The sequence below is a fragment of the Ziziphus jujuba genome, chromosome 6 (genome assembly GCF_031755915.1).
Source record: "Ziziphus jujuba cultivar Dongzao chromosome 6, ASM3175591v1".
NCBI classification, from domain to species: Eukaryota; Viridiplantae; Streptophyta; class Magnoliopsida; order Rosales; family Rhamnaceae; genus Ziziphus; species Ziziphus jujuba.
The window spans coordinates 31,758,048-31,828,120 of NC_083384.1; the positions used below are offsets into that span (position 1 = coordinate 31,758,048).

The following is a 70,073-nucleotide window of genomic DNA, read 5'->3' on the forward strand; positions in this document are numbered from 1 at the left end:
GATGACGTGGTGACACCAAGTCTTGCAAGATTTTATCCCCATACAGAGTGCCGGCGGGGACAGAATCGAAGAATTAACAAATATTACCCAGAAAATAGAAGGAAAAAAAAACATAGAATTAGCAGTATGGAAAGGTGTGTTCGAAAGCTACGGGACAGCCCATAACTTTGTTATTTTCATATTAGAAATTTCTAAAAATAAATTAATAATAATGAAACAAAAAAAAAAAAAAGAAAAAAAGAAAAGACAAAGCTGTGTAAGGATGATTAGTGACAAGACACGGCGAGAGTAGCCGCCCACATGAATTTCATGTTTGTTGTTTTCGGATGTTAGAGAGAGAGAAGAGTGGTAAATTATAGGGGAAGCATTTTCTTTTGAAAAAGCTTTTGCTTTTTACTTAATGGGCTATTTAGGTAACAGCCATCTAGTACAACTAGACCATGTACCATTAATGAACACCTGCCAGTTAAGTGTGCCATATGTCGTTCTTTTTTGGATGTTTTTCCTTGGCCATTTAATTATATAACTCCTTCTGCCAACCTAACCAAACATTTTCTTTGCTTTCGTGGCTGGGAAAAGTTTACGCCACCATTTTTGGACTGTCACTTGTTTGCACAACAGTGTTATAAATTTTTTCAACCGTGAAATATTCTTGCAATGAGACTAATTTGTTGCTTGAGATTTTTTCTTTTATTTATTTATTTATTTTTTCCCAGAAATTCTCAATCATAGATCGTACATAGCCTTTATGAGTATAGAACTAGGGACTACAATTGTTGTACTCACAGATAGAGATATTAAAAACACACATATTTTACTGGTACCTTACAGCAATTCGGTTGAGTTAATTGATAATTACTCATTTAATACGTGTAATTAAGTACAACTAAAATATTTTCTAGATATGGAAAATATAAAATAAAATAAGAGGACGAAATTTTCGATTAGATTGGAATCAAAGGATAAGTACATCATCAATTACTCGTTTCGTAGTGATCACGTTGTCTCTGGACGACATAGCACTCACTCCGTACTACTAGATAATGCAGGTTTATTTTATTTTATTTTGAGTAGCTAGATAATACAAGTTGTTAAGATGAATTACCAAAAAAAAAAAAAAAAAAAGCTGTTAACATCCAACTTTGTCTTTATCTTTTGCCAAATAATTTTTTTTTTTTAGTAATGATTTTCTTTATCCTAGTTGATGAATAACAGTTAGACTTTAGTATTATTTCAAGTAACTATAAACTTAAACTCTAAATTCATAAATATTAATTAACATTTGAAATAAACAAATTACACTTAACACTTAAGTTAAAAAATAAAAATAAAAATAAAAAACAGACTCTTAAACATACCGATATCTAATATATATACTAATCAGAATATGGGGTCAGCCCAGCTACCCAAATCTGATCCTCTTTTGGGAAACAAGTTAACTCCCAAAATTGGTATAGTTAATTATAAAAATATTTCCTTTTATCTGAATATTTGGATATAATTATAAAATCATCATATGTTTTATTAACTTATGATTAGTAGATTTAGAAAAATTGAATTTCAATGTTACAACAAGTTATTTTCAAGGAAAAATAATCAAGGAGTTGGAAGTGTACTCACTTTCTATTCTGGGTGGTGGACTAGAGACAATATTTGATTTAGAAATCTTAGTGTCGTTTTTTTAATTCAAACCACGTTGATCACGTTTAGGCTTATATAGTGGTGTGAAATCTAAAATTTTGTCTTAAGAAGATATCTCATCGTACTCAAAAGGAAAAGAAAAACTCTAAAAGTTAACAGGTATCAATCACTTAAAAGAGAAAGCCAACTTTGATCGAATGGGCAAAACAGAGATAATAGTTTTCTTTGATAGTAATTAAAGAGAGGGATAATGAAACCGTTATAATAGAAATAAAACGCATACTTATCAACCGTCTTGATGACATTTATGTAGTCTGACGTTATAGATTTGATTTTAATAGAAAAAAAGAGAAGGAATTTGAAAAATAAAATAATAATAATCATAATAATAAAAGCAGTGGTAATAATTTGAATATGAAAAAAAGAAAGAAATAGAATGTAATTATTGTGATATTGTGATCAAGACGTTGAACTCCAAGTCTGCTACGGTCTGGCATAGTGATTTTGGCACCCTCTTCTGGAAGATAGAAGCAATGAGTCATGTGGGGCCGTCTATTTTAACTCATATACCACTCAAAAATAAAATTATATTACACACACGCGCGCACACACACACACAGTAGAATCAATACAGATCAACTAGCAACTATAATCCGAAAAGAACTAAATTTTTTTAACTTAGTAGAGAAAGGATGAAAGAAATATCTATGTTATCAAGGTAATCGTATCTGCTTTGGTAGATATGCTCCTCTTGAACCTGCTTGGATCGCATTTTAACAAATAGAAGTAGATCCACAAATAATGATAGAAAATATTTGTCACGATAGGAAAATATGGATATGTATATTTCCAAACAAATCAGTTATTATAAAATTTACAGAAACAAACATGAATTTGAAAAAAAAATTTTTCAAATAATAGATAACTGCCATTAAACTTTGTAAAATACTTTATAAAATGAGCGGAGTAGCCAAAAAATATAGCTAGAAGAGCTCTTTCAATGGCAGCATAAAAATGCGTATACCAACTCAATTCATTATTTCTGTATAGAATAAAAAAAAAATGTTTTTTGGATGGAGAAAAAAAAAAAAAGACTAAAGTTGAAAACTTTTTTTTTTTAACTTTTAGATCATATAAAAGGTAAATATTTAAATTATTAAATTTTGATCGAATTTATTTTTTTAAATAGAATTTTAATATAATACTAAATTTATATTCTATTATTTTTAAAATTTAAAATTTTAATTTTTGATATAATTTAAAATTAATAAAACAATATCTGATATTAAAAATATTGAAATTCATTCTAATATAAGCCTGACTTATACTTAATTACAAAATACTAAACGCATATCATTTTCCATAACAAAATGCTGACTAAAAATTTTCAGTTATAATATTAGACATGTCTAATTTTTTAAATAAAAAAATAAGCGTGTAATTAACAGAAATTATGGTGGTACTGATACAAAAATAGAAGCCCTATAAGCAACATCATTCGCTATGTAGAACAATAATGGTGGAATCATGGTGGGTCTACCATAGAAGAGATGCAGGAGTTGGAAAATTTAATTTTACAAAATCTCTGAATTAGCTTGTCTAATATAATCATATTAATTTGACCATTTTTTGTCAGTGTCTATTGCCATGCTTCTCTCGATATCGCACGCACATAATTCACATTTGCTGATTTCCGTGATTCGTTTGCTTTCTGCAAGCTTCTTGACCCTGACTTTACCGAAAGTCCATGTTTTAGATGTTCTTGCAAAGGGTTCACTTTTCACACTCTGCTCTCTTTCTCTCTCTCCCTCTCTGTGCACACTGATTTGTCCACAATTACTTGTTGGATTTGATTTTCTTAAAAGAGTTACAATGTATCCTATGTAGATAGTATCATATTTTCTTTCTAATTAATTAGAGCAAATTAAGTTGTTATTTCGACAGAAGAAAGAAGAAAGAGCTCTCAGCTCTACTGTAGAGGTCGTCCAATGTATGGTTTACTCTGTAAATTCGTCTAGTTTGGCACAAAAACATAAAAATTGAATTTAATTGAGCAATACCAACTAGCAACTTACTAAATTAATGATTAAGATAAATATTGTTTACCCCTTTACAGCTACATCGAGAAAGTATACAAATTAACTAGCATTCGATATAATATATATGGATCAATAAATAAGATTGTTTAATTGGCTATGCATGTATTAAAAAAAAAAAAAATTATTGAATGAATTTATTTTTTTATTTTTTGGTTTAATGCATAACCAAAACACTCAATTTTTTTTTTTTTTCCTGAATAACACTCGATTCGTAACTAAAAGACGATGCACCTTACTTGGTTTCATGAATGTCCTATTGACCTCAAAGGAAATGCATAATCAAAACAAATGAAAGTTAAATGAATCTAATACATAGATCAGATTTGACGGTGGAAGAAGTTTAGTTAGGTTCACCTTATAATTAGTACGGAGAACAGTTATAAATAGTTAAAGCTGACATTTGGTGTCATGCACGACAAAACAAGCAAAGGGTAATAAGATCATGATTTTCTTTTGACAAGGCCTTTTATTTTTTTATTTTTTTAAACGTTCTTTTGTTATATATGCGTTAATATAAATAATTAAACACCAAAAGTAGACACATCTTGTATTACCAAAAAGTAAACAAATCTTAAACATATAATATAAAATAATAATTTGTAAAGATATTTAAATACTGTAATTGAAAAATAACCCCGTACACGTGAAGGGAAACGCATCTTAACCCCGCGGTAGCAATGGAAATGACTTTGTGGAATTTTTGAAGTCAACTTTAACAAAATAGGACCTAAAGAAAAAGGAGGAAAAAAAAAAAAGAAAAAAAAAAAAGAAAAAAAAAAAAGAGTGATATATGATAGCTTTCTCTGTATTGGGACCCTGAAAGTAGACCTCAAGAGCCCACCAGATGGTACTGCATGCATAAATGAAAAACAACTAAGGATGGGTACTAAACCCGCCCATATGCCCATTATAAATACAAGACCATACATGAACAGATTAATGTTTCAGAACTCCTATGCACAACCTTGATTTTCCTTCTCTCTTAGCTTAATTTCTACTGTCCGGCCACTTTGCTTTTTATTGGCGTCAATTCGATTAATATTTCGCTCGCTAAATATTTTTCTTGATTTGCAAAAGGAAGAATTCCCATGGAAGAGATTATGTCGTCGTGTTCATCATCCACTCTGATGTCAGCAGCTTGCCAAGAGAGTATACCACCCACAATTCAAAACCGGCTCCAATTCATTGTGAGAAGCCGGCCTGAATGGTGGGTATACTCCATATTTTGGCAAGCTTATAAAGACAACAGTGGGCGAGTGACTTTATCATGGTGCGATGGGCATTTCAGGGGCAACAACAAAGACAAATCAGCAGCAGGGCATGCAACGATGAACAGAGCAGTGAACGAGCAGCAGAGCAAATTTGGGGGTGTGGATTTGGAGAGGAAGCAGAGAGTGATGTTCAGCGGAGAATTAGTTGAATCTCTTTTCGAAGAGAACGTGGATGTTGAGAGATTGGAAGACAGTGGCGGCGGCGACCACGTCACCGACTCCGAATGGTTCTACACCGTCTCCGTAACGCAGTCATTCGGCGTGGGCTCTGGGATTCTTGGGCGGGCTTTTAGCTCTCGAGCGTTTGTCTGGTTGGCGGGAGCCCATCAGCTTCAACTCTACGATTGCGACAGAGTTAAAGAAGCTCGCATGCATGGGATTCAAACTCTGGTTTGCATAGCCACTCCATGTGGGGTAATCGAATTGGGGTCTTGTTTCACCATCAAAGAAGACTGGAGTTTGATTCAACTCACCAAATCTCTGTTTGGTAATTCCGACATTAATGCTGCAAACCCACCAAAACGTGTTGGTCTGGACCTTCATACCAATAGTCTTAATCTTGCTCCATTCCTTGAAATTGGGACCGGGAGGGATCATTCCGGAGTCATTGACCAGAAGGAGCCCACCATCATGCTCCATCATCATCGTCATGCCCATAACCTGCTTGAAAACGGAATTACAAAGAAAGAAGCAGCCTCCGCGGGAGTTATTAATATTAATCCTGCTGCTGCCGTTGGAGGTGGTGGTGGTGGTTCCTCATCGGACTCAGGACCTTCTGATTCCGATGGGAATTTCGCATCTCCGACCCGCGCCGCGGCGGACAATGACAACAACCGGCTTAAGAAGAGGGGGAGAAAACCGGTAGCGTGCGGCAGGGAATCGCCAATCAACCATGTGGAAGCGGAGAGGCAGCGTCGTGAGAAGCTCAACAACCGATTCTACGCTCTGCGCTCAGTGGTTCCGAATGTGTCCAAAATGGACAAAGCTTCATTGCTAAACGATGCGGTGATTTACATAAAAGAGCTCAAGGACAAGATCAAGCAGTTGGAAACAAAACTTGAACAACAAGCTGCTCCTGCTGCAGCAGTAGCATCATCCCAAATCCAAATCCAAATGGGTAGTGGTACCAGTGGAGTTGTTGATAACAGATCATCCTTGTGGCTGCCACCGCCCTTCTCGAGCAGCAGCTGCAGGTCGTCTTCGGAAACCAATTCGTTAATGGAGGTGGACGTGAGGATCGTAGGGTCGGAAGCCATGATCAGAGTTCAGTGCCCTGACGTCAATTATCCATCTGCTAGATTGATGAACGCTCTCAGAGACCTCGAATTCCAAATCTACCACGTTAGCATTTCAAGCGTCAAGGACTTGATGCTCCATGATGTCGTCGTAAGAGTTCCTATGGGATTCACTTGTGAGGAAGCCATGAGAAATGCCATTCTCCGACTTCTTCACAATTAAATATAATCATCATCACCTTCGTGTTATATATATATATATACATATATATATATATATATATCAATCACATTGCTAGATGATGATATCAATATTGGCCATCGTATTATCATTTCTCATTCTCCTCCTAATTTTCTGTAATTAAGAGTACTTGTTTCTTTTATGATATGATATGGAGATTTGATTAGGTGCTTTAATCCAGAATAAGGACGGATTGAGCAAATTAATATTTGCAGCTTTTTGTGCAATTCATGTAAAAGTTTGTTAATTTCCTTGTGCCAAAAAAAAAGAAAAAAGAAAAAAAAAATCCTGCTCGAAAACGAACACATGAAAGATAATGTCGTTTTTTTTTTTGCTTGAATAAAAGATAATGTCGTTGTACTTTTGTCCATCCTTCTATTATATATAATATGATCTTTCAGAAAGTGCTTAGTTTGTCGCAGCATATCTATCAAGGAACATATACAATCAAACGTTTGTGATGCGAGAATATGTACATTTTTTTGGGAAATCAAAACCTTATTGGATCAAACTTATGTTCATGTTTCTTAATTAATTTTATATACTTTTTCAAACACTTAGAGATCAACGTCATCTGCTAATTCATGTATTGCTTTTCCTTAATTGGCCCGCAAAGTCTGTCAAAAACAAATTAAAAAAGAAAAATGTGAGTGAAAAAGAAAAAGTACACTCTAATTAATTAATTAATTATTAACCACTTGCACCGATGACTTGATGATAATCACCATACATATATATATATATATATATATATTTATATGATTTGATAATCTATGCCATAATTAATTATGGAAGAAAGCTAAACATGCTTAAATACTTCATGCGGGCGCACGATATGAAATAGCTCATAAATTGGCTATTTGTAAATTATTAAGTTCTTTCTTTTTTCTTTTTCTTTTTTTTCCTTTTAATTTTGTATAAAATTTTAAAATTTGTTTGACATAAGATTCATTTCTGGGAATTGTTTTGACAATGACCAAAACAAAGAATAGATTTATACTTAAGTTTCACTGGCTTGTTTTATGGGTTTGAAATAAAGAAGTACTCCTTTAATTAATTAATTTATGAAATAATAATTTATAATATTACTTAGGTGAAAACTAGTGGTGCTAATTGTCAAACTAATCTCCAACTCTTATTTTCTAAGAAAGAGATTTTATATATTTTATATACACTCATTGTCACGAATGTCTAGTATTTTCATCTTTCATATTGAACAGATATGTTCATATCATGTGGATCTCATGTCAATCTCATTTTGGATTCATGTAAACTTGATCGTCTACAAAGAACACTCACAGCCGAAGCAAGAACATATGGAATAAAATTTGAATGTCAATAATAATACAAAGACGGAGGAAAGCAAAAAAAAAAGTTATTTTTATTTTTATTTGTTTGTTTTGTTTTGTCGTTATCATGCAATCTAGCTAAACTTGTTAATTAAAATACAAGGTATATGCACAAACATATTGAATCCTTGTTCCCAATCAGCTTTCTATAGAAGTCATTAAATGTTAAAATAAATTTTATTTCGATAAAAATATAGATATATGATTGATATAGAGCTTGAAAAGAGTTTTTTAAAAAAGAAAAGTTGATGAAGAAAAAGATAACGTGTAAGAAATTAACCAATCTTTTTTTTTTTCCTTAATAAACCAATCATTACTAGTATAATATGAAATTATTCAAGTTCATTTTATGGTGATGATGAACTCTAAATCTTTTCTTTTCTGAAAGCAAAATTCTATACATTGATATACCATTATTTGAATATGAAGATATTTTCTTTTAAAAATCTAATTAAGTAGATTCCATATTTGTATACAATTCAGGCATAAAAATGGAACACCATGTAGGAGGCAAAAATTATGTATAATATAATAATATATAACAAGTAATGATGGATAAAAAAATAACTTTGTCTTTGAGTTTTATTATTTGTTACCATTATTAACGACCACCATTTTATATAACAAATTATAATTAGAATATTTAATTTTATTATTTTTTATATTAAAATTTTAAAAATAATTTTTTAATAATAAATATTTAAATTAACATTTCGCATATAATATATATATATATATATTTTATCGAATTTTCTTTTTCCCCTCTTTAGCATTATTAAATAATTTATTTATCAATTAATCCGAAATTTTAGCTTGGCATGGGCTGCACGCAGTGATGTAGCTGCTATATGATGGAATGAAAAAGGATTTTAAGGATTGGGCTTTTCTCAAGTGTATGGGACCTCCTATGTGGTGGGCCTTATTTCAACAGAGACTGGAAGTGGAATGTGCCAGATTTTTTCTTTGTTTTTTAGTTTAATTGTAAGCGAAAAACACGTGTGACATAAGTATAAAAGTTTTCTATCTCAAGATTGTCATAGTGATGGTACGAAAAATGGTAATGACAATTAATTCGGTACATTGAACATTGTCTAAAAGATATTTATACGTTTATTCCAATGATAGAACACTCGAAATTACACCTCCAAGTTTAAAGAACCCTGAAGTTTGGTTTTTGTGAAATCCCCTTTTTAATTGTAATGACTAGTGTTGACCCAAAAAAAAAAAAAAAAAAAAATTGCTTAAAAGTATCCATTTTTTATTTTTTGGTGAAAAAGAAAAACAGCTAGGATCAACTTTATATATGTGATTCAGTTTTCGGTTATATATCATATAACTATATGAAATGAAATCCTTTTTTAATTGGCAACGTACTACTGTAACTTTACATCAAAATCTTCTAATAGTAAGAAGAATTAAAAAATTTTTAAAAAAAATAAAAATTGAAGGACCACAATAATTACAATTCCAGACCAAGGCCCATTTTATCGCCAAAATAAAAGGAAAAAGAGACCAAGACCCATGACTCGGGACCATGAAAAAACCATGGCTTTATGTACAACTGTATACATTGCACAACGTGATTTATGCTTTTTATTTTCAAATTTTTTTCACAAGGCTTTTGTTAAACAATATGCCCTTCATCAGCATGAAATTGAAGATGAAAGACCCAGTACAGAGGATGTCGCATGGTGATTTATTTTCATTGAAGTTTTTCTACGACCACTCTTTGGACCCAAAATTATTGCTGCATTAGAATTTGTGTGTATATCAGTCAGTAACATATATGTGTTAGTATTGGAAGTAACAAATGGATCGCTCTTTTTTTTTTTTTTTGGGTAAAATATAAATGGATCGCTTTTTTAAGTAAAGGTAGCAATAGTTAGGTTATTTTCTTTCACCAAGCCTTCCCGAACACCAGTCCTCTGGACAAAAACCACTGTACATATTATTTTGTAGATAAATATATATCACATCATTTGGTTAGTCAACAGCCAAAACTTGTCTGTATATGTATTAAGAATATTTATATATATTGTATTTCACCCATTTAAAAAAAAAAAAAAGAAAAAAAGAAAAAAAAGAAAGAACATGTCTTAGATACTAATGTAAAATAAAATAAAAAAATAACGATAATAATAAATCAATGTCTTAAATGCTTATTTTGGTCAATGCCTTAAGGAATTGAATTCAAATAGACCTAGTAAAGCTTTAGAGAATGAGGAAAACAGGTATTAAATCTGTATTGCTACATGTATTTTAAAAGTTTTTATATACAAATGTCCTTCCAAGAAGAATCCAAAACTAATTTGGTGTTATGTAAAACGCTGTATATATATATATACACTTTAAATTATAATGAAAGTTACATTGTCCATAATTTGGTGCATGCCATTTAGAACTAGGTAGGGGCCATTATAAAGATTCAATAATATTTTTCTTGTATTCCCTTGCATTTAAATGTTTAATGACTATAATATAAATACAAAAAAATGCAGTTGAAAATGCATCTAAAGGTTCTTTTATATATACATATATATAATTCAATTATAATAAGCATCTCCAACAATTTATAAAGACAAACATTCAATACCTAACCAATAGAGCGACAAGAAAAGACATGTTTATTATATTTAGACTCTGATAGGCATTAGGCAATCGAACGATGACGATTAGTATTAACTGATACGTTATGTATAGTGCAACCTAACCAAAACTTAGTAGCAATTTAAAACATCTCATAAGCTAGCGCAAAAGATCAACCAAAAAAAAAAAAAAAGGGACATGTGAAAACAATATTTTACATTAAGTGCTGTTTCCTACCACCAAACCCCCAAAAGAAAGAAATATGCTTAACCAGCCCATACCATAATTCAAAGGGAAACTCCCTTTAAATTTTTTAAGTTTGAAATATGCAATGGAAATTGCTAATGCCAGATTGCACAGAGCTTGAGGTTGGACAAGTATGAACTCTCTGACTCAATTTTAGTTGTAGTCTTCAAACTAGAGTTTCAAATCCCATATGGTGTTCTAGGATATACACATTAATGACTGAAATGGTAAAAAAGTAGCAAGCTATCCACCGGCAAGATGCAGGATTCTAGTGGCATCTGATGCTGATCTGATCAGACCCAAATTAATCACAGTGGGACCCATTGATGTAGAAGGTTTTGAAATAGAATGGACTTGGTGTTAGATGGGTTTGATGGGAGGTGCATTGAAACTTCAGATGCCATGTGTCAGAACATGTGCTTGGCGGTACTTCCATTAACACTATTATGTATATAGAAAATTTATAAATTTTAGTCCAAAATTTTTCTTAGCAATATTAAAAATAATCACACTAAGTTTGCCAAAAGAAGGAAACAAAGTTAAATTTATGTGTTGGGAGGAAGGCCCCGGGGGGGGGGGGGGGGGTGTTAGTGGATTGGGGTGTGATTGAGGATTAATATTGGCCATGAAAAATTTTTGGATAGGACTAACTAGGAGAAGGGATGGATTCAAAGCATGCAACATGCAAACGAACAAATTCGTTGATGATGTCAAGAAACTTTTCGAACGCTTCCAAGTCTTAATTTGGTTGGAATTATATGCAAAGTTTCTAATGGAAGCCACATGTGCAAAGTTTCTTATGGAAGCCACAATCAAATATTGAAGTGCATGTGTAAATCTTTTATTTTTTCTCCTTTCTTTTTTCGTGGGTGAAAAGGACACATATATCGTTACCCTAAAAAATATGTAGTTTTCTTGCATATATTTAGCTAATATAGTGTCGTAAATAATTGAAAATATGAAGCTCGTGCTCCAATATTGGTCTTTGGACTCTCAAATTTTGAACCCAATTTTGTCCAATTGGGTTCAAGTACTCTAACTTGCATATACACGAGAGAAATGAATGACAATTCATTCACTAGACATTTCGTCAAAGAGAAGACCAGTGAGGAATTCACCAAAAAGAAAAAGGAAAAAAAAAAAAAAGAAAAAAAAAAAAGTAAAGACCTGTGAGCAACAATGATAGGTCTGATTCATGGGGCAGGAATAATTAATTAAATTGACGTAATTTGTTATACGTAGAAGAAGTTATCAATAAATAATTGCCTCTAAAATAAATAATTGCCTCTAAAAAGTAGGAAAAATTAATAGAAACTGCTCAGAGAAAGAAGTAGAAGAAAAACAAGCAGCTAAGTCCTCTTGTATCTCATTTATGCCGCACCGCCTCTTATGAATCTACGTCCTCGAGTGTGGACCATGTGTGTATGTGTGTATATATGTATATGAACCTGCATGTTTAATTAATTGTTTGTTCTTTCTTTACACGTTATATGGTGAAAATCCTTTGTTTCATTTATGCAAATCAAGCGAAAAGTGGAACTTCAAAGATTATTTGACAAAACAAAATTTGGTTTTTTTTTTTTTTTTTTTTTGAAATAACAACATTTGCATCTTTATGAAAGCTTTAAATTAATAATATTCCGTGCGAGTTTTAAAAACTTAATATAGTAATATATTCACTTTTTATAGCTTCAAATTGATATTGAACATACATTTCAAAGCCTAACAAGTAATATACCTTGAGTATTGATAATTTGCACATTGAAATAGCTAGCTAGCTAGCTAGCTGATTGCCTAGGTAATAATAATTCCTTCGCATTAAAAAAGAAGAAGAAAAAAAGTAAGCAAAAAAATAGAAAGTTGCCAACTTTAGGCTATATATATATATATATATATATATATTTTACCCACTTCATGGGATTGGAAAGACATTATATGACTTGACTCTAGACGGACCTCCGGTGCTTCAAAAACAATTTTCCACACTATATATATATTTTTTATATTTTTGGTAAGAAGAAGAAGAAGAATAGATGATTTTTCTTTTCTTTTTTTTTTGGGGGGGTGAATAAGAAGAATAGGTCTTAAACATAAAAGATCATGATGATGAGGATGAATTGGTCCAAATCTCCTCGAGCTCCCTAGCAAAGGCTTTTTGCCTGCCAACGACGATAGTGATGTGGTCCTTGTTGTCGATGACTTTGACACGAGCCCTTGGAACTCTCGACTGGAGATTGTAGCTACATTCTAATGGAATAAGTTCATCGTCCTTGCCATGAAACACATTCACGCTGCAATTAAGCTGTTCTCTTACTGCTTCCAAATATGCATCCATTTTCCCTGCTGTCCCAAATATTACGTTGTGCAGTGTGTGCCACGCTGCGTTGTGGGTGTGGCAGAAAAACCCTTCTAGCAAGAACGTCCTCATCCTGCACGTATTATTATTATTATTATTATTTTCACACATTGTTATTATATAAATTCAAGTCAATAATCAGATGGTAGATAGGAGTCACTATCCAAGAGCATAATTAGAGCCTTTTTTTAAAATTTTTTTTTTAAGAAAAAGAAAATGGAACATATATTAATTTTTGGAGTAGAAAAAATTGACGAGCAGCATCATATTCATAGGCTAGCAGAGTAACAATAAATGAAAAATAAAGAAAATAGAATTTAAGAGAAGCACTTATAGTACGTGTCTCGGTAGATTGCAACTATACTCTGAACGATATTTGACCCAAGTCCCTCAAGGAACGGAGAAGAATTGGCATATTAATTAATGCCAAGTACCCAACCCAACCTCTTTTTCTCCAATTTAATTCAATTCCTCAACCTACCCCTATCTTCTATATTTCTTTTCCATTTGGGTTTTAGCAATCACTCGTTTCTCTTTCTCCTTTTTATTTTTATTTTTATTTTTTCCTCTCTCTCTCTCTCTCTCTCTCTTTCTCTTTTTATTGCCTTATTAATCTTCATTTAAGATATATTTTTAAATCTAAATATAAAAAAAATAAACTCTTAAGTAAATTAATTAATTAAATAATATAATTTATTATGTTATTTGATAAAAAAAAAATTAATGATTCTAATATTATATATATATATACATTGTACGTATATTTCATCGTAGAAAATCATTTTTTGGTTTAAAAAACAGATGTATATTCTAGCAATATGAAGGTCCCCCGTTTACCAATATGCATTCTAGTGGGTCACCTACATACATATATATATGCATATAATTTAGGAGGGAACATATATAAAAGGACAGATGGACTTCGAAGTAAAGTGAAGGTAATTGTCACGTGACTCCAACAACATAGTCAATAAAAATATTTAAAAACATTGAACTTCATGTAAAAAATCTGTATCCTACTTGCGGGAGTACAATCTCGCAAACAAGTGGGACTCATGTGGAATTATATGTGTGGATCCTATTTGTTTGCTAGAGAATGAAGCCTTACTTGTGGAAGTTGGAAAATTTTGCTCAACTTCACGAGGGTCCCTCATGATGTGAAATATTTTATAGTGACGTGTGTAGTGTAGTGAAGACAACGTACATACATAGACACCAATCCCGTTTAACTTTATTTATTTATTTATTTATTTTTATTTTTTTGCAGGGAGATTGAAGTTAATTATATTAGGCTTCCATTCCATCCTAATTAATTTAATTATATGCCACAAAATGTACCTTACCATACCACCGCCTTCTAGTTTGTTTGTTTGGTATATATTTTTAAGAATCACTTCCATTTTGATAAGTAATTTTTTTTTTAAATCATCCATTCTATGATTCTTTAAATGATTTTTTCAAAAGCAACACCATGCAAAACTAATTGCACAGTATTTGGCCAAACGTTAAATAGTGATTTTAATCATTTTGAGATTTGACTATTTCATTTTACTGGAAAGGATTATTAGAAAAAAAAAGAAGAAAAAAAAAAAGACAAACTAAATATTAATAATTGTGGGTTTGCCGGTGGATCACCAACTGTTTCACATTGATTGGCTGATGCATCCACGTGGTTGAAGATGTGTTTGATCCGTTTTTATTTATGGACCAATCAATATTCAATGCAAAGAAATTCATGATATTTCTTTGTACTTTTATAATATATATGTGTATATATATATAATTTGAATAAAAAAAAAAAGAAAGGGGTGGTTTGGTTAAAGGTTGAGCGAATAGAGCAGCGAAGTTGATAAAGTTGGTGATGTGGAGTGGTGGTGGGTTTGAAAAATGTTACCTGTTTCGAGTGAGTAGCTTTACGAGAAACTCCACAAAGCGGTGGTTCTTGCAAATTAATAAGCAAATCGTACGGCTGATGTGCTCGTACCAACACGCAAGCGATGCCCCAAATGCAATCGCCGGCCAAACAAGCCTTGGGGCCACCCTCCTCATCACATATTGTGTCGCTTGTTCTCCCTTGGCTACTGGATAATATGGCTGCATAATATGAATATCATATTCCCATCATTTTCATTTTACTCCTTTTTCATATTTTTTTAAATTTAAATTTAATATTCCAACCAATAAATTACCCCCAAAAAAAAATAAATAAATAAATAAATAAATAAATAAGACTTGACTTACAGGTGCCAGCAAGGTTAGGGACTTGACTGACCCAGGGTGCTTGACGGCAATAGCCAGGGCCAATATGCAGCCCAAAGAATGGGCCACTATGTGAAACGACTTCACATTGTGGGCTTCTAAGACGGACCGCTCTATCATGTCCAAATGTTCTCTCAGTGTGTATAGAGAGTCCGTCGGCTTTGGACTCCTCCCGAACCCCAATAAATCAATTGCAAAGAACCGGTACGTTGATTTCGCGGCGCTTGAAAAGTTGGGAAATAATGTCTCCGTCCAAAACGCTGAGGACGATATGAAGCCGTGAATGAAGAGCACGTCTTCTCGTGCTGTGTCTGACATCATATTTAAAGCAACCCCGTGTTATCAACTTCAACTTCATAAATTAATTTTCTTCCCCCCCCCCCAAAAAAAAAAAAGAAGAAAAAAAACTATATGTAAAAAATAAATAAATAAATAACATAAAATGGTTTTATTGATTAATTTTACCTTTACGTCCTTGTGTTCTAACAAAGAGGGTATCTTTGCTAGAAGATGTCCAACGGTTGCAAAATTTACAATCACAGTCGGACCATCTTGGAATGGGTTGGGATTTGGGCCGACCCATTTTTCCTTGAAGCATTTCAACAATGGTGGATTTAACCGAGAATGTGGACCGAACCGACCCTTTCTTCATCTTGTCGGCGCAGGATTGGACGTTAATGGTTGCGTCCGCTGTTAGGCGCTTCAGCTCATTGACGGTCAGCTTGGAGACCTCGGACACCAAACAAGGGCGGGTGTACAAAGTGTCGGAGATCTCCTCCAACTGAAGCTTGGTCGAAGTGAGGCACACAACCTTAGACTCGCCTTGTTCAGACACCAAGATTTTGCCGCTGCTTGTGATGGCTTCCTTCGAGGAGGAACAGTAACAGGGCTTCCATTCCGATTCAATGAAGAAATCGGCCACTTTATATACGAAACAGAGCAGGAGATCCAGAAGGTCTAGAACAGAGAAGACAATGAAGCTCACGGCTTTGTTGATAGCCCTGCCAGTTAATGTTAAAGCCGATCTGGTTTTGGCCATAATGGAAGTCATAATTTGATTTGCAAAGACACAGAGAGAGAGAGAGAAGAGAGATCAGAATGAGAATGAGAATAAGAATATTATTGACAAGGTGAAGATATTAAAAAAAGTCATTGGGTTAATAGATATGAGAAGACATCATTGGGTTAATAGATATGAGAAGACATTGGAAGAATCGATGCGAGAGGAATGTTGTGTTTATTATTGGGTTAATATGCAAAAACAAACAATGCTCTACCAGATTAAGAGTTGGAAAAAGGGGAAGACAAGAAGAAATAGAGAGGGCAAGGGAGTCACGATATTCTGCAAATAGGGAGGTGGTGGAAGCAGTAGCCCACCATGAGCATGCCCAGACTTGTTAGATTAGCCCTCTCCTCTCTGTATATATGATCATGTGATGAAAGCGTGTGGGTTAATGCTTCTCTCCAATTACTTAAATGGAAGAGGAGGAGACACAGACAAGATCAAGAGAGAGATAGAGACTGAGAGACTTTGACAAATGACAAACCCAAAAAGTCACTCACACCCAAAAGAAAAAAAAAAAAAAAGAAAGCAGATTAATGAATTCATTGTTACATTTAACATCGTTTGTTGGCCAAGGAAAAAGGTAGGTGGTGGTTCAACTCCCAGGTATAGAAACTATTTCTGCTCAGCAAATGCGTAGCCAACATATATATATATATATATATATATATAAAACCTTCCTTTTTTACGCCTCTCTTTTTTTTATTTTTTTAATAATATTCAATTTGAAAGTTTGATTGTTAATTTCTTCTGTCCTGATTTGCAAACCAAAAGAAAATAAATGAAAAATTAAAAATTAAAAACTGTTGTGGCTACTTTTCTTGCCCAACCGAAATTCTAGGTACACACATATTTTCTCATCCACTTTTTCTTTACAAAATGTGTCTATAATTAATTGATTTCATATTGTATTTGTGCATCGTTAATAATATATGGGAAGTTGCATGCCTAACTTATGTATCTTATAATTTTTATTTGTTTCGATAAAATGCATGCCTAACTCATTAATATACATGTAAGATGTTTGTCTTTGTGATATAGATAAACGTCCCAAAACCTCTAATTAATATTTATTGCAGCATGTCTCGTGGTCACATGCTCCCATCCCATCCCCTTAATGTACCGAAAATTTTTTATCACCGTCCTAAGAATCATTTCAATTTTAACCTAAGTTTTTTGGTCGTTTGGATATGACTTTCTGTGTTTAAACGTAGACTATGTGTATGCGTGTATACTTTGATTAATCAAGATCATGGATACAAGCAAGCAATGAGCTACTTACCAAATTAATTCGAGCCATCAAAGGGTTGGATCCCTTTAAAATATATATCAAATGTAGCTTTCCTTATACTGAAGTACAATGTTCCTGTATCTCAGCAAAAAAAACAAAAAAAAGGGTACAATGTTCCTGTAACTATATAAAAAGGTAATCTTGATATATCCTAGAGCATTTTTGCACAATACGTACCCAAAAACATCTAATCCGATAGAAAAATTCTTACTATCAACCAGGAAAGATAAACATATACTTGAAACCTACAAATTATTTCGGTAACATAGACAAATAATAAAATGATAAAATAATAATAATAAAAAAGAGAAAAAACATGCCGTAAATGATTTATTTGTTTAACAAAGAAGCATATATAAATAGACATTAGAAGCATATATAAATAGACATTCTTGTCAAATAAGGCACTCCAGCTAATTAACCATGTCGCTTTATTGTTTCTGATTTCTATTATATATATAATATTTGTTAGGTCAAAAATTTTTCTTGTCCTCTGCGATAGGTGAAACAATATTATATAGTGTGTCGACATGCATAATAGATATAGTAATATACCATCTTCAAACGTCATGACGTCCAATAGCCCCATGATTATGTATGTGTCCAAATTTCTAATCTTTGGTTTTACATTAAAATGTATGAGTGAGAATATGGGTACGATTTATGCAGTTTTCTCTCTCTCTCTCTCTCTCTATATATATATATATATATATATAAAGAGTTTTTCAAATGTCTACACATTTTGAATTTACAAGTATATATTTAAACAATAATTTTTTAAAAAATTATTATTAATATTTCGCTTATAGATGACAATCTATGAATTAAAACTTATGAATATCCATATAACAACCAAATTAAATATCATAATTATTTAGGAATAGTTTGTATACATAATATACTTTATATATATATATATATATATATGTATGTATATATATCCTATGATCTGTCTAGTATAGATTAGTAATTATCTTGATTAAGACATCAAACTTTAAATAGAAAGGCAATATTATATATTTACTTACTTAATTAAGACATCAAAATTTAAATAGAAAGGCAATATTATATATTTACTTATTTAAGTTTTTAAAAATTGACATTGATGATATTAGCCATAATTAATGGAAAAACATGCAATCAATTAAGATCATGCTACGTCAATTTATATAACCATCAAGAACCAGCATTGCCTTGAAGCAAAAATAAATAATAATAACAAGACTCAGCATTGTTTACATGTAGTGATTGACCGTTCATACACCCAATTTGGTTATAAAAGATAATTTTGTTGATATATATACCAATTCACTATCCATTAATTTTTCTTTTGAATTTTCTTTTAAAATTCTCAACTATAAGTATACCCTTCAATACGACTTGACCCTACTCTGACCTAACACTGCCACCATGTTATATATATATATTATAAATGCATAAATTTTTTTTAAAAAAACTAATTTTTTTAGAAAAAATAAACATTTATTATATTAATTTCATATCATTTGGAAAATAATTTTATTAAATGTTTTGACTTTATCATTATTAAATTGGAAAATTCAATTTTATACCGTGTTTCAAGCTTGATTAGTTTTTCTTTTTCCTCTAGACAGCGTATTTCAAGCTTAAATAGAATGTCGTATTTTCGGGTAACGAGGGACTTATTAGTAAAAGCATTTCACCATTATTTATTACTCACGTTGCTATATTTCAGAACTAATTAGATCTAGATCTAGTGGACCAGGCATGTACTTAAAAACTGTTTTTGATTTTTTAAATAATTAATCATAAGTGGTTAATTTTAACAAGGTGAGATATTCAAATGTAAGGGCCTAGCTAATAATCTGGTCAATTATTTTGCTTCAGCTACGATATATATGAGGGGAAAATAATTGTACAGTTACATAGGGTATAGGGTTGGGGGAAAATAATTGTACAGTTAAATAGGGTTGGGCTACAGTGCCACATTATGATATTAATTAAGGTTAATTGCTAAATAGTATTCTAAAATTTCAAGCTTATGTGAATTAAATCCTAAATTTGGAATTGCTTGAATTGAATTTTGAAGTCTCAAATTTGTTGTAAATCAGCCCAATTAACTAATAATGGTAATTTTATCTTTAGATGATGTCAATATGCTAATATTATGCCAATGTCATAATTCATTTTTAACAAAAAATAAACAACATTTTTTTAAATAATTTCCTTATTTTTTCATTTTATTATTTATGATTTTTATTTGAAAAATTGTATCTAATTTTATTTTATTTAAACTAAAATTTTTAAAAAAATTTAACATTTTTTACAAAAAATTAGGTCAAAGATAAATATTTAAAATAAAATTGAAATTTTGGCCTAGTAAAAATATTTTTATTAGAGCAAAACCTATATAAAATAATTTTAATAGGCCAAAAATTAATTATAATTTTTTATGCCCAAACCATAAAAAAATTAGTCCAAAATAAAAAAAATAAAAGTTAGACAAAAAATTAGACAAAAAAATAAAAATAAATTTTAAATTTTATGATTTTTTTTATTTTTCTTATCTATCTATGTACACTTACTTGCAAATTATTGGATTCTACAACCAATGAACAACTATAAAAAAATTAGAAATATAATAAACCACTTTTGCTTAAAAAAAATATAAGGATATAAAAATAATAAAAATAAATTATTAGATCAAATAAAAAGAAAAAAAATTAAAATTAATACTAATAAATTTATATTAGACGGAAAAAAAAAAGCATACAAATTAAAATTGATTCTTATTCTTATTTTGTTTTTGTCTTCTTTTTTTTTTTTTAATAATTTGGTTATAGAAAATTATGATAAATTTTTTGTCTAAAATTATTTTATTTAATTTTTGAATTAATAAAAAATATTTTTATTAGAGCAAAAATTTCAATTTTAATTGTCTTTTTGTCTAATTTTAAGTCTAATTCTTATTCTTGTAATTTTGGTTTAATTTTATTTATGGTTTCGGTGTAAAAGATATTATTAATTTTTGGTCTAATAAAATTATTTTATTTAATTTTTGTCTAATAAAATTTTTTATTACACCGATTATTTTGATTTTATTTTTATTTTTTATCTAATTTTAGATTCAAAAAATATTAATTTTTTGAAATTTTAATTTAAAAAAAATAGTATTGAATATAATTTTTTAAATAAAATACCATAAATATAAAATATAAAAAATAAGAATTTCAAATTTTTTGTTTTTTTGCCAAAAACTGAATTATGACATCTAACAATAAAAAATTAATATCGTTATTCAATTCGATTAATTTGTAACAAATTTGAAACTTTAGAATTTAATTAAAAATAATTCCAAACTTCAAGATTCAATTTAACAATTAGCCCTATTACTTAATAGACTTGTTCCTTGTACCAATATTTTTGATAAGAATTTTTGTCAAATGGTCCCAATCTTTAAACTAATATAATTTAACGGTAGGCATATATGCTCATTTAAAACATTCTGTATAATTTATTTCCATTTGAAAAACAAAATTTATTATGATAAAACTAATACAAATCTCCGTTGTTCTCTCTCATAGAAAAATATTTTCTCTCTCCTCATCTCTCACCTACTTTTTTTTTTAATTTTTTTATTTGGTTGGGAAAATGAAAAATCTCTCATATAAAATTTTTGTTATAGCCAAAAAAGTATATCGGAGATCATTATAAAAGAATGTTAAAAATTTATATTTTTTTACAGAAAATCATTGTTCTTTATTAAAATTATTTTTTCTTTAATGAAATTTTTTTGAAACTTTCGATTAAGAATTTGGATTACATATTTACAAATAACGGAAGAGAGGCAAAGTCCTATTTGTGTTTATCATGTTGATATTTTGATTATTTTTAGTGGAGAAAACTAGTTTTTATTTATTTACTTTTTTTTTTACTGTGAAAAATAATGTTTTTGAGGAGAGTTTTATTTTTAGAGGTTTTTAGGAGAGACTATATATATATATATATATATACATATATATTTTCTGAATGAGTAAAGATTAACATTGCTTTTTTTTTTTTCTTTTAAGATAAAAACATATTACATTTATTTTCACATAAAAATCAATATTGTTGAAGAGAAAGAATATTGCACATTATATTGTTTTAGCAATAATAATTATTGTTTTAATATTTAAAAATAAAGTTTAATAAGTAAATATTTTCTAAAAGTAAGAATAGATTTATTCCATTGGATTATATTAATTTAAAAATTGAAATCATTTTGTCAAAATTTTTGTCAAAACTATTGATATAAATAATGGGCTCTTAATTAATTATAGTATGTTTTTTTTGGAATTAGTTGTTGTATTTACTTCCATGAAAGATATCAACATATAGTTCTTCTTATAATAATAAATATACAAGGCTTCGTTGCTAATTTCAAATTTTTTTTGGAATTAATTATTGTACTTAATTCCATAAAAGATATCAATATATATATATATATATTTATATAATTCTTCTTATATATGATAAATGCACAAGGCTTCTTTGGTAATTTCAGATGCAAAAACGAAATGGATTCTCTGGTATCGACCACTAAGCGAAATCAAAAGATCATCCAACAAACCCAAACTTATAAATATATATATCTTAAATATTAATGCACAGATTTACACGCAATATATGTTTGTCTAGCTAGTAAAAGTTCAGATATCATACAATATATATATATTGCTAGGCCTTGCCCGCTGGCGGAGGTAACGTAATTATATGTTCAACAAAATTTTCCTGCCAATTTTCAGTGGTTTGTATTCCAGCGAACTTGCAAAAACCATGGAACATTTCTACGACATTAGGTAATTGCAATCAGGATCTTTAGCTGTAGCTAATAGCTAAGAAGAAGACCCAGTCATAAGAGAATCGTTCAAGATTCTCTTACCTGCTATAGCAGGCCATGCGAATTGTGCTTTTTTTTTTTTTTGTTTTTTTGTTTTTTTTTTGTTTTGCCCTTAAAGCATTTAATACCAATATATAAAGGCCAACTTTATATATAATAACCAAAGTGAATCATATTGCAAGGGAGGGCTTCCCATGAAAATGGATGGATGTAGCAAAACTTGTGTGTATTTACTATTTTTAATGTTGATTATTGATCTATTTTTCAATGCAATGCCATGTGTGTCTTTCACTTCATATGTGTTCGGGGACTCTCTAGTGGATGCTGGAAACAATGACTATATATTCACACTTTCGAAGGCCAATTCGCCTCCATATGGGATCGATTTCAAGCCCTCCGGTGGAAGACCTACAGGTAGATTCACAAATGGGCGGACCATATCGGATATTGTAGGTAAATATATGGTACCAGTAAATACTAACATGTATACTATTGATGTGGGTGATCAGATTCAGATGGCATGTGATGCATCCGTGGCCATTAGGGTCCTTGTCATGAGTATGGAGTGATGATGATGATGATGATGATGATGAATAATCGTAGAAGTAGTAGCTATAGTATTCAGCTCTAGACTACGATATGCGGCATTTAATGAAGCTTGCCTGTTGCTACTTTCAGAAAAGTTTGACTAGTCTTTTAAGAACCATTAATTCCACATCTAACTGATCCTGCCAGCTGTTCCAATTATTAGCATTTTTCTTTTCAATATGGTCCTTTTCCTTCCTTCCTTCCTTCCGTCGATTGATATAGCAGCTATGTTTCCAAGTTCTTGCAGCAAGTAGCAACAACATTGCTTTAGATATGTTTTTTAAATTTGAATTTCAATGGAGATATAATTGATAGAATGATTTCATATATATTTCATTAATTGGTTATAAGGTCCAAAAAAAATAAAAAATAAAAAACGTTATAATTAAGAAATTATCGACAAAATGACTTTACATCATCAAACATATAGAAAAGAGGAAAAAATTAATGTTTTGTCAATTCTGCTCACGTTTTGTGATAGCTATTTGTTTTATTTAGTGGAATATAATTTAAACACCATTGATTTGAAGGGTGGGAAAAAAAAATGTCATGTTCAAAAATTTTTTGTAAAAGGAAAATATGTATTTATATATATTATTCATGTGCAAATCGATCGTCACGTTAATTCGACAGCCACAAACATTAGAATAGAGACTCGTCATATGGAAAGCGCTAGACGTGGTTGCCTTTTTTTTTTTTTTTTTTTTTGTCTTTTTCAAAGGGTGCTTTCAAAAATTCCCTAGTGACGTGGTAAGTTTTGCTTTAACTACATCTTTTCTTCTTCATTAAAATTTTACTGTTAATGTTGCAAACAGGTCAAGCTCTCGGAGCCAAGTCATTTCCTCCACCATACCTGGCCCCAAATACTCAATCCGATGCACTTCACGGAGGAATAAATTATGCATCTGGAGCCTCAGGAATATTGGACGAAACAGGGTATTTATTTGTAAGTATTTTGTTAGCCAGGACCGGCAATCTGATTTGAAAATCACTATATATAATTTCACAAAATAAATTATATATATATATATATATATTTATATTGCAAAATTGGAATATTTACATATATACTAAAAAGTAGTATAACAGATTGGAAGAATTCCACTGAGCGAGCAAGTGAAGTATTTTGAGGAAAATAGAAGTTATATGGTAAACGCAATGGGAGAGAATGTTACAAAAGAAATCTTAAACAAGGCAATCTTCTCGCTAACAATTGGGTCTAACGACGTTCTGTCCTATATTCAACCATCAATACCTTTTCTTGGGCACAACAAGGTCTCCCCCACTCTATTCCAACAATTTATGGTCTCTAACTTTACTATACACCTAAAGGTAATTTTACCAAACTGCATTTCTTAATTAGTCTCTGGCATAAATTTATCGTAATTAATTGGTGTTTAATTAATTAATTAATCAAAATTTTTGGTGATGTGAAAACAAAAAAAAGCGACTGCATGAGTTGGGAGCCAGAAAGTTCATAGTAGTTGGGGTTGGACCTCTAGGTTGCATACCATATGTCCGTGCCCTAAATCTATTGCCAAGTGGGAAATGCTCGGTCGAGGTTAACGAATTCATTCAAGGCTACAATAACAAACTCAAGGACACGCTCAAACAATTAAACAAGGATTTGGGTCCCCAGTCTGTCTTTGTTTATGCCAATTCCTACGATATCTTTATGAGGATTATTATGTCTTATCGCCAATACGGTAATTAATTAGTTGATAATTACACTTTTATTTTTTTTTCTATTTTTGTTTCTGATTATTCGGTTAGTTTATTTTTGTGTGTGTGTGTGTGTGTGTGTGTGTGTGTGTGTGTGTGTGTGTGTGTGTGTGTGGCTAATTTATTTATGCCAATACGGTAATTAATTAGTTGATAATTACACTTTTTTTTTTCTATTTTTGTTTCTGATTATTCGGTTAGTTTATTTTTGTGTGTGTGTGTGTGTGTGTGTGTGTGTGGCTAATTTATTTATGTTTCTAGGGTTTGAGGATTCAGATGGACCATGTTGCGGTGGGTATTTTCCTCCATTCATTTGCTTAAAAGGAAAAAATGGAGACAATAGCTCGGTAATGTGCTCGGATCGATCTAAGTATGTGTTTTGGGATGCATACCATCCAACAGAAGCAGCTAATCTCATCATTGCAAAGGAGTTAGTAGATGGCGTTGGCGATGAGAGCATTACATCTCCGATCAATATCCGCCAGCTTTATAACTATAATTACTCCAAATGAACCACTTTTGTGTTAAGAAACCGATCAGAGATTAAAACCATATATATTTAATAATAAATAAATTAACCAAGTATTTTATTTATTTAATTTTTTTAAAAACAGGAAGAAGATCAAGAAATATATATGTTCGTCGTCCTCCATATAAGAATATGTAATAACATTCTAGAATGGGGCATTTAACAGAGGTCAACTCTGTAGCTAGCAACGGTTTTCTGACAGACAGCTATTTAAGTATTCCATATTAAGACAGATAGTCAGCCCCCCATCCCAAGCCCAATTAAAAATAAAAATAAACCTTTTATCAAAAATAAAAATAAAAATAAACTTTTATTAGTTTGGATATTTATATATATATATATATATATATATACATATACATATAATTTCAGGTGCATGCATGGTTTAATGAATAGATGGGTGCTTAAATTAAGGATTGCAATGTTATTCTGATTGTCAACTACCACCAAACTTATGGAAATTGTAATAGTAATAGTAATGAAAGAGATAGAGATATATATCATATTCATATGGGGCTGCGGTGTGGTGTGGCATGGTATGGTATGTTTGTGGGGGTGCTTATAATTTTGGCAGGACCTGCAGCAATGCAGTTAGATGTTACCGACGAGAGACGACGACACTCTGTCCCTGTCTCTCTCTCTCTCTCTCTCTCTCTCTCTCTCTCTCTTAAAAAAAACCAAATTACAGTTGAAGGAGACGACCCTATTCATCTGCCGGTGCGGACTGCAGACCTGATCAACCAGCTGCTTATCAATGAAAGAGATTGCTAAAACCCACAAATTACTAGAACTCTCCCCTCCCTCTATTTAAAGTTTTGTTGAAATTTAATCCAAAACGCGGAAAACGTAGCATCTTTGTTGACCCATTTCATTTGCCTTCCCAATGCTAATTTCATACAACTCATTTAAACTATACACGTTGACTTTCTTTATTCAGCCTCAATAATAGGCACGTATTGTGATTTTACTCTCTGTCTGTCTCTTCAGTCTCTGCATATGTATTGTATGGTCTTAAGCCCTGCAACCTTTATACATTTTGCAGACCAAAAACATGTATGTATGCCATTTGCCATTACCATTGCCATTTCCAACTAAATTAAAATGAAAACTACTTCTGTCAATTGCTGCAACACAGGTTTGTGTTCTTCTTCTCCTCCTCAAAAGTCAATCATACATCTTCATCAAATTAATATAAACAAATTAAAGTTATTGAATTCATTAATTTTATTTGCTACGATGAAAACAATTTTCAGATTTATGTATATATTGTATCAGGAGAGAAATAATCCAATGATTCTACTGTATTTTAGATAATGATTCAAATTTCAATTCAATATAAAAATATACATAACATGAAATTTTACAATGAAATAATGATTAATGCTTCTTAACACAACTACAATTGCACATTTGCTGAAAAAATTCACATGTAATTAATTAAAATATCCTTTTAAGAACCAATGATTTTGATTTTTTTTTTTTTTGAAAAAATTACAAAATATTTCAAATCCATGTTATTTTCATAATCTGAACTATACTTTTGTAACATAGATAAAAATACTTAATCACTATAACTATCCCGTCGATTTTGAAAATTACCTTAGGAAAAAAAAAAAATTTCCATACAACCAATTTATTATACGGATCTTTTGCATATTTCTTTGTGAATAAGCCATGACACAAGTCTGAGTGGCACATGGTCCACCTGGTTTCGTCCCACATATAATGCAGACAGAGCCAGCCCAAAAGTGGTGGCAAAAAAATAGGACGAACAAACGTGTTTTTTTTTTTTTTTTTTTTAATAAATTTTTTTGGGGCTAATAAAGGAGGAATGAATGTTATTTCTATAATTATGTGTACCATGTCACCAAAACCCCAAACAATGATCCAGAAATTCTAAGTGCAAATATTTGCGGGCCATATTTTGTTTTCCTGGCCATGTCGTTTTGGTTTCGATTGAAAATCGGAGGTGCAAAAAGTAATAAATATATATATATATATATATAAATATTTTGTTGTTGGTAAAAATAAGATTGAAGGTGTAGAAATTGGTGTGCCCTGCAGCCTGAAATGGTGCACAAAGTACTTGTTTGGTTACCAAATACAATTGCTTTTAAGATAAAATAAGCACATTGTATACAAGTCAAATCATTGTCTCTGTGAGTTGTGAAGTGCAGTAATGATACAGAAATGTGCTTTTGGAAACAAACTAGGTATAGTATAGGTGCTTCTCCCAGAAATGCATCTCTAAATTCTAGTTGAAAATAATGAATAAATAATAATAATAACAATAAAAGTGCTTTTCCCTGGATTTACTTTCACCCGTTTCTTGACAAAATGTTTGGAAGCAGAAACTCATTGGAATTTGGAACCCATGCGAAAGAGATTATAATAAACTGGGTTCGTTAATGGACACAACCCAAATGCGGCCCAATATATTCTCAGGCCCTGTTCCAGTGGATATTTTTTTTTTTTTTGGGAAAAAGCATATTCCAGTGGATTTTAAATGGCTTGAATAAAGTATTAAAGATTAAATATTTTATCTCTAATAAAAAGTATGATTTTACACTATCCAAAAAAAAAAAAAAAAATGTATCATTTTACCATTAGATTACGGGAGAAAATCGAAGATTTTTTTTAAAAAAATAAAAAATAAAAAAGTAAGTTCTTTTGGGTTTTTAGTTTTACAAATATATTTGTTTTGAAAAGTTATTTTTATAAATATTTAATTTTGACACTCCATTTACGGTTTTTACTTTTATATTCATAATGTATTCACTTATAGGTAAAGGTGGTAGCTCAGCTTCCAAGCATTGGTTATCTGCGTTTAAAGGAGGAATATACATACATAAGCAGCGCAAGGTGCCCTTTCTGCACTTTAATCACGTGCAGAGGATTGAAGCAAAATCTGCAGGTTTCTTCACTTCATATTATTGAATTCGCTCACCCATTCAAGGGAAGACACGAAATGGTACATAAGATTTCAAACGTGTCATTCAAGTGAACCTCAAATTCATGCAAAAATTGGGGCCCGGCTTATGAGTTCTAAAAGATTGCCCCTTTTGTGTCAGTTTATGATAAGATTGATGTATTCAGCATTTAAATGGATGAAAATGAATTGGGATACATTTGTCATTCTACAACGTAAAGGATGGAGAAGGAGGAATTAATAATATATGTATGGCCATAATCTTCACCTAAACAGTAGCATGTTTCTCTCTCTCCAAAAATAAAAAAATTAAAAAAGGTAGTATGTATGGCCAAAATTTAATTATATCCAATGAACAAAGTACAAACCAAATTTTGCCAACCATACGTTGTTTGTTTAGCCTTTCTTTCTGGACTCCAAACGTAAAAGCTCCTGTATACATAGATCCTTCCTTGCATACAAAATTATTCACAAAATATTTGCATTGTCATAATAATATCTTCTTACTGAGAGCCCCAGTTGAACTGACAATAATTTATTTTGAGTTCCATTTTTTATTATCTGGAAATCAACAAATTCGACAGTGAATTTTTTTGTTTTTGATGGTGCTTCTAAGCTTTCAAGCAACCCAGTTAATCGTCCCACAGGCACAGCGTGTGTCGTTGCGTAGTAAACAGAGCATCCGGTGTGGGATTGCAGAGCCATCGGGAAAGCCGGCTCCTTTGGGACAAAAGACGAAATACAACGATGGGTTTTTTGAGAAGGCATTCATGACTCTGTTTGCCAGGAAGATGGAGAAGTTTGCAGCTAATTCACCGAAAGCAGAGAAGAAGGGTTGGTGGGAGCATGACTATGAGAGTTTTGTGGATGTCTCAAAGAGAGTAATGCAGGGAAGGTCTCGTATCCAGCAGCAGCAAGTGGTTCGGGAGGTTCTCTTGTCTATGCTCCCTCCAGGTGCGCCTGCTCAGGTGGATTTTTTCACTTCTTAATTTAATTTCTAGATAGCTCTTTGTCTTTTGTGTTTGGTTATTTAGCTGGTTCTGTTTGTTAGTCTTTCACTTGTTTTGGTTGATTACTGGATCAAAACCATATGAATGCTATCCTCATTATAGCTTCTACCCCAAGTGGCCAAGTTTAAATCTGTGAGAATTAGATAAAGTTATAGCATAAAAGTGCTTGGGGTGTTGGGGACTTTGAAGGTTTTGTTCTGTGCCTATATTTTCTATGTAGATGGTTAGTAACTTGATTTCAATGCTGCAGTTTAGGAAACTGTTTCCACCAACGAAGTGGGCTGCAGAATTCAATGCTGCATTGACTGTGCCTTTCTTCCACTGGCTTGTTGGGCCTTCTGAGGTAATTATCCCTTTCCAACTTCTCTTAATAATCATAGATTCACTATTAGGGGTGTTTTTCTCAAAGAATGTTGGGAAATACACATTTTCACCACCCTAGAGCCTAAACTACAAAGATTAAGTTGGCCTAAACTACAAAAATCAAGTTGGAATAACTGTGAAGACCATCAACAGTACAAGTTGGAATAACTGTGAAGACCATCAACAGTACCAGATTACTTCCACTGCCACATACTGAAACTCTAATACAATTTTTCTAATCAACTATTTTGTCTGCATGTCCCACTCCACATATAATGACCTTCCACTTTGAAATCTGTATAATTTTCTTGTCCTAGTTGGGCTGCATAAATTAATATGATATTTCATTATGCTCCTGTTTCACTTTGAGGTTATTTCTCACTCTGCAACTAGGTTATAGAAGTAGAGGTGAATGGAGAGAAGCAACAAAGTGGAGTCCACATAAAGAAGTGCAGGTAGATTTTTATATATACATAGAAGGGTACCAAATTGATTTTGTTTCATACTATTGCAGTAATCAAATGGATCAGGACTTGTAGATGAAGAAGTTTGTTTAGTAAATGATGCTAGAATATAAATATATATATAAATTGTATGGTGCGGATATACACATCATAAAAACTTGCAGAAATTGTTGAAATTAGAAACTATTATCAATAATAAATTTTTGTGTTTGAATCTGCACGTTTTTATGGTGTGGATATCTAAACCATAAAAATACTATATATATATATATATATATAAGTAGAGTCGAGTACTGATTTTGTCACTTTGACATTCTTCCTCATGAAAGGTACCTGGAGAATAGTGGCTGTGTAGGCATGTGCGTGAACATGTGCAAGATTCCAACTCAAGACTTCTTTACCAATGAATTTGGGCTTCCATTAACCATGATCCCCAGTATGTTTGCCAGAATTGCGTTTTGGATGCTTATATATGAATGATGAATATACGTTCAAACAAGCTAGAGTTGTTCCATAAGTTGCATTTACTTGAATTGTAATTATATCAATATATTCTGACCTCATATATTATCCTCTGCATCCTCAGATTTTGAAGATATGAGTTGTGAAATGGTGTATGGCCAAGTCCCACCCCCATTTGAAGAGGATCCGGTGTCTACACAGCCATGTTATGCTGAAATATGTAAGTATTTATTATTTGAAGTTCTATTATGTAAAAAAAAGAAATGAATAAATTCCTGATATCTGTTTCTACTATCATCTTCAGGCTCTATGTCAAATCCCAGCTCCAGTGTCTGTCCAAAATTACAAGCTTGAGAAGATATTCCTTTAATTCGATTAAATCATACCAAAAGTATTTCTATTACAATACATCTCATGTCTATCTGCCACGGCTTTTTGGCCTTTTACTGTATAATGTCAATATTTGACTTTTAGAAATGGCAAATATAGCTTTGCTATTGATTTTGTTTTGTAAATCTCAGAAAGCATCTAGTCACAGACTCATAGTATTATACTAAACTATAGTCTTCACGTGTCTCATTTCCAACTTGAAAGTAATTAACAAGGAGAACATGAATTCTGTTCTTGACGAGATTTTGTTTACTTTTTGCCTTTGAGAAAACTTGTTGCATATCTTACATTACAACAGCATGCAACAACAGAGAGGTGTGGCCGTGTAGTTAGTAACAGGTACGATAAATATTCCTTTGCTGAGGTCAAGGGCTTAAAACTTCAGGGCGCTCCAATATAATACATCCTATCATCTTAAATATCATAAAAAAATGTTTCTGATAATATTATTATAATTCCTTCACACTGTATAATTGGTAAAAGCAGTCCTATATGCAGCTTGAGACGAAATCTCTGAAAGGCTATCTAATCCCATGATTAAAGGGAAGCCACAATAGTTAAGGAAATTCCTAAAGTAAAAAATGTACAGAAAAAAAGGATTAAATAAAATAGGAAAAAACCAAAATTATGGGATTTTGTAATCTGCAAGATTTCCAAGACTATGGAGCAAGGACATTTCTGCAGTTTGGAGATTGTAAGCAGACTTTTGTTCACTTTGTAGGTTAATAAGGCATGAATCATAAGAACACTAGAAGGAATGAAGTGGCCATTCAGAGTTTGGTTTGCGCGATATAGATACAGCAATTGTGAAATTAACAAGACTAATATACGTCCTGAATCCTGATATAGAATTTCGGTCAATCATTGCTTCTTTTGTCCTGTTACATATGAAAATTCGCTAGAATCCTTTACTTTTGAAGCCAAGAAGGCTCCACCAGAGTTGGTTGACGAAGTCAAAGTTACATAACCAAAAAAGAACCTACAACAGGACCTTCACTTCACTTTTCATATACTGCTGGTCATAGAAACGTTCATAATGTGGTGTGAAAAGGAACACTATGCTTTACCTATTGTAGCGGGAAAATTTGTTGGTAGCAATAGGGGATTAAAATGTTCCTGTCGTTTCTTTGAAAATGTTTGGAACATATGAAAGTGCAAAAACAAGCAAGTTTAGGTAGTGGTTGGGTAACCCCAACACTGTACTATATAGTTTGTTTAAGTTGACCCAATTTGCCATACTCTACAGTGAGCAGGTCCTGTAATCTGTGATATGCAATCCAATAACTTGCTAAGAATTCCCTATCCACTGAAACATAATCACTTCTCAGTTAATATCCTATTGTCTCTGTGATTAGATTTCTTACTTCCACTTTTTCATGTAATCCAGAATTTCGTCCCACAATCCATCACATGGTCAAAGGTGGTGAAAAGAAAGAAAGAATTGAAAATGGGTTTTGATTTCAAAAAGTTACACTTAAAAAAAAAAATGTTGCTGCACCGAAATATAGCGTGAAGTCCTTGATCAAGCACGTGAAATTCTTAAGCTATTCATGTCCCAATCACATGATATATAGAATTATGGTTGGAGTTCTAGACCTTCATCTAATAAAACCATAAAAATTCATGCAAGTTGTTGGAACTCCCTCCGAGCTGCCTGTTTTCTTTTCTTCCCACCACTCAAGTCTCTGATAGCCTTCATAAATTTTGTTGCCTGGGATAACCATGTGAGTCACTGCTCTATGTTATCCGTGACTTTTGTTGCCCTGCTACGGACAAATTTTTAATATGTTTTTCTACCTTCTCTGTCATTCCACCGCACGCCACAAATTGTGGTATCCAAAGTCCAAGAATGCCTAACCCCAATTTGCTCACGAAAATTACGCATATCTCAAGACTTTTTTTTGGGGGATGGTTAAAAGTGAAACACTTTCTTAGCTGCAAAAATGCTAAAACCCTTGGAAAAAAGAAAAGAAAAGAAAAACACAAGACAAACTTAAGACGCACGAGATGTTACGGTGAGAATTTTGCTTGTCTCTACTGTGTCCTTTTGTTTCTCCGTCGTGCCTTTCAGGTTCCTCATATCCAATAGTTTGGATAAAGTTCCTTTGTCCCCACAAACTAGCGTCCCATTTGGCGCAATAAATCCCGTGAAAAAGCATGACGCTTTCTCTGTCCTCTAACGGCCAACGAACCTATCAACTACCTTGTACTTCTTCTTCTTCTTGTCTATAAATGTCTGTTCTCAGCTCTCTGCATTCCAATTCACTCATCTCTGAGCCCCAGTTGCCTTACTTCATACAAATACTATTACCTGCTTCGGCATTCTAGGCAGCCCATATAATCAAAATGTCTCATTCACCTAAAATTTCCGTAATAATGCATGTTTTATTCTTGACTCTTTGCTCTGCCTCTTTATGTTGCTATGCATTCACTGCTCAAGAATACTCTGATGCGCTTGAAAAATCCATCCTCTTCTTTGAGGGACAGCGCTCTGGGAAATTGCCATCTAATCAGAGGCTCAAATGGAGGGGAAACTCTGGCTTGTCTGATGGCTCCTCTTATCATGTATTTAGCTGTTGAAACACATGTTTTTGGCATCTCATATTCAGATTAAATGATATCAAATCAGTATGTTCTTGCTTGGTTGTTCATTTCAGGTGGACCTAGTAGGTGGATACTATGATGCCGGAGATAATGTCAAGTTTGGACTCCCAATGGCCTTCACCACTACATTATTGGCTTGGAGTGTTATTGAGTTTGGTGACTCAATGCATGGCCAAATTGAGAATGCCAGAGCAGCCATTCGTTGGAGCACAGATTATTTTCTAAAAGCAGCCACTGCAACCCCTGGAACCTTATATGTCCAAGTAAGCAAAACAAGCACCATGAGAAAATGGAAAGGAATTTTTTTTTTTTTTTTATATATTACTGGTTGTTTTATACCATATATATGGACATATATATATATATATATATATATATAACCTGAAAAAAGTTTTAATGGTGGATGTTGTTGCAGGTGGCAGATCCTAACATGGATCACCACTGTTGGGAGAGGCCGGAAGACATGGATACTCCACGCAATGTGTACAAGGTGTCCGCTCAAAATCCAGGTTCTGATGTTGCAGCAGAGACTGCTGCTGCATTGGCTGCAGCTTCAATTGTGTTCAGAAGCTCTGACCCTTCTTATTCATCAAAATTGCTTCAAACGGCCATGAAGGTATAAATCAATAGAGACTGAATTCATTGTATACTAGTTCTACATTTTGACTGCTTCCATTTACAATAGATTCTCACTGTGATTATTGCAGGTCTTTGATTTCGCAGATAGGCATAGAGGTTCTTACAGTGACGCTCTCAGTTCAGTTGTCTGCCCATTTTACTGCTCTTATTCAGGATACAATGTAAGCTTCTAGCATTTGCTTATTGCTTTTATTTTGATTGCCTCGCTTCATGGTTCCTGATTCCGACTTAAATTAGGATGAACTACTTTGGGGAGCGTCTTGGATTCATGCAGCCTCGCAGAACGGTTCATACTTGGATTATATCAGGTCCAACGGCCACACGTTGGGTGCAGATGATGATGATTACTCCTTCAGTTGGGATGACAAGCGAGCAGGAACAAAGGTCCTTCTTTCCAAGGTTAATTTTCTACCCAAAGCCATCTCTTGATAATCCCACAATTTCTTAAAAGGTCAAAAGTACAATAGATAACCTATGTTGGGTGATTTTGCAGAGCTTTTTAGAGAAAAATACAGAGGAATTCCAATTATACAAAGCACATTCAGATAACTATATATGCTCTCTAATTCCAGGGACACCAAGTTTCCAAGCCCAATATACTCCGGGTAAGCAATACGCCGTCTCTCTATTTCCATAATTTTCATTAGATCTTAATTCCATGACAATGACAGTACATTTCCATGCAAAGTATTCAATGAAAGGAGAACATGAAAATTACTAAAGGATTAACTAATATATGTGTTTACAGGTGGTCTTCTCTACAAAGGAAGTGCGAGCAATCTGCAGTATGTAACTACCTCAGCATTCCTCCTCCTTACATACTCCAAGTATCTGAACTTGAATGGAGGAGCTGTGAAGTGCGGGACCTCAACAGTAACAGCAGATAAGCTCATCTCACAAGCCAAAAAGCAGATTGACTACATTTTAGGTGACAATCCAGCAAAAATGTCTTACATGGTGGGGTTCGGTGAGAGGTATCCGCAGCGTATCCACCATAGGGGTTCGTCTGTACCATCTGTACATGACCATCCTGATCATATTGCCTGCAACAATGGATTTCAATACCTCTACTCTAGCTCACCAAATCCAAATGTCCTTGTTGGTGCCATAGTTGGTGGCCCTGATAGCAAGGACAATTTCTCTGATGATCGGAATAACTATCAGCAATCCGAGCCAGCTACATACATCAATGCTCCTTTTGTTGGTGCTGTTGCTTTCTTCTCAGCCAACACTCACACGAACCAGTAATCTCACCACTGAAACCAGAGGAAGTGGTTTTACATAGAAAAAAAAAAAAAAATATATATATATATATATATGTCTCCTCTCTTGACAGAGAAGTTGTATGAGATATTATAGAGTTAACGTTGAAATTCGGTTTGGTAATCTAAATCATGCATTACCGAGCAATTAAAGTCCTGCAACAGAATCATCAGCTAAGAGTTTCACCAAACCAGAAAACCTATCGAAAGCCTTACTGAATTATAAACAAACAAATGCACATACATACGCCAAAAGGCCTTTTGCTCAAAAGTATAATTCTTTGGGTAATAAGAAATGCATTAAGCACAAAAAAGAAGCCTCAGCCTCGAAGGAGAGGCTTACAACAGAGGGGATCGAAAATATGGAACTGAAATCCTTGAAATTTTCATCTCCCAGACTAGGATAATTAATTAGATGCAAAAGGTCAACATTGAACGGCTTTGGGAAAATTCCTCGTGGTGCTCAAATTGAAAAGAAAGGTAAAGCCTTGACCTTGACTTACCAAGTCGTTTCCTTTCGTGGCTGCTTCCTCTGTCTCTCTTTCTTATTTCTCTCACAAATTCTTAGGAGACAAAAAAAAGAAAAAAAAGAAAAAAAAAAAAGAAAAAACGAAAAACCACCTTTCCTTTTCTCTAAATGGGCGTCAACTATTTACATAAATAAACATTATAAAATAAAGGATAATGTTGTTAAAGATCCTTAAACGTTATTCTATGACATTTTAGTTTCTAAACTATAACTATTTTTAATGACAGTTACATCTCTAAATTCTTTAAAACAATATATCATTGATTTCAAATTTAAATTTTATCCAAATATTTAACAGAATATGCATATGCTTATTATATATTAATTTTATAAGGGCATTAAAGATCATTTTAACTTAACAATCCTCTGTCTTTCCCTTACAGTCACAAATCATCAAGAACAATTGCAGATCATGAAAAAATTCCTTAATTTTAAATATTCCATTAATTTATAAAATAGAAAAAATTCAAATATATGTTTATAAAATTTCACCATACAAGGTTGTAACAAAAGAATATAAATAACTCAATATTCAAGTCGAAATTAATTAACAGAATTGGATAAAAATATAGATACTTTCAAATTTAATCAATTCTCCAAAAAAGAAAAAAAGAAAAATCAAATTTACTCCTTTTTTTTTTTTTGTCAAAGTCAAATTTACTCTTCAAAGTTTTATCAAATATCTCCAAATTAAAACCCAATGCAATAAATTACTTGTAAAAAAAAGGATAAAAAACCTACAAATCCATTTTTTCTCTCTCCTAAAACTTATCATACATTGAAAAATCAACTTCCCAAAATTCACAATATCCTCCTTGTGTGGATGCATATCTCTTCATCACCTACTTCCTAGAGACCCCATGGCATCTGGAGTTGAAACCGATGAGGAACTTGAGTGTATCCACAGGTTCAACAGCTTTTTTGCCTTTGATGAACTGTTTAGTTGCATTGATGATCACACCAGACAAGTAGCCACAACCAATATTTACCAAAAAAGTACTTATAACCAGTGCAATATTGAAGGTTATAGTCCCAAAAGCAATGGAGATTGGCCTAATGAAAATTGAAAAAATGTTCTAGAAAGGACACACAGAGGGTTATCGAGTGGAAATGAATTTTAATGCCCTCATAAAATTTATTGGCACATGAAAGGTGTCACGGTCCTATATTTTACACAGTGGAAATAGACCATGCGGCGCCAAAACTCTCTAATCAAGGCCATCATTTTGATTATCCGAGTTTCACAATTGACCCATTTGATATCAATTATACACTTCTAAGGTTCACTAACGAGAACTACTCTTGCGAGTCTTGCACGTAGGTGACTATGATTGGTTTTGGATATCAAGGCTATTAGCCAAGATGCTCACCCCATCTATAGGTTCTCATAGTCATCAAGGCTCACGTCACCTAACAAGCTAACTCGATGGCATTATGCCTACTCGATAGCCTGTAGCTCAACCTTGTACCAAGATCTAGTCAGCAACCCAATACTCCATTCGGACCTTGGTCAATATATATCTTGAATAACACTTGACTTTGAAATGTGCACGCCAGCGTCTTGCCAACACACCACCCAAGGTAGCAACATAAGATCCGAAGCTCACATCATGAATGCCACCTGATGGCATGGTGTCACCCTATCCATGCCTATTAGCTTCCAACCCTCTTGAGCAGGGCAGAAACTGAGCCCCCACTCTGTGGCATATTTGCCAGAACCTTATAACAAAGGCCCATGGGTGTTTCTTTTATTGCCCATAGAAAACGACATAGAGAATGCTACATCGAACCTTTGACACAAGAGTGATGCGCAATACTAGCTCACAGTGTTTACTGGTACTGTCTTTGGGACTCCTTGTCCCTTAGAGACATAAAACAAACGCCGTGGTACTTTATGCCCACCCCATCACTTGCCATCGCTCATGGGAGACTCGTTTAGCCCAAGCTCGAAGTCGGAGCATGGGACATGGAAAGCTAGATACAGATCACCATATTTAAAGAGCTTATTTAGCAATTTTCTTCTTGGCAATTGGAAATATCACGTTGTACGAAAAATCATAATGAAATTTTTTCTAACAAACCCTTATATCTTGGTTTGCCATTCAACATGTATCATCTTATTGATATTATTAAGAGATTTCCACAGTCCAAAAGCGAAGATCCCAAACTAAAAATGTTTACTAGCGATTACTCTCTATTCGAAGCACCCATTTTCCATTCATAGAGAGAGATCCAATCATCAAAATAAATAAAAGGGTCATCATGGACTGAAAATGCCACTGAATCATTCTAAAATTGCAGACCATCATAAAAGATAAATATTTATTCTGTTAAATATTTAGATAAAATTTAGATTTGATATCAATATTGTATTATTTTAAAAATATCATCGGTGTCATTGTTATAAAAAAATAATTTAAAAATTAAAATGTTACATAACATACAGTTTAAGGACTTCTGACGACATTATTCCTAAAATGAATTATAAAATTGAAAAAACAAAACAAACAAACACAATTACATTTCCACGCAATGCATAAGATGCTAAGTAATTGGCCAAGTCCGCAATTAAAACGAAAATGGCAGGGTAATGTTGTAATCTCGCAATTGAAGAAGAAAATTTATTAGGATATGGACCGTTATACGGGCAACGAGTAGGGGAGGTAAATTCCAGACCAGACCAGACCAGCCCAGAGGAGAGAAATCTAAATCTTGCTTCTTTTGTTTGTTGTTGCCAACCACCGAAGGGAAATCCGCGTTTCCAATTTGGATCTGGTGGTGATAGAGACTAACAGAGTCTTAGTCTGAGTCACAGATCGAGAAGTTGCGACGCCGTCGTCAATGATGGCCTTCTCTTCCCGCTTCTCTTTCCTCTTCATTTGCCTCTCTCTCGCCGTCTCTCTGTGCTTCGCCGAGGTCCGGGTCACCGAGATCCGAGACGATGACCGGGCCATAATTCCCTTCGATGAGTTCGGATTCACCCACACGGGTCGCCTGGAGCTCAACGTGTCAGGGATCTCCTTCTCCAGCCAGATTCCCAATCCCCAACTCTCGAAGATCGGATTCCTCCTCTGCACCCGCGAAACGTGGCTCCACGTCTTCCAGCAGCTGGAGGATGGAGAGATCCAGTGCGCCCTCGATTCCGACCTGGTCAAGAAGGTATACACCTTCGCTGACCTCAAAAACGGCAACGAGAAGAGCTTCGGCACCGTCTTCTCCGAGACCGACGCCGATCAGTTCATCCTCCTCTTCTCCAACTGTATCCCAAAGCTCAAGGTCTCCATGGACGTTCGATCCGCCATGTACAACCTCGACGGCAAGAGCCAGCGTCGCGACTATCTCTCCGCTGGAAAAACCGTTCTGCCTAGGGTTTACTTCCTCTTCTCCCTGGTCTATTTCGCTTTCGCAGGCCTTTGGATCCACGTCCTCCACAAGAAACGACTCACCGTTTTCGGCATCCATTTCTTCATGCTTGCCGTCGTCATCCTTAAAGCTTTGAACTTGCTCTGCGAGGCGGAGGACAAGTCGTACATCAAGCGCACTGGTACGGCGCATGGCTGGGACGTCCTGTTCTACATATTCAACTTCTTGAAAGGAATTACTCTCTTCACGTTGATCGTTCTCATCGGAACCGGGTGGTCCTTCTTGAAGCCCTACTTGCAGGACAAGGAGAAGAAGGTCCTGATGATTGTTATTCCCCTCCAGGTCGTCGCCAATATCGCTCAGGTCGTGATCGATGAGACCGGCCCATTTGGCCAGGACTGGGTAACTTGGAAACAGGTGTTCTTGCTGGTGGATGTGGTCTGCTGCTGCGCCGTGTTGTTCCCCATTGTCTGGTCCATCAAGAACCTTCGCGAGGCGGCCAGGACAGATGGCAAGGCCGCTGTGAACTTGATGAAGTTGACGCTTTTCCGGCAGTATTACATTGTGGTCATCTGCTACATTTACTTCACCCGCGTTGTGGTCTATGCCTTGGAGACTATAACCTCCTACCGCTATCTTTGGACCAGTGTGGTGGCTTCGGAACTGGCCACTCTTGCTTTCTATGTCTTTACCGGTTTGAAGTTCAAGCCTGAGGCTCACAATCCTTACTTTGTGATTGATGATGAGGAGGAAGAGGCTGCTGCTGAAGCGCTCAAGCTGGAGGACGAGTTCGAATTGTGATTCTCACCATCAAGAAGATGATGATGAATTGATGATGATGATCAAAATTATGGTTTCAGAGGTATAATCAGAAAAATACAAAAATGGGGGTTCTGTTCTTTTTGAAAGTTATAGGCATATTTGGGATAGAATTTGTGTTATTTTATCCTTGCTATGGTGTTGAGTTGCTTGCTTTGAGCTGTTACTGTTAGAATCTTAGGGGGACTCTCATATACACAAGTCTGTGAATTGGACAATATGTTTTAGATATCTGTGAATTGGATAATATGTGTAACTACTGATACTTCATATTTGGCATTCATTTTTGGGATACCGCTGTTTCCGTCTGCATCCTTCAGTCAAACATATTGGTTACTTTCCGCAGCTTTTTTAAGGCTTTGAAAGTGGATATCTTGGTATAACCTGATGATTTATGCTACTTTTATGAGCTAGAAAGAAAGTTCTTGTCCTAAGAGTAAAATTTCGAAAGCGGTTGTTCTGGTGTATTGCACAAATACATTTTAGTATGGAGAATAAATAATTATATACCTAGTGCCTGAAGGAGGCTGGAGAATCAAACATGAAATTCCTGATTGAAGATCAAGTGGGTTATATTTTTGTTAATGTTAAAAACATTGTCATCCAAAATTATTTACTTTTATTTTTGATGAGTTGTTTTGGCTTGTTTTGAGTTTATTCATCTAAAGCTTCTTAACCAAAGGTGCTGTAGAGGTTAGTAAGCGGTGAAGCTATGTTAGCCATTTATTATTATTATTATTATTATTATTATTATTATTTGGATAGGTTATCTTAGCAAATTTTGATGTGGTGCATTTACTGAGTTTATTCATTGAGGTAATATCTAATTAAGCAGTAATGTCAAGATTTGTGTTAAGATCTTGATTCAGACTCATACACATTGTCTGCGAGGCTAAGTTTTCCTGACGTGTTAGATACATATTTGAGGTAAAAATGCAAATTGCACTTGGTGCTGATTTGCTAGAAATTAGGAAGATGTTATGCTGGGATGGAGGGAGGGAGGGAGGGAGAGAAGAGTGTTAATTTTTGGTTTTTGTGAGGGGGCATATTTTCGTTGCTTAAGTGAGAGATAGTGAGATTTCAGGACAAGGTTGTTACGGTAGGTATGAGCAGCCTGTAGTATCATATAGGTTCTTGAGTTGATATGTTTCACCAAAAAGGGTCCTTGGGTTGAATGTAACTGTCATCCTAAATTTGGGTTCCTCATTGTTGATGGCGTTTGTCATTTCTCGGGACGGTACATGAATGTTTTCATGAATTCTGAAGTGTGTACTTTCATGTTGTAAAGGGGGGCTTTCCTTGGAAACTAGCATCATATTTTTTTGGGTCCTTGAGTTGCTTTACCCTTTTAATTTGTATTGTCTGTTAGTGTTTACTTAATGAACACGGGCATGTATGTTATTGGTTATTATTGGTTGCATCTATAGTATCTTTTGCCATGATTAGTATCAAATCCGATTGTGATATCATTGCTGTGACTTGTGAGTTTTCAATCGATGTTTGGATTTTGAAACCTTTCACATTAGTGAGGAATAGTGCCCTTCAACAAAGTAAAAGTGTACAGAGGAACACATTGTTCAAAATGAGATGGTGAGGGATGGCTTCAAAGCAATGGCTGTCTCTTTTCAGGGAAAGAAGCTCATATTTGATAGGTACAGCTTGTTAGATGTTTTTGGTTTCGTAAAGGGCATGGTTCATAAAAACTAAAAAGAGCAATTGGTCTTATTCTGGGTGCATTTGCAACCAATCATTGTGTTTATTTCCGCAAAATCTATGCTGCCTGTGGTCGATGTATCTTGGGATTGGCAAGTTCCGGACTTTGTCTTCAAATTTTGGTTGGTATTTGGGAAGTCTTCAACTGAAATGGGCTTTAGTTCTTTTTTTTTTTTTTTTTTTTTTTTGGGTGGATAATTAATGGGATTTAGATTCTTTTGTAAACCATATGAAAATTCAAATAACTATTTGAAACCGCAAATTGCACTTGGATGCTGATTTGCTAGAAATTAGGAAGATGTTATGCTGGGAGGGAGGGAGAGAGGGAGGGAGGGAGGGAGAGAGAGTGTTAATTTTTGGTTTTTGTGAGGGGGCATATTTCGTTGCTTAAGTGAGAGATAGTGAGATTTCAAGACAAGGTTGTTACGGTAGGTATGAGCAGCCTGTAGTATCATATAGGTTCTTGAGTTGAGATGTTTCACCAAAAAGGGTCCTTGGGTTGAATGTTAACTGTCATCCTAAATTTGGGTTCCTCATTGTTGACGGCGTTTGTCATTTCTCGGGACGGTACATGAATGTTTTCATGAATTCTGAAGTGTGTACTTTCATGTTGTAAAGGGGGGCTTTCCTTGGAAACTAGCATCATATTTTTTTGGGTCCTTGAGTTGCTTTACCCTTTTAATTTGTATTGTCTGTTAGTGTTTACTTAATGAACACGGGCATGTATGTTATTGGTTATTATTGGTTGCATCTATAGTATCTTTTGCCATGATTAGTATCGAATCCGATTGTGATATCATTGCTGTGACTTGTGAGTTTTCAATCGATGTTTGGATTTTGAAACCTTTCACATTAGTGAGGAATAGTGCCCTTCAACAAAGTAAAAGTGTACAGAGGAACACATTGTTCAAAATGAGATGGTGAGGGATGGCTTCAAAGCAATGGCTGTCTCTTTTCAGGGAAAGAAGCTCATATTTGATAGGGAACAGCTTGTTAGATGTTTTTGGTTTCGTAAAGGGCATGGTTCATAAAAACTAAAAAGAACAATTGGTCTTATTCTGGGTGCATTTGCAACCAATCATTGTGTTTATTTCCGCAAAATCTATGCTGCCTGTGGTCGATGTATCTTGGGATTGGGAAGTTCCGGACTTTGTCTTCAAATTTTGGTTGGTATTTGGGAAGAGTCTTCAGCTGAAATGGGCTTTAGTTTTTTTTTTTTTTTTTTTTTTTTTTTTTTTTTTTCTTTCGGTGGATAATTAATGGGATTTAGATTCTTTTGTAAACCATATGAAAATTCAAATAACTATTTGAAACCGAAGTTGTATTTATGAAAAACCCTTTATGACGGTCAATGTAAAAATTATGAATGTTTTCTATAACTTAAAAGAGAGATCATTTTGTAAACAATGTGAAATGGCTATTGGAAACCCAAGTTGTAAATTATGGAAACTTTTTTGGTACATGTAAATTACAAAACCTTGTATGAATATTTTCTATAACTTAAAAGATAGCTCATTGAAAGCTAACATAATTGTTTGAAAAAAATTAAACGAATGGACTCCATGGAGAAACGAATTCTAGAGCCAGAATGCAATGCATGCTGCAATAGAAAATGGAAAAAATAAATAATAATAATAATAATAAATTAAGGAAAAACCTCGATGTTGGCTGGAGCTTGTCTTGTTCACTAGTCCGTCGAAAATTATGCGAGGTATAGTGAGTTGTGGGCTTCGGTTTTTCCTTCTGGCCTCCTCTATTAGATTTTTTTAATGTCCGGGATCGTTGGATCGTTGGCAGTAGCATAATGTAACAGACCCAGACAGAGGAAACAGGGGAGGAGAGGCATAGATGATTGCTCATGTTGTAGCCCAACAGAGTTGAATAAATTCTTCATTATTCAAACAATATTTCACATATTCTCAACATTTAAAAAAAATAAAAAAATTCATAAACTGTATATACCAATACTATATATTCATGACATGTACCATGTTAGGATACTATATGAGGGTTGATTGGTTATGTGAACCATTTTAGGAGCAAGAGAAACATGTAATGTTATATAATTGAGAAAGAATCTAGTATTTGATTCAATACAAAACAAGCCAGTACTCATAAGATAGAACATGGGTTGTGTTTTCTGATTAAATAGAAAAAGTTGTCTTCTCTAATAATCATATTGACTTTTCTTGGATTCTTTGTTTTAGCATGTGTAAGCACATGCCTCCTTTTGCATAAAGCCTAAACAACCTGTTATTTATTTATTTTTTTTTTCCTGCTTTTTGTGTTGAAAAAGTTCGATTTCAAATGGACAGATAAATTTCTTGTGATAAGTCCTATTTATATATATATATATATATATATATATATTTAGATAATACATATATATATATATATATATACACACACTACGGTTGACTTTTAATGAACATTGCCTCCCATGGCATTTAAGAAAATTATAACACTTGGAACCAGCTCATCGGACGTTATATTACAGATGAATTTGTTCAAGCCCTCCTGTGTAGTTGGGTGGCAAAAGTAATGGATTCGAAGGTTGAATGAAGCTTTAATTTGTTTGAAAATGGCCATGTGTAATCCATAGTGTGAGAGCGAGATGGAGGGGACCATGGATGAAGGGGAAAAAAAGAACACAAAGGGAAACAGCCATGGGAGGCTGGTACTAGTGGTAGAATGAATATCATCTTAAGAACCCAACCCCACTTTGGCCTACACCGTCCTTTCTTTATTTAATAACTTTTCGAGGTTTTGGATAGCCTCAGTCGAAATACCAAAGTTGATTAAAAATATACATCATCTGATGCATTCGTCTTGTGAAATCCCATCAAATACTATCAACACTTAACTTTTTATGTATGATTTAAACACCCCCACAATTGACAAGCTTAGATAGAGCCATTTCAAGCCACTTATATATCTCTATAATGATGATGCTTCAAATCATATGAGGAAAACTCTTTAGCCATCCATGTGATAATGTGATTTTACATGCCCTTTGTTTCTTGTGAGGAAAACCATTTTGTATATGCTTTAAAATGGACAAACCAAAGAGACAAACACAAATGTCAAATTTCTCTTGATGCTGTAAATCCTAACAACACTAGTGATAAGTTTGTTTTGCCTTAGGAATTAAGCCTAGGACCCAAAAAAAGAAAAAAAGAAAAAAAGAGGGACTTGTGGTGGTTAATTTGGTGGGCCAAACATATTTATTGGACAGATTGTTATTTTTGCTGGGAAAATAAAAGAAGAAATTATAATGCATAAAATTTACATGTGTAGTTTTTGATTCCTTAAGCAAAAAACTTCTTTTTCACCTTTAGGCCATATATATATATATATATATATATTATTACTATTATAATATGAGAGGAAGGGAAATTTTTCATCCATATCAAGGATGGTGCAATCACTGAGCTAAGTCTATCAGTACCACTTGTGGGCCACTTAGATTTTGATTCATCATTGCAGGCCACTTAGACTTTGATTCATCAATTAGATTGTGTTAAATTTAGCACTAGTTCTAAAAGATTAAATAGTTAAAAAATAATATAAATACCAAATTAAGTCAACATTTTCATTCATATATAAGTTAATTAATTTTTACTAAATGTTTTTTTTTTTCTTTTTTTTTTTTCTGAAAGATGGTAGTGTGATTTGAGCTTCACATGTCATTTTGGGTTTGCTACTACTTGGATCATCTATTTTCTCAAATATTTATTATTATTAATATTATTATTATTTCAAATAATGGTAATAAATTTGATGATTTGAGAGAGTGAATGGAGTGCCTGAATAAGGTTAGAAATGCTATTTTTGAGATAAATCAATTTCTTGAAGATTTTAAGGTGATATATAATTATTTATAGCTAAGATTTAAATTCAAAATTTAAATCAATTAAATGGGAGATGATTATGGAATAGCTTTATTTAGATAATTTCTAAATGATGGAATTTTTGTGAAATTCCTATGTATAACAAACAATTAAAAGTTATAAAAAGGAAACTACTACAACATAACAAGGACTCTCCGCATAACCAAAACTTCGTTATTGGGAACTTTCCCTTTGAATATCTCTATAATTTTCTAGATATTATTACCTTTTAATATTTTTATTGTTTCAACAAGTCTTTTCATTTTTTTTTTCTTTATTTTATCAATGACCTAAAATTCTACCCTTTTTTTTATTTTTTATTTTTATACAGATTGTATTTTAGTTAGTCCTATTTAGACATTGTTTTGTTCTCTGCAATTTTGATATAATCATTTTGATATCTAGTCAAATATTTAGATACAATTAATTTTATCTATTTTCTATTTCAATTTTTTTCAAAAATATTCTAATTATTGAGGTGCCATGTCCCATTAAAAAAAAAAAAAAAAAAGGGGGAAAAAATACCCACAAAATACCTTATCAAGGTGTCGCTAATCCCAAAAGATTTACTTCCATTTCAATGGAACTTATGGTAGAAACAAATGTCTTTCTCCACTTTTTCAATGGAATTTGATGGAAGGAACAAATGTCTTTCTCAACGGAAGATGTTTACTTTAACATTAAAATTATGCAAAATGAGTTGCTTTTAATTAAATTATGCTGAGGAAAGAGACGGGGGAATTGGCTGGCAATGGCATATTGGGGCCTCCTGTGAATTATAAGCGAGAGTCATAGTAGTAGTAGCAGTAGATTGGCCGGCTAGGAATTATAAATATAAACAGGGCTACATTTAAGAAGCGGCAGAGAGAGAAGCAATGGCCACCACACCACCAACAACATGGAATGAATAAGGATGAGGTGCATGTGATTTTATCTTTGCAATCCACAATTACACATCTCCAAAGCAAGTTCGATCGGTCAAATGGGCCTACCCCAATTGCTTTCTTGAAAGGGAAATCTCCATGAGAAAGGCAAAATAATAAAAAAAATATATCAAAGGAAAAGGAAAAGGTTAGAAGAAAGTGGCAAAGGAAGAAAAAGAAAGAAGAAGATATGGAGGACGTGACGATGATGATGATCAGTAGTAGCCCAGAAAATCCCAGAAATGAGACCATTTCTACTGAGCCAATCACCACCTCCACTTGCCCAACCTGGAAACTTTACGAAAACCCATTTTATTATTCCCATCACAATCACTCCCATCCTAATCAACAACAACTACAACAACAATGCCAAACTAGCAACTACAAGAGCCTCCATTGCCTTCAACTCCCTCTCTCTGCTCGAAAGCTTGCTGCTTCTTTCTGGGATCTAACTTTTTTCAGACCCATCATGGAGTCTGAGCTGGATTTTGCTCGTGCCCAGATCATGGAATTGAAAACTGAGTTGGAGTACGAACGCAAGGCACGCAAGAAGTTGGAGTCCATGAACAAGAGGATGGCCAAGGAGCTGTTTGAAGAGAGGAGAGGAAGAGAAGCTGTGGAAAGAGTCTGTGCAGAGCTTGCTAAACAGATATCATCCGATAAAGCAGAGATTAGTAGGATGAAGAGAGACATGGAGGAGGAGAGGAAAATGTTGAGGATGTCTGAGGTTTTGAGGGAAGAGAGAGTTCAGATGAAGCTGGCCGAGGCCAAGATTCTCTTCGAAGAAAAGCTCTTGGAGTTGGAAGGTTCTATTCGCATCCAGTCTCAGAATTTTAATTTTTCACCATTCAAGACAACTGAGCAGAGCACCGAGGAAGTCAAATTTCCTAGCGGATCATTCACTTGCAAAGCTGTTGGTGGTTTCTCGGGAAAATTCAGAAATTTGGAGTTCGGTGAGAAATCAAGCTGCAATGATAGTAATGGCGTTGTTTCAGGGGAATCAAGAGGGTCGGTTTTGATTGAGAAGTCAGCTTTTGGCTCTGATATTAATGTTCTTGTTTCCAAAGTGTCCACAAGGTCATCGGTTCTGTGCGAGAAGCCTGCTTGTAATGATAATAATGGCGGTGTTTCGTCAACTGCCATTCAGAAAAAGGCCTCTCCAGAACCTGAGAATCCTCATATAAAGAGAGGGATTAAAGGGTTCGTTGAATTCCCCAAAGTGGTTCGAGCAATTGGATCCAAAAGCAGGCACTGGGGCACAAAATTGGAGTGCCAAAAGGCTCAGCTAAGAATTCTGCTCAAACAGAAGAGTCCCATCCGATCAAACAGTCTCATTACGAGTTAAAGATTGTCGTTGATCCTCTTGTTCACAACACTACAAGGCTTGATTAATTTATTCTTTTTGTTTTTTTTGTTTTTTGGGTGAATATCAATAATCTATTTTCATAGCCTATTTTGGTTTTCTTTCTGCAAGACTGCAACAGGGTCACCATAAGTGTCCAGTTTTATTAATGATGTTGAAATACCATAAGAATGGAGTACATATATAATTGAATTTTGTATTTTTGGAAGAGTGGATATGATGTATAAAAATCTGTTTTTGAATGCAGTCTATTAGCTTCTAAAATCAGGAATGTATTTTTGCTTTAGATCTGAGAAACCAAGAGTTGAACACCATGGTGATCCCCTGAACACATGCAAATGCTTGATTTTCATTCAATTGGTTGTGGCATCTTGACGTAAACAAAAATCTTGGAAATTTTTCCCAAAAAAAAAAGAAAAAAAAATCCAATCTCAATCTAGTATAGAATGATTCACTGAATTGGGTATTTAAAATATCCGATTCTTGTACAAAAAGCAAAGTAGCAATTAGGAGGATGAAAGTGCATGCGTGGCTGGTCATGAAAGCCTAGAGTCAAGTGACCATGACTTCCATGACCTTATAGGAATGGACTTGATAGATAGCATGCTGTTTTTTTCTTCGCAATGAACCACAGATGTTCCATCTTTGGATCATCTCAGGTCTACAAGGTCTAGGAACCTAACTATGTTTTTGCAGTAGAAGTTGGGTCTCTACGAAAAAAATTGAGTATTAATAATTCAGCTTTGGGTAATTGAGCACTCATGCTGTTTATTTATTAAAGTTGTGGTGAAAGGAATACTCCTCACGGATTTTGTTATGATTTCCTCCAGTTTTAAAACAATTGCTGGGAAGCCAAAAAGCTATAACAAATGATCAAATACCATGGACTTGCCAGCAATATATTAAAAAAGAAAAATGGCAATCATTTCTCAAGAAGCCTTTAATGGCTTTAACAACCTGGCTGATAAACTTCACAGAAAGTAGGCCTACTTTCTGTGTCTAAATCCAATTCTATATAGTCCTGGGCTACTCTTTCTAAATATTCTCACCTAATTCTATTCTCTTTCTAATCTGAGTTAGTATATTGTTGGTTTGTTTTGTTTTCTTATTTTCAGAGAGTTGGGAGTCAAGTGGATCATCTAGCATCGAATGCATGTTTTCATGTTCAAAAATTCATCTTATCATTTTGATTTCCCCTTCATTTTCTTTACTCAATCTGGCATAATTTATTCCTGAATTCACCCATTAAATGATTTTGCCATTGGACTTTAAAATAAAACTTAAAATTGTATTGAATGCAAGAGTGGGGGACAGTAGGTAAGTAGAATGCAAAGAACTGCAATAACCATTTTAGTATCCAAATCATCTCATGTATCACAGATCATATAATTTTATCAACAAAAGAAAAAAAAAAAAAAAAGAAGGTATTACAGATCATATAATTGGTATTAAGCTTTCGAACATTCTTACTTATAAAGAAGAAAAGAAAAAGATTAAAACCAATGGGTAAGCTCTCTAAATCAAGCCAAATTTATCAAATTGTTGGGGTCCAAATTTTCCCTCTCTTCATATGTTCTTTAACATGCATGCTTGAAAGAGTCTAAAATTCCATTGGTACTAATAACCTACTAGGTTAGGAAGGTTAGGAAGATAAATATTTAATGGGAGCTAACTGAATCCATGGAGGACATTGGTTACCGAGTCACATCTACAGCGTATGGTCCCCTCGCCTCACACTCACACACGAAACGCATTAATGGGGCCCATTTTTCGTTTCCCGATGCTTGACATTTTCTTAACAAAAATAAACATATTTTGACGGAGACCGTCTGATACTGTAGTCAAGCTTTAAGTCAGAGTACTTAACCCCGTCATTAAGTGAGAACTCAGAAGTAGCAGCCAATGAAAGTTGGTGTTTGCAGATTGTAGCGGGAAGACAGTGTTAGATTTGACGGGAAGAAATTAAACGTTGGATATGTGAAGGGAGGTTATTGGGTGAGCTGGGGTGGACTAGTTTTGTCCGTATTACATAAGGGGAACGAATGTTGGAAGCTTGGGAAGCAAACCAAAACGGATGGCTAAAAATGGCGGCACCGCCCACTCCCTACCAAAACCCACCTCTTCACTTAGCTTCATTTCAGCTTAGAGAGAGAGAAAGTGAGAGAGAGTTGGAGTGGGAGAGAAGAATAGAGAAGCCATTGAAAGAGTAGTTGTGTGAAATAGGTAGCGTTGGTTGTAATTAAGGTGGGGTTTTTCCTTTTGGGTGTTGTTGGGGGTTAGATTGAGTAGTGGGAAAGGTAGCTTTTTTAAGTGGCTTTCATATCATAAGGACAAGATTTGGATATGTGGCTTCAGAGAAGGGAGCAGATACTGGGTTGGGTTTGAGGATGCAACCCAACAAATCATTTAATCGTAATTATACGATGATGCCTTGTCATCATCAAAATCTGCCCACAGCTGGTACTGCTGAGTTTGGTTTGCAAGGTTGTTGTAATGGTAATGGGGATTGTGGACCTCTGTTTTTTGACACAAGCAACCAGCTTTCTAATTCTTCTTCTATAACCCATAATATAAACGATGTTGTCGGTGCTGGTAATGTGCTGCCAAAGACTCAGCTTCACCACCCAAACTCTGATATCTTCTCCTTCAATTCCTCCGGTAAAGTTTCTATTTCTTTTTTCTTCGGTTCTCATTGTGCTGTTCTTTTTCAGAGACTAAAGTAAAAGGCTATAATGTTGTTTTAGCATGGTGGGTTACAGGAGGTGGAATTGTGAATGTCAGAGCTCCTTTTTTTACAGAAGCTCAGAGGCAGGAGCTTGAGAGACAGACTATGATTTACAAGTACATGACGACCTCTGTCCCTGTCCCTCCTCAGTTACTCATACCGACCATTACTAAGACTCCAAAAAGTTTTGCTCGTATGCACTACTCTAATCGTAAATATCTTTCTCCCAGCTGTTACTTATTTGTTCATCTTTTTGCAACTAAGCATGTTCAAAGTTCCGTTTCTTTGTGCAAATGACATGCTTTAAATTGGAAAAAGAAAAATGTAGAGAAATAGGGGGTTTTGTTTTTAGTTTTTTGTTTCGATGTGTTTGTTTTTATTGAAGAGGTAAAAGGTTCATTGGAGTTGGGGATCTCAAACAGCTCTGATCCAGAGCCATGGAGATGCCGAAGAACAGATGGGAAGAAATGGCGGTGCTCGAGAGACGTGGTCCCTCACCAGAAATACTGTGAGAGACACTCCCACAAGAGCCGTCCTCGTTCAAGAAAGCCTGTGGAATCTCAACTACCGCCACCCCACTTCCGCAATATCGGCAACAACCAAAACTCCTCCACCATCCCATATACAACAAAGCCTCTTTTTGCAAACCATCAATCTCCATCTCCTCCTCCATTTTCTACTAGCATGGCCTCTTCTACATTTCTACATGACCAAACCAGGTAGGTTAGGTTTGGTTAGGTTAGCATTAATTTCTATTATATTTTTATGTTTGTTCTTATCCGCTGTGTTTGAATGCATTGTGTGGCACTCCCGCTGTCCTATATACATATATGTATACCATCTCTGTTTGTTTGCAAATTAATGTGCTTTTGTTTTTTGTCATCGACCCCGTGAAGGTGTTTGGAGTGGTTCATGAAAGGGGAAACCGAGGCTGTTGTGGATGGTTCAAACCAAGATTGGCTCAAAGCAGGATTAAGGCTGGACAATGTAAATCATGATTGTGATGCAACTATGGACATCTCTGAGCATCAATATGAGCATACCCATCACCGGCTAAATGATCAGTGTAGCTTATTACTCGCCCCCAAGTTGACCCCTTTCCAAGAAGCTCCAAATTCCAGCGGTCAGGCACAGGAGACGAGGCATTTTATTGATGCATGGTCCGCAGCAGCAGAGAGAGAGCAAATTGGTGAATTTGGCAACAGATGCTCTGTTTCTTCAAACGACAAAGTTCCTGTTTCATCGCTTTCTCTGTCAATGAGTGGTGGAAATGGAAGATGTGCTGAAGAAAATGAAAATGCCAAAATGGGTGCTATTGGAGATATGAAATCCCAATGGATCATGAATCCTGTTTCATGGTTAGGTTCACCACCCGGTGGACCATTAGCTGAAGCCTTGTGCCTCGGCGTCGCTGGTTCTTCTGGATGCAATAGTGGTGGTACCATCAGCAGTAGAAGCTCATCTTGAGTTGGATTAGTGTTGGCTTTGTAACTTTTAAAGAGGAAAAGGATAATTGCTTAATTGCTTAGTTCTGCTGGATCCTGAAGTCCTTTTCTTTTTGTTGTTTATTGCCAAAAATACCATTAGGAAGAGCATTATACTTCGAAATTGAACTAGAACTAGAAGTATTGCGGACGTGCAAGTAGAAACTAAAATTGAAACAAGGTTTATTGACCTTGGAATTTGCCCGAACCCCTTGTTGTAACAAGCTGTCATGCCATAAGCAGCAAGTTTTTCTAACTAATACATACTTTTGCTTTAACAAAATAGATTGATAAGGTTATATCAAGCCATGATCATGAAGAGAGTATAGTCGTAGTATAATTAACATACAAGATGAATTGCGTTTTTACATAAATTTATTATAGTTTTCCTGCAGATCATACTACTCCAAGTATAGTTTCCAAACTTTCAATGTGAAAATGGTCAAGTACATATGTACCTACATATGGACATTCTGGTCTTAGAAAAGTGTATATAAAAATTGACAAATGATTAGTCATATCTTAAAAATGGAATAAACAACATTATATACTTCCTTTTATTAATATGTGCATATATATATATATATATATATATATATATGTATAGAAAGAGAAAGAAGAGCAGATGCATTGAAATAACAAAGATAAAACGATCACACGGACACGTCCATCCATTAAAAAAATTGTGATATGGATCCTCTCCTGATTAGAAAATATTAGTAAATTAAAAAGTGTAGCTAGGTAGATTCATGATTGTCTTTATCATGAAATATCTGATGAGTTAAAAGCATCTTAGACCAGTGGTTGAACATGGAGAAGTATCTCTCCCAACAGACGACAAATTATCCATCCCATAGTAGCCATTACACTGTAAACTCATGAAGCTAGGGCTTCTCAAGCTCTCGCTAAAACTGCTACTATTGTTATGATGTGGGTCTGGAACAGGGTAGGAGAGGCGCTTCTTGACTGAAGTAGCACCTCTTTCTCTGTCGGGCGTGGAGGGTCTTTGTCTTAATGCGCACTCTGAGCGAGCCCGAGCCTTTGCAGATTCAGTGGCTGCCATGTAGTTAGGCACTGCACCTGCATTGCTGAGCCAACGAGTGGAACTACTAATCAAGCTTGCGGGTGTATGTGCGGCCGAGTGACATGTTTCCTCTTTTACGCATCGAGGGCTTGCTGAGCGCACTTTCGGCAGAGGCTTTGATTTTGATGGAGATGGTGACTCAACATTAATATTATTGCATTGGGGTCTGTGAAGGGGAGGATATGGAGTAATTTGTTGGTTTTGATGAAAATGTGATTTTCTAACATTTGGGGTAGTGGAGCAAGAGTTATAATAAGTGTCAATTTCAACTGTCTTGACAATGGAATCCCTTATTTTATGATGATAATGATGATGATGATCGGTTGAGGCTCTGTGTCTGTGTTTGCAGCTGGTGTCCCATTGTTTTGTGGCCATCCACCGATCTAGCCATTTGGTTCTTTCTTCATGATCACCACCAGCAGCTGATGGGTTCCTCCCAGGTCTCCATATCTTCAAAATGAATTGAATTAGCTATCTCCTAGTTTATCAACCAAACATATGTATTCATAAATGCATTTAGTCAGAGTAAGCACAAGAAAATGAGCAAACCTGACGAGAAATAGCATAAGCAAGGGCTTTTTCACGTTTTAAAGCAGCAGCTTCCTTTCTACTCTCATCCCATTCATCCTCAGACGACCGACACCGGCTGCTCTCTCTGCCTCCAGACTGTATGTAGCATATAAATAAAAAGGCAGTAATTACTAGAAACAACGTATGCTAGCTTAGCTAGTTTTATTATTTAACTAACTAAGAAGAAGGTTGAAGATTAAGGCTGATTACTTACAACTGAGCTTCTGTGTCGAATATCCTGAAGATATGTAGAATCCCATAAGTTGGTTTCAGCAAACATTGATTTCCTGCTGCTGCTGCTGAATCCCTCCTCAAGTGAATGTGAAAGCCTTGCTCTTTGACTTCCCACTACCTGATCCTGTACTCGAACCAGAGCTTGTATACATCTCAGTGCTACCTTCGCTTGCTTTCGTACATTGCGCCCTCTCACTAAAGCTTGAAGCTTCACAAGCCCTTTGAGTGCACGTAGAGCTCTTCTTGCCTGCATTAACCTCATCAATCACTTTAGCAACACGAACAACAGTGTGTCACTGTTGGTGTTGGAGGAAAAATAACAACCATTAACGCAAAAATTGTCATATTATATGTATATATATATGTATATATTTATACCAAATATATATGTATATATACATATATATATATATATATATATATATATATATATATATATATATATATATATTTACACCAAATATATATATACCAAATATCCTCTAAAAGCTGCTTGAATGATTGTAGCGGCAGAGACATAGTGTTGTTGTTTGTGAAAATTGGAAGGCCTAGTACGAGTGAGACGAACAATCTCTACAGCTGCTTGAGCAGTAGCCACAGCCGCTTCAGCAGCAGCTGCAGTGGCTGCAGCCATGGCAATTGTATGCCTTTGTTCGGCGGTCAAAACAGGTTTCACATGAGTAGCGTTTGCACTCGTCTTTGCTCCTTCGCAATATTGCTCAAAATGAATAACATGTTTATTCTTTCTGAAATTAATCCATGTTCTTTTTTCTTTCTTCTGCACACACAATAAAACCCAAGAAATTGGTTCAATATTGATAAAATTATATATATATATATATATATATGTAATATAATATATGTGGTCAAAGTAATAATGACACCAATCATGAAAGAAAGATTGAAAATGGATTTTCAATGTGCAGTAGTACTGCAGCTACCTACCTTCTCTTCTTGTTCATCTTGAATATTAATATGCTGTTGTTTATCGTCGACTGATCTCCAAGTGCTGCTGCTTTTCTCGTTATCCTTGCTTGTCGGAGGAGACCGGAATGCCCTTTTCACTATTGCCAACCAAGACGTACCACTTTTCTTTCCCATAGAGATAGAGATAGAGAGAGAAATAGAGATGGGTTAATCAGTGTGTTCTAGTTTGCAGGGCAAGGGGGGTAGAGAGAAGTTTTAGGAGTGATGATACTCATGAGTCATGAGGGTAGTGTAATTGTTAAGTGAAATCAACAGGGTGTAGTTGACTAGGTCCAATATAACTTACTAGGTACAAAAGCCTAGATGTTTTCTAGCGGCCTGCTGAATAACAAATGCAGTGTGTGTATGTCAGACATTGAATGGAAAGACTATGTCCAAAAAATGATGTTGGAATACTGGACACGAGACAGAGGGAGAGAGAGATTTTAATGGCTCAGCCTCGAAAGCACAAGAATCCAAGGCCCAGTAAAATATATACATATATATATATATATATATTTATATATAGATAGAAGGATACATTGCAGGAGAACTTTTTGATTAGTCAGTGAGTGGGGGCTTTATTTTTATAGTTTTACATGACACACTGAGACTGACGACTTCTAATGGTTTCACGTGTTATGAACAGAACACAACAGGTAGAGGACGAGAAAAAAGAGAGAGAGAGCTGAGAGTCTCTATGCCGTTGCATTGCTAGGTGGCAACACATGTTAAGAGGCTAGAGAAGATTAAACACATAAATAAATATAAATATATAATAAAGACAAGTCCTCGAAGACCATCAAACTTACTTAGCCTGCATGCTGGTTGTTTCAAAGTCGAATCCCATTTTTGGGTACAAGAGTGCTGACTGTGGCTTCATTTTTCCCACTAGTCTAGTCTGGTCAAAGTTCTTTGATTCTCTGCTTTCTGTTTTTCAATATTGATTCTTCGTTATATTAATTCTTTCATATATATATTTTTTTATTATGCGGATTGTATTGTATTGGTTTTACGGGCCTATGGCCATGAATATGGACCTTATATCGTGGCTCAAGAATTTTCATGGCCCGGGAAACCATTATTGAGTAAAAAACTTGCTTTTTTAACCAAACTGGATCTCAAAAGTAAATGGATATATAGCCCAAGTTTAATCATGAAACACAGGATCCCAAGTTACAAGATTGTGTTGGGGAATTTTTAGTTGATCCATTCCTTTCTTTGTGGGACATATCTGGTGTGAGAACAATTTTTATTAAACAAAATAAAAAGATGAAATTTGAACATGTTGTTGTCTTTTATTTTTTTATTTTTGCTGAAAATTGAACATGCAGTTGTTGTTGTTGTTGGGGCTTTGTACTGTTTGGAAATTCAACGACAAAATTATGATACTCATATTCAAAACTTTAATTACTAGCCATTTAGGTATCTAATGATACCGTCACCACAAGGGCTTTGGAATATCTTTATAATTTTGTCATATACACTAACTACATAACAATATAGTTGCATACTCGACAACCCTAGTCATATCAGACCGATATTAACGTTTTATTGTTAACTTTGTATATATAATTGTAATATATATATATATATATATACATATATGTTAGTATATTACTTTCTTATAACTATACCTTCAAGTATGTAATCATTTTGCTCAATTCAATATTGCTCGTACACATATTATTAATATACATATATATATATACACACACACACACACACAATAATACACACAGATATACAGGCTTTCTTATATCTTTGGATTGGATTGATGATGTGTATGTTGCATATGGTTTTTAAAGTCTCTCATCAAAATATTTGCCTTAACTGTGACACTAATTTTATTAATGCTTTTCATGTGGCAAAATTGGCACAACTTATTTTATCATCTAAATTAATATTTTTCTTTGATGTTTTTGATAGTACCATATAATCATGGATTTGGAAATCTAGTGGCAAAGTTATTAATTTTTCGGGTGTAACTTTCAAGTTCTTATCCCCCAAACATCTTTTCTTCTTCTTCTTCTTCTTCTTCTTCTGCTTCTTCTTTCAATTGGGAAACACTGTAATTGGCTTGGCTTAGTTTCATTCAATCTGTAATGCGCACAATCCCACATACAATTAATAATTAAATCTTCCACCCGCTAGCTTAATTACGGCAAATGAATTAGAGGCTCTTCCAACTTGAAAGATCAAATTTTATTTATTTATTTATTTTTAATCTTGGGGTGGGGGATTCCAAAAGAATATTGGACTTGAAAGGTCAAGTTAGTTTCCTGATTTTGTAAAATTATTGTTTAGTATTTCGAATTTATTACATATTTCTTCGATTTCAAATATAATTAAGAGGGTTCATACTTGACATCAATTTTCACATTTTATATAAATTGTGGTTGAAGAATAGTTAGTATACTTATTAGTGAGAGTGTAAATGAATACGTGAGATTATCACTTTAATTAGTCCATATATATAATGTGAACTTATAAAGTTGTAGGTATCTAGCCTGTGTACAATGTAATGGAATTAAAGCCTCACAATTGCACTACCCTTTCTGATTGTAAAGCTGAAAGCTATTGGTAAACCAGTGTTGTCTACGATCCATTACTTAGTATCTTTTTGCCTTAGAATTGAGCCATAGTCGTTTATCCACACCTTTAAGGCATTTGTTTTTTTGGCTTATTTGTAAACAGTAAACGGTGAATGTTACCATACATATATATATATATATATACGTGCCTTTGGTTTTAAGTTTCAATAAAAGTTTAAATTAAAACAGAAATAATCAATGTAATTAATTTTCTTGGAACTTGGTATTAAGATGGATCTATTCTATTCTAGATCATTAAAATTAATTTTTCATGTTTAAACAAAAAGAATATTTTTCTAACCTTATTTTTATATGTAGTCGATTGTATAATTTTTTGTTACTTGTTTGGTTGTTTGTTTTTGTAAGTCGCTCGTATAATTAAAAGAAAGCTCATTGAGTCGATGACCTACCTAGAAAGAAAATTGGTCTTGGGCCCAATCCCCATTGTCCAATCATTATCACAAGTGGAAGGTCTACCTGACAAGCTACAAATTAATGGGGTTCTCATTTTCTTTTGAAAAATTTCTAAGAAGCAAACAATATCTCTCTCTCTCTCTCTCTCTCTCTCTCTCTCTCTATATATATATATATATATATATATATATATATTAAAATAAATAAAGTACATTTTTAATGTAAAAGTGAACTTTTCAAAAGCTTTTCAAACATGCTCTTTATTTTATGTTTTTTAATTTTTATTTTCTCTGAAAATATTTATTACTCTACTTATTATTCACATATATATCTTTGAAATATTTTTCAAATATTATTTTAGTGGCATAAAAATATATGATATATTAAATTAATTCAATATAATATTATAATAAAAAGTAGATTGGCTCTTTACATTTAAAAAAAAAAAATTCATCGAAACTCTTTTTCAAGAGATAAATTTTTAATTTAAAAAAATAAATATTAAAAAAGATTTCTATCCATTATTTATTTTGACTTTTTAAAATAAATAATGAATTTAACTATCCAAATATAAAAAATCAAATTCACTATTTATTTTTATTTTATATCATTTTTTATTTGATATTACACATTTCAATACCATTAACATAATTTTTTACAAAAAAAGTTTATTATTTTATTTAATGATATACAACCGTTATATAAAAATCAATATAAAAAATTTTATTGAAAAAATTAATAAAATTCCACTTGCTATTTAATTTGACAAATATGCTCCTTAGAAATTATTAACATCAATATGGATTGTGGATGTAAAACTAGCTATTTCATATATATGGTAATTTTTATTATTATTTTTTTGTCTAAGATTCTTTGTATCTCCAAGTTTGTTGTGGACGTTACCGAATTCCTATTATGTATCATGGGACTTGTTTTTTTGTTGGAAGAATATTGAAACAAATGATTAATAGTAGGGAAAGAGAATAAAATAAATATCCCACTCCTTGAAATTGATTAGGCAGCTAATTCCTACTACAGGAGAATAATAGTGCTATTTGTTTTCTATGCTTTATTATTATTATTTTTTCTTGCTGAAATATTTGTTTTCTATGCTTTGACGTCATTTAGGACATATACATAGAAAAAGCAAATTAGTAAGGACCTTTTTTTTTTTTTTTTTTTTTTCCTTCCGCAATTAACAAGGACTTTCATATAGATACAATAACCAGGTGTACCAAACAGGCTGAGGCGGCCAATTTTCCCCCCCTTGACTAGTCTGATCAATTAGCTTTTCTTTTTTTTTTTTTTTCCTTTTTTTTTTTCCAAATAATCATTAGCTGTTGCTTAGTTGGGTTGTTATTACTTTTTATAATTTTAGTAAAATTCCATCTATGTGCATATTAATTGTTATAATGTAAACATATTTAAAGTATTTTGAATAAAATCCTTATTTTTGGACGCATCCGATTATAAATGGCCATTCGTATGACTGCAACGTTACGTTTGGTTTCTTTTTTGCTAAGTTAATAAATGAAGTTCATTAATTGGAGACACCAAAACAAAAGAAAGTGGAAATTAATATTAATCAAGCCCCCAACCCTAAATCGACATGTGTGTTTTGGTTGCTTTTATTTGAGCAAATGGAAACAATATCTTATTGGTTAAATCAATAATTACCTTATATATACAGTCAAGGGATCAAAGATAAAAATAAATAAATAAATAAAACTAAATAAAAAGTTACCGTCAATGATTCTAGTAAACAAATTAATGACTCCGACAAATTTGACCATTCTTAGTCCATGATCAAAACTTCCTTTTCTAGTTCAAACGTTAATTAACTTTGTTATTTATTTTTTTTTATTTTTTTTTTGTGAATAAAATTAACTTTGTCATCTGTCAATATTGCACTACTACTTATATATATATATATATATATATATATAAACTAATTTTTTTTTTAGTAATTATTCTTTTTTTGTGGGCTAAGATGGTCCTATATATGTAAATACCTATCACATATATCGTTTTCCTTATATATATAAACTAAACAACGAAATGAAAGAAACTAATTTGGAGTAAATGAAAAAACTAACTTGAAGTAAACTTAATTTGGTATTGGGTGCATGTGATGAAATTATGAGAAGGAAAAATCAAAATGGGAAAGACTACAATCACGCATTTATAATATCCCACTGGAAATAAAATAAAAGGGAAAGCAAGACATCTATTCCATAATTAGCGCTTCAAATATGGCCCATGCGACCATGTCCCCCTTACCTTGTGATTAAGCAGCCGGAAATTAATGCATGTGCTTCAAGTACCTGATGATGAACTGAAGTGCATGTAATCAGAACAAGGATATATACATACATATATATATATATATATATATATGCTCGCTCCAACATGTTTATATAATGGATATATATTAACTAATCGTATATATACATAATTCTTTCCTTATGTAAGTTAAATGAAAGTAATCCACGTAAAGGACAATTAAATTAATTAAATGTCCATTACATTGCGGTTCTAGTAAAAACTTGGATCAACTGCTGAATAGGCGAATATTTTGTGGTGTGGGGGAACAATGGAACATTTATAAAATTCTCCAGTACCTGCAGCTAGCGCTAGCAGGTAATGGCGGCTGGCAATCTTTTGGTCACTCTAACTCAAGTTTCTTCTTTTACCCCCAAAAAAAAAAAAAAAAAAAATGTGAGGAGAGAGAAAAACTTAAACATATATATATATATATATATATATATATATATATATATTAATTTGAAGTGATACGAATAATATAGTACACTGTATTGTATAAGTTTTTCTCAGCACACTCCAAATTGAGCTCTGCCGTATGTAACCATTGTTATTGATTAATTAATGTTTTTGCTATTAATGAATTATACATATATATAGCTGCTTCATCAATTAATTTACCAAACAAATAAGCTTATATATATATATATATATATTAGATTACAAGCAAGAAAATTATTTTGAAGAAAAATATTAATAAGCTTATCGACTGCATTTCAAAAGCACTGATAAAATAATGACTAGTCTGAAGAAAAATAATTAAGGAAATTAATAAAAAGAAAGCAGTACGTAGTAAATTAATTACAGTGATATATATTAACATGATAGAAATGCCTTTTTCGTTTGGTTAATAATGATAGAAATGCTAGCTTGATTCCAATATTAGATATTTATAAATATGATAATTCTGGTGCTATATAGCTATATATATATATATATATAGGTATTGATCTTATCTTATCTTAATTGGTAAAAGGTGGTCGCCTTTCATGTATGTTTATTATTGGTACGTACGTTAGGTGGGAGAGTCCCCAGGATCACAACTCACAAGGGAATGAATGACCTTTTGGCAATGTGCGACCAACGAAAGTGGGTATCGGATTGGTATCATCGATTGCTTCTGATATCAAATCCCAACGGTGTCAAGAAGTCAGCCTAATGTTATAATTAACGTGTCAGCCTTTTTCAATATAGTTAACGAAAAAGGTTAAGACCATAACCTTGGGGATATAATTGCTGGTAGAAAAGAGCGTTTCACAGCACCCAAAACTAGCAAAGTCATTTGGTCGATCAATGAAATGCCTGCTGCTATCGATCAATGGAAGGATGGATGGACAGATATCGTTATTATTTTATAATTAAAACATATAAAACAAAATTAATTAAACATAATTATCCATCAGTTATTGACAATGCCACACTATCTAGCTAATTAAATTTCCATCACATTTTTATTAATTTATATATAGGTGATCATTCCACGTAGGTACAGAGTATATTATCTGTGTATATATATGTATATATATACCCTATACCAGTAAATGTAACAATTATACATAATGCTACAAGAAGTTAAAAATGTGTGGTATTGTAACATAATATATAGTTTCATCCATCACAAACTGACGATCGACTGTTTCAGCTTGCTTCCATTATACCGACAAGTGGCATAATGGGTCAGATGATGAGGGCGATGGGGATGATTTGGTGAAACTCCACAGTACTTCGTTTTCGGTGCTGTAGACCTGTGAGTTTTGGTTGTTATCATTGGGTCTACTACCAATACTACTGGTTGAACGTAGATATGGAAATGATATTTGTACGTCATGATGGTCATGGGGAAGAGAACAAAAAGACATGTTGGGATCGCCGAAGCAAGATAGGTGCTTGGAGGATTGTTCATGGCCATTGAGCTGGGAGGCCACAAGGCGATCGAGGGCAACCCAGTCATTGAGCTTGGGCTTTGGGTTATCATCAATCGGGACTCCATGACCAGTAGTAGAATTATAACATCCCCTTGCAGCTAATTGGTCGGTGGAGGAGGAGGGTTCAGTGGTTTCTTCGATAAGCATCTCATGCTCCATGGATGATTGGTAGGACGATCTGAAACAACCAGGGTGGTCCTGATCCTGATCCGGATGCGGATCCTGATCATGATCAAAAGGAGAAACCATTGATGGGCTGTCCAGCCTTGGGAGATGCATGAACCTGTCAGCAGCGCAGCCACCGCCGCCGCCCACCATGGTGGTGGTGGTGGTATTGGTGGTACTGTTGTTTGATAGAAATCTTTCAGCAGAGATATTGATATTGGTAATCAAAGAATCATGATTTTCAAGCTTGCAAGTCCTCCCCATGTATGAAAGTATCTGATCCAGAACCTCATCGTTCCTTGAAGCTGCATGATGCATTTGATGGGGAATAGTTGAATACTGGTCCCCGGAGGTGGAGACGGAGGAGGCTGCTGCTAATTTGGGACTGTCAAGCGTTTTCTGATAGTTCTTCTTCTTGAATACCCGGCAAACTACCCACCCATCCTCACCCGTCGACTCCCCTCCTATGCCCACCATGGATGGGTTAGTGACCTGAAAATTATTATTAAGTTAATAATTTTAATAAAAGCATATATGTGGTTTTAAAAATCAAAAATTGTAAAATCATAATTACAATACATACGGTGGCGGTATCAGTGGTGGTTTCGTCGAGCCTGTATTCATGCATGATCCAGTCGGACTTTTGGCCATGGGGAGCTCGTCCTTTATAGAAAACCAGAGTCTTCCGCAATCCGATCCTTCGGAAGCCGCTGTAAATGATCTTATCCCTGCCCGTGGCCTTCCAGAATCCAGCAGCTGTTGCACGGTTTGTTCGAGTTCCTGTTGGGTATTTCTTGTCTTTGTGACTGAAGAAGTACCAGTCATTCTGCGGCGTCGATCCTATCTTACATTTCTCTATTTGATTTTTTTTTTTTATATTAGAATCAAAATTAATTAGAACTTGCTTCATATAAACGTATTTGTGTATATATGCAAACATAAAAATTAGGAATTAAGAATATATATATATATATATACATACCTTGGATATCCCATGGTTCAAGCTTGTTAAGATCAACCTCGCGGATAACATCAAGATCGATTTTCTCAAAAGCCACTTTCTTTTTAAGGTAGTAGTGAAGGAGCTCCTCTTCAGTTGGATGAAAGCGGAAGCCTGGAGGGACCTGCGACTGACCGTTTATGGACAGATTCATATCTTCTGACATTGGCTACCTGCACACAATCTCAGTGTGGGTCGTCGTTCAGATTATACTAATATTATTGCTTTTTTTCTTTTTGCTCTCTCCGTGCAATCTCTAACTTAGCTAGCCCCTTGGCTAGAGATTTAATTTGTAAATAATAATAATAAAAGTAAAACCCAAAAGATCTAGAAAAAGGGGATGATCGATGGTGGTGGTGATGAGGGGATAAGGAGAGAGAAATGAACATTAAGAAGAAGAAAAGAAGAAGAAGAAGAAGAAGCAGTGCGTAAAGGGAAACGGTGTCTTGATAATTTATAATGGCGGGGTAGGAGTAGGACACGGGAAGGGTCCAAAAATGCATGAAAAGCTTAGGTATCATGGCCATTAGTGTACTTAATGTGGGGTCCAACGTCTTGTACAGTAGCCAACTACCTGAGAGAAAGAAGGGGGGCCCCACAGAAATAGAAGAGAAGGGCATAGTGGGGTCCTGACAAAAAATGCGTTAGAGAGAGAGAGAGAGGCAACAATATCAAAGTGTGGGCGGAGGGGACGCCCACATCTCAACTATGACCCTCGACCTTAATATCTATTTGAAAACCACCACACTTTGCTAGTTCTCTCTTTCTTTTTCTTTTTTGCTTATTATTATCATTATTATTATTCTTTTTAACATATATATATATATATATACATATTTACATTCACTCTTTCTCGTTTTACTTGTGCAACCACCTCAACGATAAGGAAGGAGGCAGAGAGAGAAACACACTGTGAGATGATGGGGTCGGAGGCACTGAGCTTTCATGGTCCCGTTTAGGGAGAAAGACATGATGGCTTTGGCGGAGACTCACTGTACACACACTCTCTCTCTCTTTCCATTTTTTTTATTAATTTTACATTGAGTATTACTTCGTATTACATCCCCTCCTTTTGAATATTGAAAACTTAATTTTATATGTAATTAGCAATTGGTTTGGCCTAGTTAACAAATCACTAATATTCAAAAAAGAAAAATAAAATTAAAAAACACTCAATAAACTCAAATAAGTTAAATACTTTCGATCATCACCCACTCTAACTAAAACCACCATGACCTTTTAATTCCCACAAAAATACATGACGATTAAGGCCTCTGCTGCAAATTCATGTGTTATTAGTATTCAAGATTGAATATTGAACAAACTGAGGTGGGAGTCCTTAACACCAGCGATGGGGGTGCTTGTACCTACAACCACTTCAATGCTTACAAAGACTTTGCATATATTTATATATTCGCAAATATCTTTTTCCTTTCTTGCATTTTCTGGATTTTTCCTTTTTATGATTTGTACATACTAACTGCTGAATCTTTCACTTCATAAAAAAAAAAAGACAATTAGTAATTTCTACGGAGCACCCTTTCCAAAATAGAAACCCTGGGAGCTTAACTCTGTTCATTCCACCCTTTCACTACCCTTCAATTATTTTCAGGGATTTTGTTAACTTTTTTTAGGTAAAGTTTTTGCTAGTAGATTGGCTTTCTATTTATATATATATATATATATATATAACAAGAACATTATAATTATAACTTATCCACTTTTTCCTTTTATTCGTATCAACAAACAAATTGTTCCAATGTTTTTGAATAAACAACAATTAATATTAAAGAAATGAAAGATTACTTACTTAATAAAGGTCACTAAATTAAAAGAATTATGAGGGTAAAACTACTACGAATACATCAAAAGATCTAGGTTAGAGTTCAAACTTTGATTTGATAAAATTCCCCCTCCCCACCAGTTATAATGAATTTAATGTCGATCAAAAAAGTTAAAAAGAAGTATGACTTTCTGTAGTTACCCTCTTTTTTATTTATTGGTATCAGGAGAGAAGTTCAGATTTTTTATTTATCTAAACATTCAAAAAAGTGCTTCATGAATCTTAATTTGTTTTCCAGGAAGAAAAAAAGAAAAAACAAAAGAAGAATACATAATTTTTTTTTTTTTTTTTTATGTAAACCATACAAAACTCATATTTAATTCGACTAGATATACCTTTCGTACTATTAAAAAATTCATCCATACATGCTCTTCAGCCTACTTACTACCCTATTTAGTATGGGTTGACTCCATAAGAATACATCGTATGGACTAATTAGTAAATTAAATATTTAATTATTTGACCCATCTTTCTTTTTATTATTATTATTTTGTTGAGTTAAACTGGGTGCTAAAACCAGAAACTACAATAAAGTCGTTGACCCATCTTTATATGAATGGATACGCAAATTTTTCTAGCGTATGAGTGGGTTCAGAACAAGGCACGGAATGAAACTATAAATCGGATTAACAATATTGGGAAAAAAGAAATTCAAACTATATATGGTGATAAAACTCTTAGCTACTAATTAAACAGTTATTAATTGGATATATATTTAAAAAAATTCATGTTACAAAATCTTACCTTATACTCTTTAGTTTTTTTTTTTTTTTTTAAAGCAAAAATAAGTTATCTAGTATACACTTGTTATTTGTTACTTTTTTTTATTACGTTATTTCTTACGGTTATTAGATATATTTATTCATCTTTAAATATATAAAATAAAATTATTTTGCATGCTCTGATATATATTTATGAGGGAAAGGCAAAACATATATGATTAAAGTGATATTAGCTTGAGGCAGTGGAAGTGGTAGTTTTTGGTGTGCTTTTTAAAATGAGAAAGACCGAAGAGATGGATGGTTGAAGTATTAGATTAGGTCGCAGGATGAGGTTCATGACTAAGAAGCATAAAGCTAGTCCCTACATCTATGATATTGGGAAATGTGATCGGCTTCAAAAAGGTGGCAAGTAATGAGTTGTAGATAAGATACATGTTGATTTATTATTATTATTATTATTTTCCCTGAATTATTATTATTATATTATGACAATTTCTTTAAATTAAATACCAAATATGAAGGTATTCTGTTTTGATCCATATTTTTCACAAAATAAAAGAAGAGAATTGCTAGTTCCATTACCAAATCAATTTTACACGGTTTCATTAACATTCAAATTATCAAAATATTTATATTAAACTTTCCTTTTTTAGTTTTTTGAACTCAAACTTTGAAACTGTAGTGTAAGTTATCAACTTATATGCTTTTCCTATGGAACCAAACAAGCGACGGCAACCTGCTAAAGATGGATAAAAGATCTCCAGTGGTTGCGGGCAGTTGATGTTGAATGTGTTTAGATTTTTCTTTTTTAAAAATAAAAGGATTTGAAATTTTTTAAAAAGATAAACTTTAGCCGAAAGGGGTTACTTCCTTAAAAGGAGGTCACTGAAGATACTCTATTGGGGATCAATGACCATCATCTTAAACTTTCATCGGTGAGATCTGCCCTTGCCAACCAAGTTCTTTAAAAAAAAGTTCAAAAACTTAACTCTTTAACTTTGAAATCAAGTAAAAAAATTTACTTAAAAACAAAATAAAATAACCAACCACTCTCCAACAACCTGCTAGAGTTCCCAATGGCCATGGTCATCCCTGGCAAGTCGTCGGCATTACTGAGTTGCTGGCCTAGTGGTGGTTTAGCAAAGTGATTTTGCTTTGGTAGAAGATAGACATTAAAAAGAAAATAAACATTAAGATGTTTGACTTTTGTGTTAAATTTTTTTTAAAAAATTTAGGGAATTATAGTCATTTAAAATTTTTGAGACCATGTGGAATTCTTTTTATATTACAAAAATAACTACTCTAAAAGAATTTGGATGAAAATGAATTTAGTTAAAAGAAGTTCTAGTTGCACTATCAAAAGAACTTTATACAGTTTTATTGTAAATTTATATTTTTATCTCTATTTAAAATTATCATTAAGTATATTTACTTTCAGAAGTATAAAATTGAACATTTCAAATATATTTAGGAATATGTGATTGAACATTTTAAATTTATTTAAAAGTATGCTATCAAACATTTTTAGATATAAATATCAAAGATGTATTTAGAAATATGTAACTAAACATCTCAAATGTATTCAGAAATATGTAACTAAACATTTTAAATGCATTCAAAAGTATGCGACTAAACATTTTTAGATACGAACATTTCAAATATATTTAGAAGTATGCGACTAAATGTTTCAAATGTATTCTGAAGTATATCTCCAAACATCTTTAGAGATATTCATAATTTTGACACTGAACACTCTAACGAATACTTAATTCAATTATCCAAAAGTGTTATAACCCCAAAAAAAAAAAATTTGTGGAGTTTCTATAACTATCAATTTGGCCAAAAAACATTATGAAGAATTTTCATAAAATAGTGTTTGATTTGTAAATAATTTATGGATATTTTATATATTAAAAATATTATATAAAATCATTTTACATATTTTATATATTTAAATGGTAATATGTAAAGAATAATATTGTATAAAGTTCTTTTAAAATTACAAAAATAACTTCCCTTTAGTTAAAGATATAGATAAGCTTTAGTTCTATATAGATTTGTTTATTTATTTTATTTTTGTTTTTATCTAATAGGATAGTTTATACTTTATTGGTGAGGTTTGGAAATGTATAGATCCTCTAGAAGATAGAAAGCACAACTCTCATTAACCAACCAATGACTCTCAAACTTTAGTCTTTAGCTATTTGGTTTATCTTTCTTTTCTTAGTTTTTTCATAGTTGATTTTATTATTTATTTTTAAGTCCTTTATTCGTTAACATTTTCAAGCGTTTAAAGATTATTTTTCTCTCTTTTTTTTAAGTAGAAGCATCTTATTAAAATAGATTTTTGATGGATTTTTTATTTATATTTTATTTTCTTTCAAATTGAGGGGGATAACTCACATTTACATTTACAGAAGCTACAATTAGTTTAATTATTTTTTTAATCAATAGATTCATTCCATTCAAATTAAAAAGTTAGTAGGACCAATGAATAACTTGGATACTCAAAGCGAGTGCTCTCTCTCTCTCTCTCTCTCTCTCTCTCTCTCTCTCTCTCTCTCTCTCTCTCTCTCTCTCTCTCTCTTTCTCTCTCTCTCACACACAAGCACACACATTTATATATATGTAATTTTGATAATAAAGACATCTTATATGGCAAGCTATGTCATTTATGTTAATTGTCACATAAAAAAATAATTATCAATCAAATTTAAAAAGTATCCAGTTAACCTATTTATAGCAATTATCATGTATCCAATGTAAAATTTGATAGGTTGTTACTTGGCCATTTAGGTTTTATATTAAAAAATCAAAATATTATTAAACAATGTGGCATTGCTTAGACTATATATGGCTTACTAAATAGACTGTCTTTAGTGTAAGGTAAGGTCCTTATGGCATCCATACTATATCATATTTGCATATAAATATAATAAGTCTGTCCGTCTCAAATACTTATCCGTTAGTTGTTAGTTGTATTATCATTTATTTTTTGAATTTAAATTTAAAATCTAAAATGGGATATAAAAACCCTAACAATTGTTATATAAGAATCCCTCATTTAATAGAGTTAGGAATTTTCTAACTAAAAAATGTTTGTTTATATAATTATGATACAGTAAAAACACGGTACAAACATTAATTTAAAAATATCTTATTTGGCAATCAATAATGTTAAAGTTATTCACATAATCATCAAATAATGTGATAAATAATACAATAATATTTAATTAATTTTTTTAATTATTTATCCATTTTCTGATTTATTTATTTTTATTTGTAAATTATATAAATGTATCAACTGATAATATATTAACATGTGATAATATATTAAATGTAATGAATAATTTTATGCCTTAGCATTGTTATTTGACACGGTACAAAAATTAATTGGGTTTTTTAAAATTTAATTAAAAATTTCTCTTTCTATATGATAATCAATATAAATAATATAATTGGCTACATAATACTCAAGATATCACCCTTTCTTTAATTATTATTATTATTATTATTATTATTGTTATTATTTACTTTTTTTTAGGTGGTAACCGGTGGTTTACTGGCATGTATACATGAGATGATGTCATATTGGGTAATGACAGACATCAGCAGATGAGTGGAGGATTGACGTTGATGTTATTTATGTGTTATAACTTGTGGTAACATAGTAATTAAGAAAGTGTATTGATTAATTAATCGTATAGGGTGGAAATAAGTCAAATCCACGTCTAACAACTTGTGTCACTAATTATGGTAAGTATAGAGAATTAGACAAAGAGAATCCATGTGGGCAAATGTTGATTGATACACCATTCGATTCCCCATTGGCCTTAGTGCGTGCTGCTCTGTTTTTCCTCACACATTAACATAACGGTACCACTAAATTGAATATATATATATATATATATATAAATTAAAATAAATAATTAAAAGTAAATATTGTAAAATTCTGTTAAGCGGTC

At 33.3% G+C, this 70,073-nt stretch overlaps 10 protein-coding genes across 13 annotated transcripts; 7 read left to right on the forward strand and 3 right to left on the reverse strand.

Annotated features, from left to right (window-relative positions):
* The first annotated feature begins 4,659 nt into the window (after window positions 1-4,659).
* Window positions 4,660-6,529, forward strand: LOC107430065 (transcription factor MYC2). The gene has a single exon (XM_048464275.2). The coding sequence runs from the start codon at window positions 4,829-4,831 to the stop codon at window positions 6,467-6,469; it is 1,641 nt and encodes a 546-aa protein (XP_048320232.2). The 5' UTR covers window positions 4,660-4,828; the 3' UTR covers window positions 6,470-6,529.
* Window positions 6,530-12,333: 5,804 nt separating this feature from the next.
* LOC107430049 (probable lysophospholipase BODYGUARD 3) lies at window positions 12,334-16,935 on the reverse strand. Its single transcript, XM_048463444.2, has 4 exons — window positions 15,749-16,935; window positions 15,266-15,594; window positions 14,919-15,118; window positions 12,334-13,097 (listed from the first exon to the last, which is right to left on the reverse strand). The coding sequence occupies exons 1-4, from the start codon at window positions 16,332-16,334 to the stop codon at window positions 12,767-12,769; spliced, it is 1,446 nt and encodes a 481-aa protein (XP_048319401.2). The 5' UTR covers window positions 16,335-16,935; the 3' UTR covers window positions 12,334-12,766.
* A 5,744-nt stretch (window positions 16,936-22,679) lies between these two features.
* Window positions 22,680-25,575, forward strand: LOC107430048 (GDSL esterase/lipase At5g41890). Of its 2 annotated transcripts, none has more exons than XM_048464561.2 (5): window positions 22,680-22,951; window positions 23,902-24,032; window positions 24,176-24,418; window positions 24,534-24,792; window positions 25,070-25,575. In XM_048464561.2, exons 1-5 carry the CDS (start codon window positions 22,693-22,695, stop codon window positions 25,318-25,320), a joined length of 1,143 nt encoding a protein of 380 aa, XP_048320518.2. In that variant the 5' UTR covers window positions 22,680-22,692; the 3' UTR covers window positions 25,321-25,575. The 2 variants fall into 2 exon arrangements, with proteins under 2 accessions (XP_048320518.2, XP_060674559.1); XM_060818576.1 differs by having other exon boundaries at window positions 22,680-22,912.
* Window positions 25,576-28,578: 3,003 nt separating this feature from the next.
* On the forward strand, window positions 28,579-31,207 carry LOC107430067 (beta-carotene isomerase D27, chloroplastic). The gene is made up of 6 exons (XM_016040853.4): window positions 28,579-29,234; window positions 29,527-29,619; window positions 30,033-30,094; window positions 30,433-30,539; window positions 30,690-30,785; window positions 30,870-31,207. The coding sequence occupies exons 1-6, from the start codon at window positions 28,869-28,871 to the stop codon at window positions 30,917-30,919; spliced, it is 774 nt and encodes a 257-aa protein (XP_015896339.2). The 5' UTR covers window positions 28,579-28,868; the 3' UTR covers window positions 30,920-31,207.
* A 1,158-nt stretch (window positions 31,208-32,365) lies between these two features.
* LOC107430069 (endoglucanase 1) lies at window positions 32,366-35,604 on the forward strand. Its single transcript, XM_048464560.2, has 7 exons — window positions 32,366-33,520; window positions 33,613-33,822; window positions 33,975-34,175; window positions 34,267-34,359; window positions 34,436-34,597; window positions 34,692-34,803; window positions 34,947-35,604. The coding sequence occupies exons 1-7, from the start codon at window positions 33,302-33,304 to the stop codon at window positions 35,444-35,446; spliced, it is 1,497 nt and encodes a 498-aa protein (XP_048320517.2). The 5' UTR covers window positions 32,366-33,301; the 3' UTR covers window positions 35,447-35,604.
* Window positions 35,605-38,629: 3,025 nt separating this feature from the next.
* On the forward strand, window positions 38,630-40,463 carry LOC107430087 (protein CANDIDATE G-PROTEIN COUPLED RECEPTOR 7). The gene has a single exon (XM_016040879.4). The coding sequence runs from the start codon at window positions 38,831-38,833 to the stop codon at window positions 40,151-40,153; it is 1,323 nt and encodes a 440-aa protein (XP_015896365.3). The 5' UTR covers window positions 38,630-38,830; the 3' UTR covers window positions 40,154-40,463.
* Window positions 40,464-46,554: 6,091 nt separating this feature from the next.
* Window positions 46,555-48,304, forward strand: LOC107430047 (protein BRANCHLESS TRICHOME). Its single transcript, XM_025078859.3, has one exon. The coding sequence runs from the start codon at window positions 46,888-46,890 to the stop codon at window positions 48,040-48,042; it is 1,155 nt and encodes a 384-aa protein (XP_024934627.3). The 5' UTR covers window positions 46,555-46,887; the 3' UTR covers window positions 48,043-48,304.
* Window positions 48,305-50,006: 1,702 nt separating this feature from the next.
* On the forward strand, window positions 50,007-52,324 carry LOC107430060 (growth-regulating factor 8). 3 transcript variants are annotated; one of them, XM_016040844.4, is made up of 4 exons: window positions 50,007-50,718; window positions 50,805-50,978; window positions 51,171-51,504; window positions 51,682-52,324. In XM_016040844.4, exons 1-4 carry the CDS (start codon window positions 50,448-50,450, stop codon window positions 52,250-52,252), a joined length of 1,350 nt encoding a protein of 449 aa, XP_015896330.3. In that variant the 5' UTR covers window positions 50,007-50,447; the 3' UTR covers window positions 52,253-52,324. The 3 variants fall into 3 exon arrangements, with proteins under 3 accessions (XP_015896330.3, XP_015896329.3, XP_015896328.3); XM_016040843.4 differs by having other exon boundaries at window positions 50,008-50,718; window positions 50,820-50,996; XM_016040842.4 differs by having other exon boundaries at window positions 50,009-50,718; window positions 50,805-50,996.
* A 561-nt stretch (window positions 52,325-52,885) lies between these two features.
* LOC107430046 (protein IQ-DOMAIN 18) lies at window positions 52,886-55,457 on the reverse strand. The gene is made up of 5 exons (XM_048463689.2): window positions 55,103-55,457; window positions 54,630-54,935; window positions 54,138-54,404; window positions 53,903-54,019; window positions 52,886-53,803 (listed from the first exon to the last, which is right to left on the reverse strand). Exons 1-5 carry the CDS (start codon window positions 55,256-55,258, stop codon window positions 53,051-53,053), a joined length of 1,599 nt encoding a protein of 532 aa, XP_048319646.2. The 5' UTR covers window positions 55,259-55,457; the 3' UTR covers window positions 52,886-53,050.
* Window positions 55,458-61,884: 6,427 nt separating this feature from the next.
* On the reverse strand, window positions 61,885-63,975 carry LOC107430058 (NAC domain-containing protein 43). Its single transcript, XM_048463690.2, has 3 exons — window positions 63,526-63,975; window positions 63,127-63,398; window positions 61,885-63,035 (listed from the first exon to the last, which is right to left on the reverse strand). The coding sequence occupies exons 1-3, from the start codon at window positions 63,707-63,709 to the stop codon at window positions 62,106-62,108; spliced, it is 1,386 nt and encodes a 461-aa protein (XP_048319647.1). The 5' UTR covers window positions 63,710-63,975; the 3' UTR covers window positions 61,885-62,105.
* Window positions 63,976-70,073: the final 6,098 nt, after the last annotated feature.

Excerpts from the sequence above, each read along its gene's own strand:
- LOC107430048 (XM_048464561.2), top strand. The coding sequence starts at position 22,693 with ATGAAAATGGATGGATGTAGCAAAACTTGTGTGTATTTACTATTTTTA. Across the intron at positions 24,419-24,533 it reads ACTTTACTATACACCTAAAG|CGACTGCATGAGTTGGGAGC; the intron begins GTAATTTTACCA and ends AACAAAAAAAAG. Across the intron at positions 24,793-25,069 it reads TATGTCTTATCGCCAATACG|GGTTTGAGGATTCAGATGGA; the intron begins GTAATTAATTAG and ends TTATGTTTCTAG.
- LOC107430046 (XM_048463689.2), bottom strand. The coding sequence starts at position 55,258 with ATGGGAAAGAAAAGTGGTACGTCTTGGTTGGCAATAGTGAAAAGGGCA. Across the intron at positions 54,936-55,102 it reads AAGATGAACAAGAAGAGAAG|AAGAAAGAAAAAAGAACATG; the intron begins GTAGGTAGCTGC and ends TTGTGTGTGCAG. Across the intron at positions 54,020-54,137 it reads TTCGACACAGAAGCTCAGTT|TCTGGAGGCAGAGAGAGCAG; the intron begins GTAAGTAATCAG and ends TGCTACATACAG.
- LOC107430047 (XM_025078859.3), top strand. The coding sequence starts at position 46,888 with ATGGAGGACGTGACGATGATGATGATCAGTAGTAGCCCAGAAAATCCC.
- LOC107430065 (XM_048464275.2), top strand. The coding sequence starts at position 4,829 with ATGGAAGAGATTATGTCGTCGTGTTCATCATCCACTCTGATGTCAGCA.
- LOC107430087 (XM_016040879.4), top strand. The coding sequence starts at position 38,831 with ATGATGGCCTTCTCTTCCCGCTTCTCTTTCCTCTTCATTTGCCTCTCT.
- LOC107430058 (XM_048463690.2), bottom strand. The coding sequence starts at position 63,709 with ATGTCAGAAGATATGAATCTGTCCATAAACGGTCAGTCGCAGGTCCCT. Across the intron at positions 63,399-63,525 it reads TGAACCATGGGATATCCAAG|AGAAATGTAAGATAGGATCG; the intron begins GTATGTATATAT and ends AAAATCAAATAG. Across the intron at positions 63,036-63,126 it reads CCACCACTGATACCGCCACC|GTCACTAACCCATCCATGGT; the intron begins GTATGTATTGTA and ends AATAATTTTCAG.
- LOC107430067 (XM_016040853.4), top strand. The coding sequence starts at position 28,869 with ATGGTGCTTCTAAGCTTTCAAGCAACCCAGTTAATCGTCCCACAGGCA. Across the intron at positions 29,620-30,032 it reads GGCTTGTTGGGCCTTCTGAG|GTTATAGAAGTAGAGGTGAA; the intron begins GTAATTATCCCT and ends CTCTGCAACTAG. Across the intron at positions 30,786-30,869 it reads GCCATGTTATGCTGAAATAT|GCTCTATGTCAAATCCCAGC; the intron begins GTAAGTATTTAT and ends TATCATCTTCAG.
- LOC107430049 (XM_048463444.2), bottom strand. The coding sequence starts at position 16,334 with ATGACTTCCATTATGGCCAAAACCAGATCGGCTTTAACATTAACTGGC. Across the intron at positions 15,119-15,265 it reads CCCTAACCTTGCTGGCACCT|CCATATTATCCAGTAGCCAA; the intron begins GTAAGTCAAGTC and ends CATATTATGCAG. Across the intron at positions 13,098-14,918 it reads AAGCTACTCACTCGAAACAG|GATGAGGACGTTCTTGCTAG; the intron begins GTAACATTTTTC and ends TAATACGTGCAG.
- LOC107430060 (XM_016040842.4), top strand. The coding sequence starts at position 50,448 with ATGCAACCCAACAAATCATTTAATCGTAATTATACGATGATGCCTTGT. Across the intron at positions 50,719-50,804 it reads CTTCTCCTTCAATTCCTCCG|CATGGTGGGTTACAGGAGGT; the intron begins GTAAAGTTTCTA and ends ATGTTGTTTTAG. Across the intron at positions 50,997-51,170 it reads TCGTATGCACTACTCTAATC|AGGTAAAAGGTTCATTGGAG; the intron begins GTAAATATCTTT and ends TTTTTATTGAAG.
- LOC107430069 (XM_048464560.2), top strand. The coding sequence starts at position 33,302 with ATGTCTCATTCACCTAAAATTTCCGTAATAATGCATGTTTTATTCTTG. Across the intron at positions 34,598-34,691 it reads CAAAGGTCCTTCTTTCCAAG|AGCTTTTTAGAGAAAAATAC; the intron begins GTTAATTTTCTA and ends GTGATTTTGCAG. Across the intron at positions 34,804-34,946 it reads CCAAGCCCAATATACTCCGG|GTGGTCTTCTCTACAAAGGA; the intron begins GTAAGCAATACG and ends ATGTGTTTACAG.